This window comes from Megalopta genalis, unplaced genomic scaffold (genome assembly GCF_051020955.1).
Source record: "Megalopta genalis isolate 19385.01 unplaced genomic scaffold, iyMegGena1_principal scaffold0779, whole genome shotgun sequence".
Lineage (NCBI taxonomy): Eukaryota > Metazoa > Arthropoda > Insecta > Hymenoptera > Halictidae > Megalopta > Megalopta genalis.
Window position 1 is genome coordinate 62517 of NW_027476848.1, and position 68011 is coordinate 130527.

Sequence of the window (68011 nt, forward strand, 5' to 3'; positions counted from 1 at the left end):
TGATTTGAAGTTAAATCATGTGTTTCTCTTGGATTTGAAGCTATCTCGTTTGAGTCGCATGCAGTTGAAGCTAAATCACGTTTATTACAAGTATCCGCATCCAAACCATTTGTTTCGCACAGATTTGCAGCTAACCCTTCTACTTCGCTTTGAGTTGAAGTTAAATCATGTGTTTCCCTGGGATTTGAAGCTAACTCGTTCCATTCGCATGCAATTGACTCTAATTCGTGTTTATCACAAGTATTTGAAGCTAAACCATTTGTTTCACATGGATTTGAAGCTAAGCTTTCGACTTCGCATTGATTTGAAACTTACTCATGTGCTTCGCATGGATTTGAAACTAACTCGTTTGTTTCGCCTGCATTTGAAGCTATTTCATTTAAACCGCAGGTATTTGAAGGTAAATCATTTGTTTCGAATGGATTTGAAGCCAAGCCTTCCACTTCGCATTGATTTGAAGTTAATATCATGTGTTTCTCTTGGATTTGAAGCTAACTCGTTTGAGTCGCATGCAGTTGAAGCTAAATCATTTATATCGCAAGTATTTGAAGCTAAATCATTTGTTTCGCATGGATTTGAAGCTAAGCCTTTTACGTCGCATTGATTTGTAGTTGAATCATTTGTTTCGCTTGGATTTGATGCTAACTCGTTTGCTTCGTATGCAGTTGAAGTTAAATCATATATATCACAGGTTTTTGTATCTAAACCATTTGTTTGCATGCATTCGAAGATAAGCCTTCTACTTCGCATTGATTTGAAGCTAAACCATTGTGTTTCGCATGGATTTGATGCTAAATCGTTTGTTTCGCATGCTGTTGAAGTTAAATCATGTATATCACAAGTATTTGAAGCTAAATCACTTATTTCGCATGGATTTGAAGCTAAACCTTCTACTTCGCATTGCTTTGGAGCTAAATCATGTTTTTCGCAAGGATTTAAAGCTAACTCGTTGGTTTCGCATGCAGTTGAAACGAAATCATGTATATCACAGGTATTTGAAGCTACACCATTTGTTTCGCATGGATTCGAAGATACGCCTCCTTCTTCCCATTGATTTGAAGCTGAATCATGTGTTTCAATTGAATTTGAAGCTAAGACGTCTGTTTCACATGCAGATGTAGCTAAATCATGTATAAATCAAGAATTTGAAGCTAAACTATTCGTTTCGCATGGATTTGATGCTAAATCGTGTGTTTCGCATGGATTTCAAGCGAAATCATGTGATCCGCATGGATTTGATGCTAACGCGTTTGCTTCGCATGCAGTTGAAGCTAAATCATGTATATCACAAGTATTTGAAGCTAAACTCTTTGATTCCCATGGATTTGAAGCTAAGCCTTCTACTTCGCATTGATTGGGACCTAAATCATGTGTTTCGCATGGATTTGAAGCTAACTCGTTTGTTTCGCATGCAGTTGAAACGAAATCATGTATATCACAGGTATTTAAAGCTACATCATTTGATTCGCATGGATTCGAAGTTAAGCCTCCTTCTTCGCATTGATTTGAAGCTGAGTCATGTGTTCCGCTGGAATTTGAAGCTAACACATCTTTTTCACATGCATTTGAAGCTAAATCATGTGTTTCGCATGGATTTGAAGCTAACACGTTTGTTTCGCATGCTTCTGAAGCTAAATCATGTATATCTCAAGTATTTGAAACTAAACCATTTGTTTCGCATGGATTTGAAGCAAAGCCTTCTACTCCGCATTGATTTGACGTTAAATCATGTGTTTCCCTGGGATTTGAAGCTAACTCGTTTGATACGCATGCAGTTGAAATCATGTTTATCACAAGTATTTGAAGGTAACCCATTTGTTTCGTATTGATTTGAAGCTAAGCCTACTACTTCGCATTGATTTGAAGTTAAATCATGCGTTTCTCTTGGATTTGAAGCAAACTCGTTTGATTCGCATGCAGTTGAAGCTAAATCATGTTTATCACAAGTATCTGAATCCACACCATTTGTTTCGCATTGATTTGAAGCTAAGCCTACTACATCGCATTGATTTGAAGCTGAATCATGCGTTTCTGTGGGATTTGAAGCTAACTCGTTTGTTTCGTATGCAGTTGAAGCTAAATCACGTTTATCACAAGTATCTGAATCCAAACCATTTGTTTCGCATTGATTTGAAGCTAAGCCTACTTCGTATTGATTTGAAGTTAAATCATGTGTTTCCCTTGGATTTGAAGCTAACTCGTTCGATTCGCATCCAGTTGAAGCTAAATCATGTTTATCACAAGTATTTGAATCTAAATCATTTGCTTCGCATTGATTTGAAGCTAAGCCTACTACATCGCATTGATTTGAAGTTAAATCATGTGTTTTCCTGGGATTTGAAGCTAACTCGTTTGATTCGCATGCAGTCGACTCTAAATCCCGTTTATCACAAGTATTTGAAGCTAAACCACATGTTTCGCATGGATTTGAAGCTAAGCCTTCTACTTCGCATTGATTTGAGTTAATATCATGTGTTTCTCTTGGATTTGAAGCTATCTCGTTTGAATCGCATGCAGCTGAAGCTAAATCATGTTTATTACAAGTATCCGAATCCAACCCATTTGTTTCGCACAGATTTGCAGGTAACCCTTCTACTTCGCATTGATTTGAAGTTAAATCATGTGTTTCCCTCGGAATTCAAGATAACTCGTTTCGTTCGCATGCAGTTGAAGCTTAATCATGTTTATCACAAGTATTTGAAGCTAAACCATTTGTTTCACATGGATTTGAAGCTAAGCCTTCTAGTTCGCATTGATTTGAAACTTACTCATGTGCTTCGCATGGATTTGAAGCTAACTCGTTCGATTCGCAACCAGTTGAAGCTTAATCATGTTTATCACAAGTATTTGAAGCTGAATCATTTGTTTCGCATTGATTTGAAGCTAAGCCTACTACATTGCATTGATTTGAAGTTAAATCATGTGTTTTCCTGGGATTTGAAGCTAACTCGTTTGATTCACATGCAGTTGACTCTAAATCCCGTTTATCACAAGTATTTGAAGCTAAACCACGTGTTTCGCAGGGATTTGAAGCTAAGCCTTCTACTTCGCATTGATTTGAAGTTAATATCATGTGTTTCTCTTGGATTTGAAGCTATCTCGTTCGAATCGCATGCAGCTGAAGCTAAATCATGCTTATTACAAGTATCCGAATCCAAACCATTTGTTTCGCACAGATTTGCAACTAACCCTTCTACTTCGCATTGATTTGAAGTTAAATCATGTGTTTCCCTCGGAATTCAAGCTAACTCGTTTCGTTCGCATGCAGTTGAAGCTTAATCATGTTTATCACAAGTATCTGAATCCACACCATTTGTTTCGCAGTGATTTGAAGCGAAGCCTACTACATCGCATTGATTTGAAGCTAATTCATGCGTTTCTGTGGGATTTGAAGTTAACTCGTTTGTTTCGTATGCAGTTGAAGCTAAATCACGTTTATCACAAGTATCTGAATCCAAACCATTTGTTTCGCATTGATTTGAAGCTAAGCCTACTACTTCGTATTGATTTGAACTTAAATCATGTGTTTCCCTTGGATTTGAAGTTAACTCGTTCGATTCGCATCCAGTTGAAGCTAAATCATGTTTATCACAAGTATTTGAAGCTGAATCATTTGTTTCGCATTGATTTGAAGCTAAGCCTACTACATCGCATTGATTTGAAGTTAAATCATGTGTTTTCCTGGGATTTGAAGATAACTCGTTTGTTTCGCACGCTGTTGAATCTAAATCATGTATATCACAAGTATTTGAAGCTGAACCATTTGTTTCGCATGGATTTGAAGCTAAGCGTTTTACGTCGCATTGATTTGAAGTTGAATCATTTGTTTCACTTGGATTTGATGCTAACTCGTTTGCTTCCCATGCAGTTGAAGCTAAATCATGTATATCACAAACATTTGAAGCTAAACCATTTGTTTCGCTTGGATTCGAAGAGAAGCCTTCTCCTTCGCATTGATTTTAAGCTAAATCATGTGTTTCGCATTGACTTGAAGCTACCTCGTTTGTTTCACATGCAGTTGAATCTAAATCATGTATATCACAAGTATTTGAGGCTAAACCATTTGATTCGCGTGGATTTGAAGCTAAGCCTTCTACTTCGCATTGATTTGAAGCTGAGTCATGTGTTCCGCTGGAATTTGAAGCTAACACATCTTTTTCACATGCATTTGAAGCTAAATCATGTGTTTCGCATGGATTTGAAGCTAACACGTTTGTTTCGCATGCTTCTGAAGCTAAATCATGTATATCTCAAGCATTTGGAGCTAAACAATCTGTTTCGTGTGGATTCGGAGAACAGCCTTCTACTTCTAATTGATTTGAAGCTAAATCATGTGTTTCGCTTGGATTTGAAGCTAACTCGTTTGTTTCGCATGCAGTTGAATCTACATCATGTATATCACAAGTATGTGAAGCTAAACCGTTTGATTTGCATTGATTTGAAGCTAAGCCTTCAACTTCGCGTTGACATGATGAAAAATCATGTTTTTCGCTTGGATTTGAAGCTACCTCGTTTGTTTCGCATGCAGTTGAATCTAAATCATGAATAACACAAGTATATGAAGCTAAACCATTTGTTTCGCACGGATTTGAAGCTAAGCTTTCTACTTCTCATTGATTTACGGCTAAATCATGTGTTACGTATGGATTTGAAGCTAACTCGTTTGTTTCGCATGCAGTGGAAGCTAAATTATGTATATCACAAGTATTTGAAGCTAAACCATTTGTTTCGCATGGATTTGTAACTACGCTTTCTACTTCGCATTGATTTGAAGCTAAATAATTTGTTTCGCACAGATTTGCAGCTAAGCCTTCTACTTTGCATTGATTTGAAGTTAAATCATGTGTTTCCCTCGGAATTCAAGCTAACTCGTTTCGTTCGCATGCAGTTGAAGCTTAATCATGTTTATCACAAGTATCTGAATCCACACCATTTGTTTCGCAGTGATTTGAAGCGAAGCCTACTACATCGCATTGATTTGAAGCTAAATCATGCGTTTCTGTGGGATTTGAAGTTAACTCGTTTGTTTCGTATGCAGTTGAAGCTAAATCACGTTTATCACAAGTATCTGAATCCAAACCATTTGTTTCGCATTGATCTGAAGCTAAGCCTACTACTTCGTATTGATTTGAAGTTAAATCATGTGTTTCCCTTGGATTTGAAGTTAACTCGTTCGATTCGCATCCAGTTGAAGCTAAATCATGTTTATCACAAGTATTTGAAGCTGAATCATTTGTTTCGCATTGATTTGAAGCTAAGCCTACTACATCGCATTGATTTGAAGTTAAATCATGTGTTTTCCTGGGATTTGAAGATAACTCGTTTGATTCGCATGCAGTTGACTCTAAATCCCGTTTCTCACAAGTATTTGAAGCTGAAACATTTGTTTCGCAAGAATATTGTGCTAAACCATGTGATTCGAATGAATTTGTAGCTAAATCATGTGTTTCGCATGGATTTGAAGCTATCTCGTTTGTTTCGCATGCTGTTGAATCTAAATCATGTATATCACAAGTATTTGAAGCTGAACCATTTGTTTCGCATGGATTTGAAGCTAAGCGTTTTACGTCGCATTGATTTGAAGTTGAATCATTTGTTTCACTTGGATTTGATGCTAACTCGTTTGCTTCCCATGCAGTTGAAGCTAAATCATGTATATCACAAACATTTGAAGCTAAACCATTTGTTTCGCTTGGATTCGAAGAGAAGCCTTCTCCTTCGCATTGATTTTAAGCTAAATCATGTGTTTCGCATTGACTTGAAGCTACCTCGTTTGTTTCACATGCAGTTGAATCTAAATCATGTATATCACAAGTATTTGAGGCTAAACCATTTGATTCGCGTGGATTTGAAGCTATGCCTTCTACTTCGCATTGATTTGAAGCTGAGTCATATGTTCCGCTGGAATTTGAAGCTAACACATCTTTTTCACATGCATTTGAAGCTAAATCATGTGTTTCGCATGGATTTGAAGCTAACACGTTTGTTTCGCATGCTTCTGAAGCTAAATCATGTATATCTCAAGCATTTGGAGCTAAACAATCTGTTTCGTGTGGATTCGGAGAACAGCCTTCTACTTCTAATTGATTTGAAGCTAAATCATGTGTTTCGCTTGGATTTGAAGCTAACTCGTTTGTTTCGCATGCAGTTGAATCTACATCATGTATATCACAAGTATGTGAAGCTAAACCGTTTGATTTGCATTGATTTGAAGCTAAGCCTTCAACTTCGCGTTGACTTGATGAAAAATCATGTTTTCCGCTTGGATTAGAAGCTACCCCGTTTGTTTCGCATGCAGTTGAATCTAAATCATGAATAACACAAGTATATGAAGCTAAACCATTTGTTTCGCACGGATTTGAAGCTAAGCTTTCTACTTCTCATTGATTTACGGCTAAATCATGTGTTACGTATGGATTTGAAGCTAACTCGTTTGTTTCGCATGCAGTGGAAGCTAAATTATGTATATCACAAGTATTTGAAGCTAAACCATTTGTTTCGCATGGATTTGTAACTACGCTTTCTACTTCGCATTGATTTGAAGCTAAATAATTTGTTTCGCACAGATTTGCAGCTAAGCCTTCTACTTTGCATTGATTTGAAGTTAAATCATGTGTTTCCCTGGGATTTGAAGCTAACTCGTTTGATTCGCATGCAGTTGACTCTAAATCGCGTTCATCACAAGTATTTGAAGCTAAACCACTTGTTTCGCATGGATTTGAAGCAAAGCCTTCTACTCCGCATTGATTTGACGTTAAATCATGTGTTTCCCTGGGATTTGAAGCTAACTCGTTTGATACGCATGCAGTTGAAATCATGTTTATCACAAGTATTTGAAGCTAACCCATTTGTTTCGTATTGATTTGAAGCTAAGCCTACTGCTTCGCATTGATTTGAAGTTAAATCATGTGTTTCTCTTGGATTTGAAGCAAACTCGTTTGATTCGCATGCAGTTGAAGCTAAATCATTTTTATCAAAAGTATCTGAATCCACACCATTTGTTTCGCATTGATTTGAAGCTAAGCCTACTACATCGCATTGATTTCAAGTTAAATCATGTGTTTCCCTGGGATTTGAAGCTAACTCGTTCGATTCGCAACCAGTTGAAGCTTAATCATGTTTATCACAAGTATTTGAAGCTGATTCATTTGTTTCGCATTGATTTGAAGCTAAGCCTACTACATTGCATTGATTTGAAGTTAAATCATGTGTTTTCCTGGGATTTGAAGCTAACTCGTTTGATTCACATGCAGTTGACTCTAAATCCCGTTTATCACAAGTATTTGAAGCTAAACCACATGTTTCGCAGGGATTTGAAGCTAAGCCTTCTACTTCGCATTGATTTGAAGTTAATATCATGTGTTTCTCTTGGATTTGAAGCTATCTCGTTCGAATCGCATGCAGCTGAAGCTAAATCATGTTTATTACAAGTATCCGAATCCAAACCATTTGTTTCGCACAGATTTGCAACTAACCCTTCTACTTCGCATTGATTTGAAGTTAAATCATGTGTTTCCCTCGGAATTCAAGCTAACTCGTTTCGTTCGCATGCAGTTGAAGCTTAATCATGTTTATCACAAGTATTTGAAGCTAAACCATTTGTTTCGCATTGATTTGAAGCTAAGCCTACTACTTCGCATTGATTTGTAGTTAAATCATGTGTTTCGCATGGACTTGTAGCTAACTCTTTTGTTTCGCCTGCATTTGAAGCTATTTCATTTAAACCGCAGGTATTTGAAGGTAAATCATTTGTTTCGCATGCATTTTAAGCTAAGCCATCTACTTCGCTTTGATTTGAAGCGAAATCATGTGCTTCGCGTGGATTTTAAGCTAACTCATTTGTTTCGTCTGCATTTCAAAGTATATCACTTATATCGCAACTATCTGAACCTAAATCATTTCTGTCGCATGGATTAGCAGCTAAGCCTTCTACTTCGCATTGATTTGAAGCTAAATCAAATGTATCGCTTCGAATTGAAGCTAACTCGTTTATTTTGCATGCAGTTGAAGCTAAATCATGTATATCATAAGAATTAGAAGCTAAACCATTTGTTTGGCATGAAAATTATGCTAAACCATGTGTTTCGCATGAATTTGATGGTATATCATGTGTCTCGATTGGATTTGAATCTTACTCGTTTGTTTCGCCTGCATTTGAAGCCATATCACTTATAGTCGCAAGTTTTTGAAGCTAAATCAAGTGTCTCGCTTGGATTTGAAGCCAATTTATTTATCTCGCTAGCAGTTGTAGCTAAATAATGTATATCACAAGTATTTGAAGCTAAACCATTTCTTTCGCATGCATGCGTAGATAAACCTTCCACATCACATTGATTTGAAGCTAAAACATTTGTTTCGCATGAATTTGAAAATAAGCCATCTAATTCGCTTTGATTTGAATCTAAATCATTTGCTTCGCATGGATTCGAAGATCAGCCTTTTACTTCACATTGATTTGAAGCTAAATCATGTGTTTCGCTTGTATTTGAAGATAACTCGTTGGTTTCGCATGCAGTTGAAGCTAAATCATGTATATCACAAGTCTTTAAAGATGAACCATTTGTTTCGCATGAATATTAAGCTAAATCATGTGTTTCGCTTGGATATGAAGCTAACTCGTTTGTTTCGCATGCAGTTGAATCTAAATCATGTATATCACAAGTATTTGAGGCTAAACCATTTGATTCGCGTGGATTTGAAGCTAAGCCTTCTATTTCGCATTGATTTGAAGCTGAGTCATGTGTTTCGCTGGAATTTCAAGCTAACACATCTTTTTCACATGCAGTTGAAGCTAAATCATGTATATTACAAGTATTTTAAGCTGAACCATTTGTTTCGCATGGATTCGAAGATAAGCCTTCTACTTCGCATTGAATTGAAGCAAAATCATGTGTTTCGCATGGATTTGAAGCTACCACGTTTGTTTCGCATGCTGCTGCAGCTAAATCATGTATATCTCAAGTATTTGAAGCTGAATCATGTGTTTCGCTTGGATTTGAAGCTAACTCGTTTGTTTCGCATCCAGTTGAAGCTAAATCATGTATATCACAAGAATTTGAAGCTGAACCATTTGTTTCGCATGGATTTGAAGCTAAGCCTTTATGTCGCATTGATTTGAAGTTGAATCATTTGTTTCGCTTGGATTTGATGCTAACTCGTATGCTTCGCATGCAGTTGAATCTAAATCATGTATATCACAAGTATTTAAAACTAAACCATTTGTTTGCTTGGATTCGAAGATAAGCCTCATACTTCGCATTGATTTGAAGTTAAATCATTCGCTTCGCTTGGATTTGAAACTGAGCCTTAAACTTCGCGTTGACTTCATACTAAGTCTTGTTTATCGCTTGGATTTGAAGCAAACTCGTTTGTTTCGCATGCATTTAAAGCTATTTCATATATATCACAAGTATTTGAAGCTAACTCATTTATTTCGCATGGATTTGATGCTAAGCCATCTACTTCGCACTGATTTGAAGTTAAATCATGTTTTTCGCTGGATTTGAAGCTAACTCGTTTGTTTCGCCTGCAGTTGAAGCTAAATAATGTATATCACAAGTATTTGAAGCTAAAACATATGATTCAGATTGATTTGAAGCTAAGTCTTCTACTTCGCATTGATTAGATGCTAAATCATGTGTTTCGCTTGGATTTTAAGCGAACTCGTTTTTTTCGCATGCAGTTGAGGCTAAATCATGTACATCAGAAGTATTTGAAGCTAAACCATTTGTTTCGTATGGATGCTTAGATAAGCCTTCCACTTGGCATTGATTTGAAGCTAAATTACGTTTTTCGAATGGATTTTAAGCTAACTCGTTCGTTACGCATGCACTTGAAGCTAAACCATGTATATCACAAGTAGTTGAAGCTAAACCATTTGTTTCACATGGATTCGAAGATAAGCCTTCTTCTTCGCATTGATTTGAAGCTGAATCATGTGTCTCATTTGAATTTGAAGCTAAGACGTCTGTTCCACATGCAGTTCTAGCTAAATCATGTATAAAGCAAGGATTTGAAGCTAAACTATTCGTTTCGCATGGATTTGTAGCTAAATCGTGTGTTTAGCATGGATTTGAAGCCAAATCATGTGATTCGCATTGATTTGATGCTAACTCGTTTGCTTCGTATGCAGTTGAAGCTAAATCATGTATATCACAAGTATTTGAAGCTAAACCATTTGTTTCGCATGAATATTAAGCCGAACCATGTGTTTCTCATGTATTTTAAGCTGTATCATGTGTTTCGTATGGATTTGAAGCTACCTCGTTTGTTTCGCATGCTGCCGAAGCTAAATCATGTATATCTCAAGTATTTGAAGCTAAACCATGTGTTTCGCTTGGACTTGAAGCTAACTCGTTTGTTTCGCATCCAGTTGAAGCTAAATCATGTATATCACAAGTATGTGAAGCTAAACCGTTTGATTTGCATAGATTTGAAGCTAAGCCTTCAACTTCGGGTTGACTTGATGATAAATCATGTTTTTCGCTTGGATTTGAAGCTAACTCGTTTGTTTCGCATGCAGTTGAATCTAAATCATGTATATCACAGGCGTTTGAAGCAAAACCATTTGTTTCGCACTCATTTGTAGCTAAATCATGTGTTTAGCATGGATTTGATGCTAAATCGTTTGTTTCGCATGCTGTTGAAGCTAAATCCCAAGTATTTGAAGCTAAATCATGTGTTTCGCATGGATTTGAAGCTAAGCATTCTACTTCGCATTGATTTGCATCGAAATCATGTGTTTCGCATGGATTTGAATCTAACTCGTTTGTTTCGCATGCGATTGAAGCTATATCACTTATATCGCAAGCATTTGAAGCTAAATCATTCGTGTCGCATGGATTTGAAGCTAACTCGTTTGTTTCGCATGCGTTTGAAGCTATATCATTTATATCGCAAGTATTTGAAGCTAAATCATTTGTGTCGCATGGATTTGTAGCAAAGCCTTCTATTTCGCATTGATTTGAAGCTAAGTCATGTGTTTCGCATGTATTTGAAGCTAACTCGTTTGTATCGCATGCATTCGAAGCTATATCACTTATATGTGCAAGTGTTTGAAGCTAAATCAGTCGTTCCGCATGGATTTGAAGCTAAGCCTTCCACTTCGCATTGATTTGAAGCTGAATCATGCGTTTCGCTTGGATTTGAAGCTAACTCGTTTGTTTCGCATGCAGTAGAAGCTAAATCACGTATATCACAAGTATTTGAAGCTGAACCATCTGTTTCGTGAGGATTCGAAGATGAGCCTTCTACTTCGCATTGATTTGAAGATAAATCATGTGTTTCGCACGGATTTGATGCTAAAACGTTTGTTTCGCATGCAGTTGATGATAAATCATGTATATCACAAGTATTTGAAGATAAACCATTTGTTTCGCAAGAAAATTAAGCTAAACCATGTGTTCCGAATGAATTTGAAGCTAAATCATGTGTTTCGCATGCATTTAAAGCTAACTCGTTTGTTTCGCATGCAGCTGAAGCAAAATCATGTATATCACAGGCGTTTGAAGCAAAACCATTTGTTTCGCACTCATTTGTAGCTAAATCATGTGTTTAGCATGGATTTGATGCTAAATCGTTTGTTTCGCATGCTGTTGAAGCTAAATCACGTATATCACAAGTATTTGAAGCTAAATCACTTGTTTCGCATGGATTAGTAGCTAAACCTTCTACTTCGTATTGATTTGAATATAAATCATGTGTTTAGCATGGATTTGATGCTAAATCGTTTGTTTCGCATGCTGTTGAAGCTAAATCATGTATATCACAAGTATTTGAAGCTAAATCACTTGTTTCGCATGGATTAGAAGCTAAACCTTCTACTTCGTATTGATTTGAATCTAAATCATGTGTTTCGCATGGATTTGAAGCTAACTCATTTGTTTCACATGAAGTTGAAGCTAAATCATGTATATCACAAGTATTGGAAGCTAAACAATCTGTTTCGCATGGATTCGAAGATCTGCCTTCTACTTCGCACTCATTTGTAGCTAAATCATGTGTTTAGCATGGATTTGATGCTAAATCGTTTGTTTCGCATGCTGTTGAAGCTAAATCATGTATATCACAAGTATTTGAAGCTAAATCACTTGTTTCGCATGGATTAGTAGCTAAACCTTCTACTTCGTATTGATTTGAATCGAAATCATGTGTTTCGCATGGATTTGAAGCTAACTCGTTTGTTTCGCATGCGTTTGAAGCTATATCAATTACATCGCAAGCATTTGAAACTAAATCTATTGTGTCGCATGGATTTGAAGCTAACTTGTTCGTTTCGCATGTGTTTGAAGCTATATCATTTATATCGCAAGTATTTGAAGCTAAATCATTTGTGACGTATGGATTTGTAGCTAAGCCTTCTATTTCGCATTGATTTGAAGGTAAATCATGTGTTTCGCATGTATTTGAAGCTAACTCGTTTGATTCGCATGCATTTGAAGCTATATCACTTATATGTGCAAGTGTTTGAAGCTAAATCATTCGTTCCGCATGGATTTGAAGCTAAGCCTTCCACTTCGCATTGATTTGAAGCTGAATCATGCGTTTCGCTTTGATTTGAATCTAACTCGTTTGTTTCGCATGCAGCTGAAGCTAAATCACGTATATCACAAGTATTTGAAGCTGAAACATTTGTTTCGCAAGAATATTGTGCTAAACCATGTGTTTCGAATGAATTTGAAGCTAAATCATGTGTTTCGTATGGATTTGAAGCTATCTCGTTTGTTACGCATGCTGATGAATCTAAATCATGTATATCACAAGTATTTGAAGCTGAACTATTTGTTTCGCATGGATTTGAAGCTAAGCCTTTTACGTTGCATTGATTTGAAGTTGAATCATGTGTTTCGCTTGGATTTGATGCTAACTCGTTTGCTTCGCATGCAGTTGAAGCTAAATCATGTATATCACAAACATTTGAAGCTAAACCATTTGTTTCGCTTGGATTCGAAGATAAGCCTTCTCCTTCGCATTGATTTTAAGCTAAATCATGTGTTTCGCATTGATTTGAAGCTACCTCGTTTGTTTCGCATGCAGTTGAATCTAAATCATGTATATCACAAGTATTTGAGGCTAAACCATTTGATTCGCGTGGATTTGAAGCTAAGCCTTCTACTTCGCATTGATTTGAAGTTGTGTCATGTGTTTCGCTGGAATTTGAAGCTAACACATGTTTTTCACATGCAGTTGAAGCTAAATCATGTATATTACAAGTATTTGAAGCTGAACAATTTGTTTCGCATGGATTCGAATATATGCCTCCTACTTCGCCTTGATTTGAATCTAAATCATGTGTTTCGCATGGATTTGAACCTAACTCATTTGTTTGAGATGAAGTTGAAGCTAAATCATGTATATCACAAGTATTTGAAGCTAAACCATCTGTTTCGCATGGATTCGAAGATCAGCCTTCTACTTCGCATTGATTTGAAGATAAATCATCTGTTTCGCTTGGATTGGAAACTAACTCGTTTGTTTCGCATGCAGTTGAAGCTAAATCATGTATATCACAAGTATTTGAAGCTAAACCATATGATTCCCATGGATTTGAAGCTAAGCCTTCTACTTCGCAATGGTTTGAAGCTAAATCATTTATATCGCAAGTATTTGAAGGTAAATCAGTTGTTTCGCATGGATTTGAATATAAAACTTCTACTTCGCATTGATTTGAAGCTGAATCATGTGTTTCGCTGGAATTTGATGCTACCACATCTTTTTTACATGCAGTTGAAGCTAAATCATGTATATTACAAGCATTTGAAGCTGAACCATTTGTTTCGGATAGATTCGAAGATATGCCTCCTACTTCGTATTGATTTGAATCTAAATCATGTGTTTCGCATGGATTTGAAGCTAAGCATTCTACTTCGCATTTATTTGAATCGAATTCATGTGTTTCGCATGGATTTGAAGCTAACTCGTTTGTTTCGCATGCGTTTGAAGTTATATCACTTGTATCGCAAGCATTTGAAGTTAAATCATTTGTGTCGCATGGATTTGAAGCTAACTCGTTTGTTTCGCATGCGTTTGAAGCTATATCATTTACATCGCAAGTATTTGAATTTAAATTATTTGTGTCGGTTGGATTTGAAGCTAAAAAGTTTGTTTCGCATGCAGTTGAAGCTAAATCATGTATATCACAAGTATTTGAAGCTAAATCACTTGTTTCGCATGGATTTGAAGCTAAACCTTCTACTTCGCATTTATTTGAATCGAATTCATGTGTTTCGCATGCGTTTGAAGCTATATCTCTTATATCGCAAGCATTTGAAGCTAAATCATTTGTGTCGCATGGATTTGAAGCTAACTCGTTTGTTTCGCCTGCACTTGAAGCTATTTCATTTAAACCGCAGGTATTTGAAGGTAAATCATTTGATTCGCATGAATTTGAAGCTAAGCCTCCTACTTTGCATTGATTTGAAGTTAAGTCATGTGTTTTCCTGCGATTTGAAGCTAACAGGTTTGATTCTCATGCAGTTGACTCTAAATCGCGTTTATCACAAGTATTTGAAGCTAAACCACATGTTTCGCATGGATTTGAAGTTAAGCCTTCTACATCGCATTGATTTGAAGCTAAATCATGTGTTTCGCATGGTTTTGATGCTAACTCGTTTTTTTCGCCTGCATTTGAAGCTATTTCATATAAACCGCAGGTATTTGAAGCTAAATCATTTGTTTCGCATTGATTTGAAGCTAAGCCTTCTCGTTCGCATTGATTTGAAGTTAAATCATGTGTTTCTCTTGAATTTGAAGCTAACTCGTTTGATTCGCATGCAGTTGACTCTAAATCGTGTTTATCACAAGTATTTGAAGCTAAACCATTTGTTTCGCATAGATTTGAAGCTAAGCCTTCTACTTCGCATTGATTTGAAGCTAACTCATGTGTTTCCCATGGATTTGAAGCTAACTCGTTTGTTTCGCCTGCATTTGAAGTTATTTGATTTAAACCGCAGGTATTTGAAGGTAAATCATTTGATTCGCATGGATTTGAAGCTAAACCTACTACTTCGCATTGATTTGAAGTTAAATCATGTGTGTCCCTTGGATTTGAAGCTAACTCGTTCGATTCGCATGCAGTTGAAGCTAAATCATGTTTATCACAAGTATTTGAAGCTAAATCATTTGATTCGCATGGATTTGAAGCTAAGCCTACTACTTCGCATTGATTTGACGCTGAATCATGTGTTTCGCATGGACTTCAAGCTAACTCGTTTTTTTCGCCTGCATTTGAAGCTATTTCATTTAAACCGCAGGAATATGAAGGTAAATCATTTGTTTCGCATGGATATGAAGCTGAGCCTCCGACTTCGCTTTGATTTGAAGTTAAGTCATGTGTTTTCCTGCGATTTGAAGCTAACAGGTTTGATTCTCATGCAGTTGACTCTAAATCGCGTTTATCACAAGTATTTGAAGCTAAACCACTTGTTTCGCATGGATTTGAAGTTAAGCCTTCTACTTCACATTGATTTGAAGCTAAATCATGTGTTTCGCATGGATTTGATGCTAACTCGTTTGTTTCGCCTGCATTTGAAGTTATTTCATTTAAACCGCAGGTATTTGAAGGTAAATCATTTGATTCGCATGGATTTGTAGCTAAGCCTACTACTTCGCATTGATTTGAAGTTAAATCATGTGTGTCCCTTGGATTTGAAGCTAACTCGTTCGATTCGCATGCAGTTGAAGCTAAATCATGTTTATCACAAGTATTTGAAGCTAAATCATTTGATTCGCATGGATTTGAAGCTAAGCCTACTACTTCGCATTGATTTTAAGATGAATCATGTGTTTCGCATGGACTTCAAGCTAACTCGTTTTTTTCGCTTGCATTTGAAGCTATTTCATTTAAACCGCAGGAATTTGAAGGTAAATCATTTGATTCGCATGGATTTGAAACTAAGCCTACTACTTCGCATTGATTTGAAGTTAAATCATGGGTTCCGCACGGATTTGAATCTAACTCGTTTGTTTCGCATGCAGTTGACTCTAAATCTCGTTTATCACAAGTATTTGAAGCTAAACCATTTATTTCGCATGGATTTGATGCTAAGCCATCTACTTCGCACTTATTTGAAGCTAAGTCATGTGTTTCCTAGGATTTGTAGCTAACTCCTTTGTTTCGCATGCAATTGAAGCTAAATCATTTATATCTCAAGCATTTGAAGCTAAACCATTCGTTTCCCGTGGATTCGAAGATAAGCCTTCTACTTCGCATTGATTTGATGCTAAATCATGTGTTTCGCATGGATTTGATGATAAAACGTTCGTTTCGCATGCTGCTGAAGCTAAATCACGTATATCACAAGTATTTGAAGCTAAATCACTTGTATCGCATGGATTTGAAACTACGCCTTTACGTCGCATTGATTTGAAGCTAAACAATTTGTTTCGCTTGGATTTGAAGCTAAGCCTTCTACTTCGCATTGATTTGAAGCTAAATCATGTGTTTCGCATAGATTTGAAGCTAACTCCTTTGATTCGCATGCAGTTGAAGCTAAATCTTGTTTATCACAAGTATTTGAAGGTAAATCATTTGTTTCGCATGGATTTGATGCTAAGACTTCTACTTCGCATTGATTTGATGTTAAATCATGAATTTTCCACGGATTTCAAGCTAACTCGTTTGATTCACATGCAGTTGAAGCTTAATCATGTTTATCACAAGTATTTGAAGCTAAATAATTTGTTCCGCATTGATTTGAAGCTAAACCTACTAATTCACATTGATTTGAAGTTAAATCATGTGTTTCCCTTGGACTGGAAGCTAACTCGTTTGATTCGCATGCAAGTTGACTCTAAATCGTGTTTATCACAAGTATTTGATGCTAAACCACTTGTTTCGCATGGATTTGAAGTTAAGCCTTCTACTTCGCATTGATTTGAAGCTATATCATGTGTTTCCCTTGGATTTGATGCTAACTCGTTTGATTCGCATGAATATGAAGCTAAATCGATCTTTTAAAATCGCTATTTCCCACGAATTTGAATCGAAATCGTGTGTTTCGCATGATATTGAGGTTAAATCGTTTGTTTCGTGTAGATTTAAAGCTAATTCGTGTATTTCACTTGAATCTGAAGCTAAATTGTTCATTTCGCATGATTTTGAAGCTAAATCGTTTATTTAAAATCGCTATTTCGATCGAATTTGAGTCGAAATCGTGTATTTCGCATGATATTGACGCTATAACGTTTGTCCCGCGTGAATTTGAAGCAAATTCGTGTATTTTGCATGAATCTGAAGCTAATTTGTTCATTTGGTATGAATATGAATCTAAATCGATCGTTTAAAATCGCTATTTCGCACGAATTTGAATCGAAATCGTGTGTTTCGCATGATATTGAAGTTAAATCGTTTGTTTCGTATGGATTTAAAGCTAATTCCAGTATTTCGCATGAATCTGAAGCTAAATTGTGCATTTCGCATGAATTTGAAGCTAAATCGTTTATTTAAAATAGCTATTTTGTTCGAATTTGAGTCGAAATCGTATTTCGCATGATATTGACGCTAAATCGTTTGTCCTGCGTGGATTTGAAGCAAATTCGTGTATTTCGCATGAATCTGAATCTAAATTGTTCATTTCGCATGAATTTGAAGCTAAATCGATCGTTTAAAATCGCTATTTCGCACGAATTCGAATCGAAATCGTGTGTTTCGCATGATATTGAAGTTAAATCGTTTGTTTCGCGAGGATTTTAAGCTAATCCGTGCATTTCGCATGAATCTGAAGCTAAATTGTTCATTTCCCATTTATTTGAAGCTAAATCGTTCGTTTAAAATCGCTATTTCTTACGAATTTGAGTCGAAATCGTGTATTTCGCATGATATTGACGCTAAATCGTTTGTCCAGCGTGGATTTGAAGCAAATTCGTGTATTTCGCATGAATCTGAAGCTAAATTCATCATTTCGCATGAATTTGAAGCAAAATCGACCGCTTAGAATCGCTATTTCGCACGAATTTGAAGCTAATTCGTGTATTTCACATGAATCTGAATCTAAATTGTTCATTTCGCATGAATTTGAAGCTAAATCGATCGATTAAAATCGCTATTTCGCACGAATTTGAATCGAAATCGTGTGTTTCGCATGATATTGAAGTTAAATCGTTTGTATCGCGAGGATTTTAAGCTAATCCGTGCATTTCGCATGAGTCGGAAGCTAAATTGTTCATTTCCCATTTATTTGAATCTAAATCGTTCGTTTAAAATCGCTATTTCGTACGAATTTGAGTGGAATCGTGTATTTCGCATGATATTGACGCTAAATCGTTTGTCTCGCGTGGATTTGAAGCAATTCGTGTATTTCGCATGAATTTGAAGCTAAATTGTTCATTTCGTATGAAATTGAAGCTAAATCGTTTGTTTAAAGTCGCTATTTCGCTCGAATTTGAGTCGGAATCGTGTATTTCGCATGAATCTGAAGCTAAATTGTTCATTTGGCATGAACTTGAAGCTAAATCGATCTTTTAAAACCGCTATTTCCCACGAATTTGAATCGAAATCGTATGTTTCGCATGATATTGAAGTTAAATCGTTTGTTTCGTGTGTTACGTCCCGGGGATCGAAAATCGCGTTGACTATTGAACGCGTCGAATTCCACGGAGTTTAAACGTAAATTGCAATCTTTTCGTTCACGCGGCGCGGGGCGTCCGCGTCTAACTGGGATAACCACGAGGCGCTTGCAGGCGATTCACAATTCAGCACTCACCGGGCGGGGTATTCTAATCGGCACGCTGTTAGTACGTCGTGCGAGGATGAAGTAGACCAGTCGTCTCGGGTCGGCTTCGGGGATCTTGGCGACGTCGAGGATAGAAGCCGGAACGTCGAGTGACCTTGGCGTTATCCAGGGAGTCTGGGCAGCTTGCAGCAGCTGTCATAGACGGGCTTCTATGGCGGCGTTAACCGTGAGTGCAGGATCACGTGAGTGTTGCTGGCGTTCCGCGTGGGATCGGCGTAGCTTCCTCAATTGATAAGACCGACCGGCGCGTTTCGGCATGGACGTAATGCAAGCGTGAGGTTAAAACAACGTGTACAATGGAGGCAATGGTACGACTCTCTCCTAGTGCGGCGCTTACGGGGCGAGCGTCCAACACACACTGGTAGAAAGGCTAATTCTCTAGGAGCATATGCGTTCGTGCCGAGCATACGGGGCGTGCTCCAAGGCGCACGAAAGCTTATTCGAATGTAGGAAGATTAGTGAGAAGCGATTGTCCAGCCGATACTAGTCGATAATCACCGAACCGATATCGAATTAAGTTAGCGTCGAGGTTAATTAAGGAACTGGTAGATCGTAATGAGTTTCACTGAATTTATGTATACTAAATAAAGGTAATATATTCTTGAACTAAAGTTACACTTGTGGACTTATACCTTAAACGACTTAGAATTATTAAGTATGAACTAGGATTCAGAGTTGAGGTAGAATTAGAAACGCGTAGCACTATGCGGAGTGCTGGAGGTGGACGTCTAGTCCAGGAGACGGCGGAGGTAGAACTGATGTTCCGAGCCGCTGCTCGGAGCTCCTCTGGTACGTCGAGGAGTGGGGGTCGCTGCGTGCGCGCGCTTGGTGCGGAGGAGAGTGGGGCTGCCTACGTCAGAGGTACGGGGCGCCGGCGTAGGCGTCGAGACGGCGGCCGGGAAAGTGAAGCAGGTATACAAGGGTTGAGAGGGTCGTGAAGGGTAGGCGAGGGCAAGATAAGTGAAAGTTTGTGTAATGGTAAGGGATCCTAAGAGGGTAGGCGAGGGGAACAGTGCAAGTGGAGATCTATGTATCGATAAGGGGTCTTAAAAGTGTAGGCGAGAGGAAAAGTGCGAGTGGAGATCTATGTAATGATAAGGAGTCCTAAAAGAGTAGGCGAAAGGAAAGGTGCAAGTGGAGATCTATGTAGCGATAAGGAGTCCTAAAAGGGGTAGGCGAGAGGAAAAGTGGTTGTACGAGGAAGACGGCGACAGATTGGCGCGACAGGTTGGCGCCCGTATTATGTCCGACTTAAAATGTATTATGCGTGGTGCTATGCATGCGAACGGATATAGTTATTATTACTTAATATAGGCGTACTGTCTAACGGCTAACCTATGCTTATCGGCTATTCGTATATAAGGTCTTATTGTTAAGTTACGCGCTACGCAATACGTCGCGAGACGTAACACGTGTGTATTCAAAGCTAATCCGTGTATTTCGCATGAATCAGAATCTAAATTGTTAATTTCGCATGAATTTGAAGCTAAATCGATCGTTTAAAATCGCTATTTCGCACGAATTAGAGTCGGAATCGTGTATTTCGCATGAATCTGAAGCTAAATTGTTCATTTGGCATGAACTTGAAGCTAAATCGATCTTTTAAAATCGCTATTTCCCACGAATTTGAAAAGAAATCGTGTGTTTCGCATGATATTGAAGTTAAATCGTTTGTTTCGTGTGGATTTAAAGCTAATTCGTGTATTTCGCATGAATCTGAAGCTAAATTGTTCATTTCGCATGAATTTGAAGCTAAATCGATCGTTTAAAATCGCTATTTCGTACGAATTTGAGTCGAAATCGTGTATTTCGCATGATATTGACGCTAAATCGTTTGTCTCGCGTGGATTTGAAGCAAATTCGTGTATATCGCATGAATCTGAAGCTAAATTGTTCATTTCGCATGATTTTGAAGCTAAATCGATGGTTTAAAATCGCTATTTCGCACGAATTTGAATCGAAATCGTATGTTTCGCATGATATTGAAGTTAAATCGTGTGTTTCGTGTGGATTTAAAGCTAATTCGTGTATTTCGCATGAATCAGAATCTAAATTGTTAATTTCGCATGAATTTGAAACTAAATCGTTTGTTTAAAATCGCTATTTCGCACGAATTTGTGGCGAAATCGTGTATTTCGCATGATACTGACGCTACATCGTTTGTCTCGCGTGGATTTGAAGCAAATTCGTGTATATCGCATGAATCTGAAGCTAAATTGTTCATTTCGCATGAATTTGAAGCTAAATCGATCGTTTAAAATCGCTATTTCGAACGAATTTGAATCGAAATCGTGTGTTTCGCATGACAATGAAGTTAAATCGTTTGTTTCGTCGGGATTTAAAGCTAATTCGAGTATTTCACATGAATCTGAAGCTAAATTGTTCATTTCGCATGAATTTGAAGCTAAATCGTTTGCTTAAAATCGCTATTTCGCACGAATTTGAGTCGTAATCGTGTATTTCGCATGAATTTGAAGCTAAATCGATCTTTTAAAATCGCTATTTCCCACGAATTTGAATCGAAATCGTGTGTTTCGCATGATATTGAAGTTAAATCGTTTGTTTCGTGTGGATTTAAAGCTAATTCGTGTATTTCACATGAATCTGAAGCTAAATTGTTAATTTCGCATGAATTAGAAGCTAAATCGATCGTTTAAAATCGCTATTTCGCACGAATTTTAATTGAAATCGTGTGTTTCGCATGATATTGAAGTTAAATCGTTTGTTTCGTGTGGATTTAAAGCTAATTCGTGTATTTCGCATGAATCAGAATCTAAATTGTTAATTTCGCATGAATTTGAAGCTAAATCGATCGTTTAAAATCGCTATTTCGCACGAATTAGAGTCGGAATCGTGTATTTCGCATGAATCTGAAGCTAAATTGTTCATTTGGCATGAATATGAAGCTAAATCGATCTTTTAAAATCGCTATTTCCCACGAATTTGAATCGAAATCGTGTGTTTCGCATGATATTGAAGTTAAATCGTTTGTTTCGTGTGGATTTAAAGCTAATTCGTGTATTTCACATGAATCTGAAGCTAAATTGTTAATTTCGCATGAATTAGAAGCTAAATCGATCGTTTAAAATCGCTATTTCGCACGAATTTGAATTGAAATCGTGTGTTTCGCATGATATTGAAGTTAAATCGTTTGTTTCGTGTGGATTTAAAGCTAATTCGTGTATTTCGCATGAATCAGAATCTAAATTGTTAATTTCGCATGAATTTGAAGCTAAATCGATCGTTTAAAATCGCTATTTCGCACGAATTAGAGTCGGAATCGTGTATTTCGCATGAATCTGAAGCTAAATTGTTCATTTGGCATGAATATGAAGCTAAATCGATCTTTTAAAATCGCTATTTCCCACGAATTTGAATCGAAATCGTATGTTTCGCATGATATTGATGTTAAATCGTTTGTCCCGCGTGGATTTGAAGCAAATTCGTGTATTTCGCATGAATCTGAAGCTAAATTGTGCATTTCGCATGAATTTGAAGCTAAATCGTTTATTTAAAGTAGCTATATCGTTCGAATTTTAGTCGAAATCGTGTATTTCGCATGATATTGACGCTAAATCGTTTGTCCAGCGTGGATTTAAAGCTAATTCGTGTATTTCACATGAATCTGAAGCTAAATTGTTAATTTCGCATGAATTAGAAGCTAAATCGATCGTTTAAAATCGCTATTTCGCACGAATTTGAATTGAAATCGTGTATTTCGCATGATATTGACGCTAAATCGTTTGTCCAGCGTGGATTTGAAGCAAATTCGTGTATTTCGCATGAATCAGAATCTAAATTGTTAATTTCGCATGAATTTGAAGCTAAATCGATCGTTTAAAATCGCTATTTCGCACGAATTAGAGTCGGAATCGTGTATTTCGCATGAATCTGAAGCTAAATTGTTCATTTGGCATGAATATGAAGCTAAATCGATCTTTTAAAATCGCTATTTCCCACGAATTTGAATCGAAATCGTGTGTTTCGCATGATATTGAAGTTAAATCGTTTGTTTCGTGTGGATTTAAAGCTAATTCGTGTATTTCACATGAATCTGAAGCTAAATTGTTAATTTCGCATGAATTAGAAGCTAAATCGATCGTTTAAAATCGCTATTTCCCACGACTTTGAATCGAAATCGTGTGTTTCGCATGATATTGAAGTTAAATCGTTTGTTTCGTGTGGATTTAAAGCTAATTCGTGTATTTCGCATGAATATGAAGCTAAATTGTTCATTTCGCATGAATTTGAAGCTAAATCGTTTGCTTAAAATCGCTATTTCGCACGAATTTGAGTCGTAATCGTGTATTTCGCATGAATCTGAAGCTAAATTGTTCATTTGGCATGAATTTGAAGCTAAATCGATGTTTTAAAATCGCTATTTCCCACGAATTTGAATCGAAATCGTATGTTTCGCATGATATTGATGTTAAATCGTTTGTCCCGCGTGGATTTGAAGCAAATTCGTGTATTTCGCATGAATCTGAAGCTAAATTGTGCATTTCGCATGAATTTGAAGCTAAATCGTTTATTTAAAATAGCTATTTCGTTCGAATTTTAGTCGAAATCGTGTATTTCGCATGATATTGACGCTAAATCGTTTGTCCAGCGTGGATTTGAAGCAAATTCGTGTATTTCGCATGAATCTGAAGCTAAATTGTTCATTTGGCATGAATTTGAAGCTAAATCGATCTTTTAAAATCGCTATTTCCCACGAATTTGAAACTAAATCATGTGTTTCGCTTGGATTTGAAGCTAACTCGTTTGTTTCGCATGCAGTTGAAGCTAAATCATGTATATCACAGGTATTTGAATCTAAACCATTTCATTCCCATGGATTTGATGCTAAGCCTTCTACATCGCATTGATTTGGAGCTAAATCATGTGTTTCGCATGCATTTAAAGCTAACTCGTTTGTTACGCATGCAGTTGAAGCAAAATCATTTATATCACACGTGTTTGAAGCTAAACCATTTCATTCGCATGCATGCGAAGATAAACCTTCCACATGATTTGAAGCTAACTCATGTGTTACGCATGGATTTGGAGCTAACTCGTTTTTTTCGCATGCAGTTGAAGCTAAATCATGCATATCACAAGTATTTGTAGCTAAACCATTTGTTTCGCATGGATTTGAACCTAAGCCTTCTACTTCGCATTAATTTGATGCGAAATCGTGTGTTTCGCTTAGATTTGAAACGAAGCCTTCTACTTCGCATTGATTTAAAACTATATCATGTGTTTCGCTTGGATCAGAACCTAACTCGTTTGTTTCGCATGCAGTTGAAGCTAAATCATGTATTTCACAAGTATTTGAAGCTAAACCATTTGTTTCGCATGAATTTGAAAATAAGCCATCTAATTCGCTTTGATTTGAATCTAAATCATTTGTTTCGCATGGATTCGAAGATCAGCCTTTTACTTCGCATTGATTTGAAGCTAAATCATGTGTTTCGCTTGGATATGAAGCTAACTCGCTTGTTTCGCATGAAGTTGAAGCTAAATCATGTATATCACAAGTATTTGAAGCTGAACCATTTGTTTCGCATGGATTTGAAGCTATGCTTTCTACTTCGCATTGATTAGAAGCTGAATCATGTGTTTCGCTTTGATTTGAAGCTAACTCGTTTGATTCGCATGCAGTTGAAGCTAAGTCATGTATATCACAAGTATCTGAAGCTAAACCATTTGTTTCGCGTGGATTCGAAGATCAGACTTCTACTTCGCATTGATTTGAAGTTAAAATATATGTTTCGCTTGGATTGAAGCTAACTGGTTTGTTTCGCATGCAGTTGAATCTAAATCATGTATATCACAAGTATTTGAAGCTAAACCTTTCGTTATCCATGGATTTGAAGCTAATTCATGTTTTTCGAATGGATTCGAAGATAAGCCTCCTACTTCGCATTGATTTGAAGCTAAATCATGTGTTTAGCTTCGATTTGAAAGTAAGCATTATACTTCGCATTGATTTGAAGCTAAATCATGTGTTACGCATGGATTTGGAGCTAACTCGTTTTTTTCGCATGCAGTTGGAGCTAAATCATGCATATCACAAGTATTTGAAGCTAAACCATTTGTTTCACATGGATTTGAACCTAAGCCTTCTACTTCGCATTAATTTGATGCGAAATCGTGTGTTTCGCTTAGATTTGAAACGAAGCCTTCTACTTCGCATTGATTTAAAACTATATCATGTGTTTCGCTTGGATATGAAGCTAACTCGCTTGTTTCGCATGAAGTTGAAGCTAAATCATGTATATCACAAGTATTTGAAGCTGAACCATTTGTTTCGCATGGATTTGAAGCTATGCTTTCTACTTCGCATTGATTAGAAGCTGAATCATGTGTTTCGCTTTGATTTGAAGCTAACTCGTTTGATTCGCATGCAGTTGAAGCTAAGTCATGTATATCACAAGTATCTGAAGCTAAACCATTTGTTTCGCGTGGATTCGAAGATCAGACTTCTACTTCGCATTGATTTGAAGTTAAAATATATGTTTCGCTTGGATTGAAGCTAACTGGTTTGTTTCGCATGCAGTTGAATCTAAATCATGTATATCACAAGTATTTGAAGCTAAACCTTTCGTTATCCATGGATTTGAAGCTAATTCATGTTTTTCGAATGGATTCGAAGATAAGCCTCCTACTTCGCATTGATTTGAAGCTAAATCATGTGTTTAGCTTCGATTTGAAAGTAAGCATTATACTTCGCATTTATTTGAAGCTAAATCATGTGTTACGCATGGATTTGGAGCTAACTCGTTTTTTTCGCATGCAGTTGGAGCTAAATCATGCATATCACAAGTATTTGAAGCTAAACCATTTGTTTCACATGGATTTGAACCTAAGCCTTCTACTTCGCATTAATTTGATGCGAAATCGTGTGTTTCGGTTAGATTTGAAACGAAGCCTTCTACTTCGCATTGATTTAAAACTATATCATGTGCTTCGCTTGGATCAGAACCTAACCCGTTTGTTTCGCATGCAGTTGAAGCTAAATCATGTATTTCACAAGTATTTGAAGATAAACCATTTGTTTCGCATGAATTTGAGAATAAGCTATCTAATTCGCTTTGATTTGAATCTAAATCATTTGTTTCGCATGGATTCGAAGATCAGCCTTTTACTTCGCATTGATTTGAAGCTAAGTCATGTGTTTCGCTTGTATTTGAAGCTAACTCGTTGGTTTAGCATGCTGTTGAAGCTAAATCATGTATATCACAAGTATTTGAAGCTAAATCATGTGTTTCGCATGGATTTGAAACTAACTCGTTTTTTTGGCACGCAGTTAAAGCTAAATCATGTATATCAAAAGTATTTGAAGCTAAACCATTTGTTTCGCATGGATTTGAAGCTAAGCCTCCTACTTCGCATTGATTTGAAGTTAAGTCATGTGTTTTCATGGGATTTGAATCTAACAGGTTTGATTCGCATGCAGTTGACTCTAAATCGAGTTTATCACAAGTATTTGAAGCTAAACCACTTGTTTCGCATTTATTTGAAGTTAAGCCTTCTACTTCGCATTGATTTGAAGCTAAATCATGTGTTTGGCATGGATTTGATGCTAACTCGTTTTTTTCGCCTACATTTGAAGCTATTTCATATAAACCGCAGGTATTTGGAGGTAAATCATTTGTTTCGCATGGATTTGAAGCTAAGCCTTCCACTTCGCATTGATTTGAGGTTAATATCATGTGTTTCTCTCGAATTTGAAGCTAACTCGTTTGATTCGCATGCAGTTGACACTAAATCGTGTCCATCACAAGTATCTGAATCCAAACCATTTGTTTCGCATTGATTTAAAGCTAAGCCTACTACTTCGCATTGATTTGAAGCTGAATCATGTGTTTCGCATGGATTTGAAGCTAACTCGTTTGTTTCGTCTGCATTTAAAGCTAGTTCATTTAAACCGCAAGTATTTGAAGGTAAATCATTTATTTCGCATGGATTTGAAGCTAAGCCTTCTACTTCGCTTTGATTTGAAGTTAAATCATGTGTTTCCCTCGGAATTCAAGCTAACTCGTTTGATTCGCATGCAGTTGAAGCTTAATCATGTTTATCACAAGTATTTGAAGCTAAATCATTTGTTTCGCATTGATTTGAATCTAAGCCTACTACTTCGCTTTGATTTGAAGTTAAATCATGTGTTTCCCTTCGCTTTGAAGCTAAGCCTTCTACTTTGCATTGATTTGAAGTTAAATCATGTGTTTCTCTTGAATTTGAAACTAACTCGTTTGATTCGCACGCAGTTGAGCTAAATCATTTTGATCACAAGTATCTGAATCCAAACCATTTGTTTCGCATTGATTTGAAGCTATGCCTACTACTTCGTATTGATTTGAAGATAAATCATGTGTTTCCCTTGGATTTGAAGCTAACTCGTTCGATTCGCATGCAGTTGAAGCTAAATCATGTTTATCACAAGTATTTGAAGCTAAATCATTTGTTTCGCTTTGACTTGAAGCTAACCCTTCTACTTCACATTGATTTGAAGTTAAATCATGTGTATCTCTTGAATTTGAAGCTAACTCGTTTGATTCGCATGCAGTTGAAGCTTAATCATGTTTATCACAAGTATTTGAAGCTAAATCATTTGTTTCGCATTGATTTGAAGCTTAGCCTACTACTTCGCTTTGATTTGAAGTTAAATCATGTGTTTCCCTTCGCTTTGAAGCTAAGCCTTCTACTTCGCATTGATTTGAAGTTAAATCATGTGTTTCTCTTGAATGTGAATCTAACTCGTTTGATTCGCATGCAGTTGAGCTAAATCATTTTGATCACAAGTGTCTGAATCCAAACCATTTGTTTCGCATTGATTTGATGCTATGCCTACTACTTCGTATTGATTTGAAGATAAATCATGTGTTTCCCTTGGATTTGAAGCTAACTCGTTCGATTCGCATGCAGTTGAAGCTAAACCATGTTTATCACAAGTATTTGAAGCTAAATCATTTGTTTCGCATTGACTTGAAGCTAACCCTTCTACTTCACATTGATTTGAAGTTAAATCATGTGTATCTCTTGAATTTGAAGCTAACTCGTTTGATTCGCATGCAGTTGACTCTAAATCGTGTCCATCACAAGTATCTGAATCCAAACCATTTGTTTCGCATTGATTTGAAGCTAAGCCTACTACTTCGTATTGATTTGAAGCTAAATCATGTGTATCGCATGGATTTGAAGCTAACTCGTTTGTTTCTCTTGCATTTGAAGGTATTTCATTTAAACAGCAGGTATTTGAAGGTAATTCATTTGTTTCGCATGGATTTGAAGCTAAGTCGTTTGTTTCGCATGCATTTGACGCAAAGTCATTTATATCACAAGTATTTGAAGCTGAACCACTTGTTTCTCATGGATTTGAAGCTCAAACTTCTACTCCGCGTTGATTTGAAGCTAAATCATGCGTTACGCATGGATTTGAAGCTAACTCGTTTGTTTCGCATTCAGTTGCAGGTAAATCATTTATATCGCAAGTATGTGAAGCTAAATCATTTGTTTCGCATGGTTTAGAACTTAAACTTTCCACTTCGAATTGACTCGAAGCCAAATCATATGTTTCGTATGCATTTGAAGCTTTATCATGTGTTTCGCATGGATTTGAAGCTAACTCGTTTCTACCGCATGTATTTGAAGCTAAATCATGTATATCAGAAGTATTTGAAGCTAAACCATTTCATTCGCATGCATGCGAAGATAAACCTTCTACCTTGCATTGATTTGAAGCTAAATCATGTGTTTCGCATGAATGTGAATCTAACTTGTTTGTCTCGCTACCGGTTGAAGCTAAATCATTTATATTCACGAGTATGTGAAGCTAAATCATTCGCTTCGGATGGATTTGAAGCTAAGCCTTAAACTTCGCGTTGACTTGATACTAAATCATGTCTTTCGCTTGGATGTGAAGCAAACTCGTTTGTTTCGCATGCATTTCAAGCTATTCTATTTATATCACAACTATTTGAAGCTAACCCATTTATTTCGCATGGATTCGAATACAAGCCATCTACTTCGCATTGATATGAAGCTGAATAATGTGTGTCGCTTGGATTTGATGCTAACTCGTTCGTTTCGCATGCAGTTGACTCTAAATCGCGTTTATCACAAGTATTTGAAGCTAAACCGCTTGTTTCGCATGGATTTGAAGTTAAGCCTTCTACTTCGCATTGATTTGAAGATAAATCATTTGTTTCGCATGGATTTGATGCTAACTCGTTTTTTTCGCCTGCATTTGAATCTATTTAATTTAAATCGCAGGTATTTGAAGGTAAATCATTTGTTTCGCATGGATTTGAAGCTAAGCCTTCTACTACGCATTGATTTGAAGTTAATATCATTTGTTTCTCTTGGATTTGAAGCTAGCTCGTTTGAATCGCATGCAGTTGAAGCTAAATCATGTTTATTACAAGTATCTGAACCCAAACCATTTGTTTCGCATTGATTTGAAGCGAAGCCTAATACTTCGCATTGATTTGAAATAAAATCATGTGTTTCCCTTGGATTTGAAGCTAACTCGTTTGATTCGCATGCAGTTGACTCTAAATCGTGTTTATCACAAGTATTTGATGCTAAACCAATTGTTTCGCATGGATTTGAAGTTTAACCTTCTACTTCGCATTCATTTGAAGCTATATCATGTGTTTCCCTTGGATTTGATGCTAACTCGTTTGATTCGCATGAATTTGAAGCTAAATCGATCTTTTAAAATCGCTATTTCCCACGAATTTGAATCGAAATCGTGTGTTTCGCATGATATTGAGGTTAAATCGTTTGTTTCGTGTAGATTTAAAGCTAATTCGTGTATTTCACATGAATCTGAAGCTAAATTGTTCATTTCGCATGAATTTGCAGCTAAATCGTTTATTTAAAATCGCTATTTCGATCGAATTTGTATCGAAATCGTGTATTTCGCATGATATTGACGCTAAATCGTTTGTCCCGCGTGGATTTGAAACAAATTCGTGTCTTTTGCATGAATCTGAAGCTAATTTGTTCATTTGGCATGAATTTGAAGCTAAATCGACCGCTTAGAATCGCTATTTCGTACGAATTTGAAGCTAATTCGTGTATATCACATGAATCTGAATCTAAATTGTTCATTTCGCATGAATTTGAAGCTAAATCGATCGATTAAAATCGCTATTTCGCACGAATTTGAATCGAAATCGTGTGTTTCGCATGATATTGAAGTTAAATCGTTTGTATCGCGAGGATTTTAAGCTGATCCGTGCATTTCGCATGAGTCTGAAGCTAAATTGTTCATTTCCCATTTATTTGAATCTAAATCGTTCGTTTAAAATCGCTATTTCGTACGAATTTGAGTGGAATCGTGTATTTCGCATGATATTGACGCTAAATCGTTTGTCTCGCGTGGATTTGAAACAATTCGTGTATTTCGCATGATTTTGAAGCTAAATTGTTCATTTCGTATGAACTTGAAGCTAAATCGATCTTTTAAAACCGCTATTTCCCACGAATTTGAATCGAAATCGTATGTTTCGCATGATATTGAAGTTAAATCGTTTGTTTCATGTGTTACGTCCCGGGGATCGAAAATCGCGTTGACTAGTGAACGCGTCGAATTCCACGGAGTTTAAACGTAAATTGCAATCTTTTCGTTCACGCGGCGCGGGGCGTCCGCGTCTAACTGGGATAACCACGAGGCGCTTGCAGGCGATTCACAATTCAGCACTCACCGGGCGGGGTATTCTAATCGGCACGCTGTTAGTACGTCGTGCGAGGATGAAGTAGACCAGTCGTCTCGGGTCGGCTTCGGGGATCTTGGCGACGTCGAGGATAGAAGCCGGAACGTCGAGTGACCTTGGCGTTATCCAGGGAGTCTGGGCAGCTTGCAGCAGCTGTCATAGACGGGCTTCTATGGCGGCGTTAACCGTGAGTGCAGGATCACGTGAGTGTTGCTGGCGTTCCGCGTGGGATCGGCGTAGCTTCCTCAATTGATAAGACCGACCGGCGCGTTTCGGCACGGACGTAATGCAAGCGTGAGGTTAAAACAACGTGTACAATGGAGGCAATGGTACGACTCTCTCCTAGTGCGGCGCTTACGGGGCGAGCGTCCAACACACACTGGTAGAAAGGCTAATTCTCTAGGAGAATATGCGTTCGTGCCGAGCATACGGGGCGTGCTCCAAGGCGCACGAAAGCTTATTCGAATGAAGGAAGATTAGTGAGAAGCGATTGTCCAGCCGATACTAGTCGATAATCACCGAACCGATATCGAATTAAGTTAGCGTCGAGGTTAATTAAGGAACTGGTAGATCGTAATGTGTTTCACTGAATTTATGTATACTAAATAAAGGTAATATATTCTTGAACTAAAGTTACACTTGTGGACTTATACCTTAAACGACTTAGAATTATTAAGTATGAACTAGGATTCAGAGTTGAGGTAGAATTAGAAACGCGTAGCACTATGCGGAGTGCTGGAGGTGGACGTCTAGTCCAGGAGATGGCGGAGGTAGAACTGATGTTCCGAGCCGCTGCTCGGAGCTCCTCTGGTACGTCGAGGAGTGGGGGTCGCTGCGTGGACCCCCGGGAAAGTGAAGCAGGTATACAAGGGTTGAGAGGGTCGTGAAGGGTAGGCGAGGGCAAGATAAGTGAAAGTTTGTGTAATGGTAAGGGATCCTAAGAGGGTAGGCGAGGGGAAAAGTGCAAGTGGAGATCTATGTATCGATAAGGGGTCTTAAAAGGGTAGGCGAGAGGAAAAGTGCGAGTGGAGATCTATGTAATGATAAGGAGTCCTAAAAGGGTAGGCGAAAGGAAAGGTGCAAGTGGAGATCTATGTAGCGATAAGGAGTCCTAAAAGGGGTAGGCGAGAGGAAAAGTGGTTGTACGAGGAAGACGGCGACAGATTGGCGCGATAGGTTGGCGCCCGTATTATGTCCGACTTAAAGTGTATTATGCGTGGTGCTATGCATGCGAACGGATATAGTTATTATTACTTAATATAGGCGTACTGTCTAACGGCTAACCTATGCTTATCGGCTATTCGTATATAAGGTCTTATTGTTAAGTTACGCGCTACGCAATACGTCGCGAGACGTAACACCTCCCCCCTCGGAAAAAGAAAAATGATGTAGTCATTTTTCGTCTTCGTCGTCCGAGAAGAGGTTTGGCTTCTTGGAGCGTTTATATGTGACATACTTGCTAGTGGGTTTGACGTGTACTTCGAAAGAGTCTTTACTGTTGGTGAGGGGTTCACTTAGGGTGGGCTTGTCTATGTCGATGCATTCTAAGGGGCTCACTTGGGTGTTCACTTCACTTAGTTCACTATGATTGTTTTTGCCTTTTAAGTAGAGGCAGAAGTGTGTGAGCGTGCTCCAAGTTGCCGCCAGGAGTTGTAGACTGCAGCCGTATGCGGCGTGGAGCGCGATGCCGTTCAAGACGGTGTTGATTGCCGCCTTGATGCAACGAATTACCAGGTAGATGCCCATTAGTCCCGCCATGACGGAACCGAACTCCATGAACCCATTCCATATCTTTTTCCCTGTTGATTCGGCGATCCGTTCCAGTGTCGTTTCGTCTAGGAGATTGTATAGTTTTACTGAATCGGCCGCGAAGGCGCGGCCGGAGGCTCCTTGTGCCAGGGCGTTGATGACCGCTGCTTTCTCCGCCGGGAACATTATGTTATCGTTTAGTTTCTGTATATCTTCTTGCGTGTAGATTCCGCCGTTTGCTAAGTTAGCGGGGTTGGTGTATCTCCAAGCGGCTTCGGTTAGTGGTTGGAGTGGCGGTGGTGGTATGCTTTCTACCGGTCGTGGCGTCATTCGGAACCACGTCCCGTGGATTTTAAATGCCGGCGAGATCAATTCATTGCACTCTCTCTTGGTTCCCGTTTTTACTAGGATTCTCGTCCTCGGGGTTAGGAAAAAGGATTGATTTTGATGTTGGACCGGCAATTCGTCCAAGCAATCCGTAGTTTTCCGGAGTGAGCATTGTGCCGGGATGCATTTTATCACGTGAATAGCCTCGCCTGACTGGATAGCCATGAATCCTGGTTCTTTCACCAGGGTAGTGGCGACCTCTGCCGGCGCTATGTGAATCAGCGAGATTACGTTTCTTAGGACTTGTTGTTCCAAGCGGCATTTCTGTCTCGTGATGTCGCGGTAGAGCGACAAAATTTGTGACCTTATGTGCTTCTCCATATATACGAATTTGGTATTTACGTACGTGAAGATGTCTAGGTTGTTAACGTTTTTCTTCTGTGCTGCCTTAAATCTGCCGTCTTTTCGGGTGTCCACGATAGGGAGTTTGGGGTGCTCCGTTTTCGTGAGTGTGTAGCCGCAGATCTGGGCGTGGCCGGTGCTGGTGAGTGCGAAGGCTGTGTCACCCGAAGTGACGGTGTAAACCGCCATGTTGGAGGATTTGGTTCCAACCTTCGTGGCCTTGCCTTCATATAATACGTTGTATTGTTTTAGGTGGCAGCTGTCGTCTGGGAGGCTGTTCCAGTATGTGAACTCGTCCTCTGGGTCCATGCAATATTCCCTGTTGAGAGGGCAATGGTGTCCCGAGGGTAGGAAGACTTCTCCCGAGGAGAGTTTTACTGCCGAGTTGAAACTTTTGAGTGTTATTCTTACTACTGCTTGTACCACGACTCCTGTCCACGTGCCGAAGGGATCGCTGTACGTTGTGCCGCTGCAGGTTCCGTCCTGGAGGATTTCCCCAGCCAGCGTCAGGCTTCGAGTTGTTGTGCTGTTCCGGACCAGGCCTGCGATCTGCCCCGTTGGTGGAAGCATGAGTGTCCCTGAATCCTGCATCGTCCGGCATATGTCCTGTGGTGTGTTCAGTATGTATCGTTGCCTTCCATTGTTGACAACGGAGGTGTGCGAGTGCATGCCACAATGGTATATAGTGCGGTCGACTTCGACCTTGCACTGTATTGTTCGAGTTTCGTCGAAATCCACCAGCTGGAGGAGCTGCACCTCTGTATTTTCGACATGTGGTTTGGCGTAGGTACCCTCGCATTTGGGCTTATCGACCGTGGAGAACGTGGTGACGTTGAGCGTGGTGCCGCTGCAGTCGTACCCGATGAGCGCAGTGGATGTTCGGAAGATGACGAAGACTGCCAGAGTGGCCACGTAGTTCCTCATGCTGCTGTTGGATGGCGACTGTGCCTGGATCATCTCCTGCACCCGGTTGGGTGGGGGCCTCACTGGGGGGGGGGGTGATAAGGGTGCAGCCGACGCTGCTTACATGTACGGGTGGTTTGGGCGCGTGTTTCAACTTATCTGAGTGTACCACGCGGGAGCCGGTCTTAAAACTAATTCTTACATTTTGATTGTTTAAGCATTCTAGTACGGTGTACGGTCCGGTATATTCGTCGTCGAATTTCCCCTTCCGAGGTTCCTTTAATAGGAAGACCTTGTCTCCGACAGCGAAGGTTCGGACATTCGTTCGCCTATCGTAAAACCTTTTCGATCTTGCCTTTGCCATGGTCAGGTTCTCTCTTGCCTTCTGGGTGGTGCCCGATAGCTTTTCCTGCAGCCTTCCTAAATAGTGCGCGTACGATTCGTCGGTCGAGTCGTGGGCCGCGCTGTTTGCGGATGGTGTACGAGCCACGGTGCCGAACACGAGTTCATGGTTGGTGAATAGGGTACCTTCGTGCACACTAGTATTATATGCGAATGTTGCGAATGGGAGCCACTCGTCCCAGTCGTTATTTTTCACGTGCTGTTTTAAGTACTCTGTGAGCACGTGGTGAGACCGCTTGATAGAGCCGTTGCTCTGTGGCCTAAACGCGGTGGTTTTGAATTGGGTTATTTTGAAACGTTTAGCGACGTTCCTCATCAGAGAACTCAGAAAGTTCGTCCCCTGGTCGGTCAGGATTCCTTTGGGGGCGCCGAACCGGCAGATAAAATGTTTTGTGAATGCGTCGGCTATCTCTATCGCGCTAGTGTTTGCAAGGGGGATCGCGAGGGAGTATTTCGTGAGGAGGTCCTGGATAGTAAGGATGTAAGAGAAGTTGTTTAATGATGTAGGGAGTGGGCCTACGATGTCCATGGAAACCTTCTCGAAGGCTTTCCCGGGAGTGTCGGTGATCGTCATTGGTTGCCTGGTTTTCACGCGCGTTAGTTTCTTCTTTTGGCAGTTATTGCAGGCATTGACGAATTCCTGGACTTCGCGTTTCAGCGCGGGCCAAAAGTATTTTTCCCTGATGCGTCTGTACGTTTTAGTCACCCCTTTGTGTCCTGCGAAAGCGGAGCAGTGATTTTCCGCGATAATTTCTAGTCGCTCGCTCGCGGGCGGAGTTTTTACGTTATGCCCGCACGCGAAGATCTGCGCGTTCGTTGTGGAAAATAGGTTGATCAAGGTTTTATAGATGAATGTCCAGTTTACGTCGTCTAAGGAAGTTTTTGAAAGGCTTACAGAATCCAATTGGAGTTCTGTTACGACGTCTAGGAGTGATCTCAGGGTCTCCACTACCCCTTCGGAATTGGTTGTGTGGAGTTGCGTGTCTTTTATAGGAAGTAGGATTAAGCTTTTGGTCCCGTGGGTTAGTACTCGAGCCCGAAATAGCGTGAGACCGGGGATACGTTGGAATTTGCCTATGGTAAAAACGTCGACTGCTCCTTCGTCTATCGAGTGACCGTCCGCTGTTACAAATATTGCCAGGTTGTCGTTTCTCATGGACAATCTGTCCCGCGTATGTATGATAGTGCGTCTGTTATTTGTGTATTGGGCGTTGTGATCGTCGAAAATTTGGTCGTCCGGGGATGAAGAGGAATCGGAATCTTCGTTCGCGGAGGAAGGTACAGGAGGAGGAAAGTCGAGGGTCGATCGTGTGGGAACCGTTGAGGTTGTAGGTTGACGAGGTCCAGATGGTGTAGGGGGGTGTCGGGACTGTGGTCGTGTTATCTCTGTGGAACTTGTCGGCGGCTCGTTCGGTGTCTGTCGACTGTTTTTACGACGAATGGCCCCGACTTGTTTAGATGGGGTCGGTTTGGTTGTGATAAGGGGATCTGGTACGGGATTGCGCGACAGGGCGTCTGCATTCAGATTAGTCTTCCCGGTTTTGTAAATGATCTTGTAATCGAACTCGGCTAGTTTAAGGCGCCAGCGGAGCAATCGCGACGTCGGATCCTTAACGTTATTCATCCAGACCAGGGGCTGGTGATCCGTGATGAGATTGAATTTATGGCCGTAGATATATGGCCGGAAATACTGTGTACAGTATATTATCGCCAAACATTCCTTCTCGATAGTCGAGTAATTCAATTCTGCGCCGTGTAACAGCCTGGAAGCGTAGGCTATCGGGCGGTCTTTGCTGGGAGGGCCCTGACTCAGTACTCCACCTATCGCGTGTTACGTCCTCCGACGTATTGCGTAGGTTAAGTTACCATAATTGCATAGATTAAGGAAGCGCGTTACACATATAACCCATTTATACACTTGCAGAATCAACATGTTACCAAAAGCGTTCCGTTATCGACCGTCGATGTTACCAACCGTCGACCGGTTACCGACTTTTTCGACCATCAATGTTATCGACCGGTTACCGTTGTAACCGACCGTCGATGTTACCGACCGTCGACCGATTACCGACCGTCGCTCCGTTATCAACCGGTCACCGACATTACCGACCGTCGATGTTACCGACCGTCGCTCCGTTATCGACTGGTTACCGACATTACCGACCGTCGATGTTATCTACTGTCGACGTTACCGAACGACGTTCCGTTACCAACCAATTATCGACACTCGTACCATTATCAACACACTACCATGTTCAACGACCCGCCACGAGCGCTGCGGAATGCACAGCTCCCCACTCCAGTGACTCCCCACCAGGACCAACCGGCAACATGGCTGCCAAGGGCCGAAGGAGCTCAGAGCAGACGCACCGCCGAGCAGACTCATTCCGGGCTCCAGCGAGGGAAGTCGTCCCCTCCTGAAGCCATTCCCCTGATTCAAATCAAGTCTCACCCTATTTCCAAGTATTCTTCAAACTCAAATCTCCGCGCTAGTAATTAAGTTTTGTATCGCTTATATCTTAGAATATATATTTTAGTTATTACTATTTCTACAATTATTGGCAACCTAAACTCTCTCCCTCTTCGGCAACCATTCGTACATTCATACATTCATACATATTCCATTAGAAACGATTCCGTCTTCGTGTGTACCGAGCTCACCCCGAATGCTCTGCACGAATGCGCAATACAATAACGATATTATTCCCGAAGCGCTCGTACCGATCTCACCCCGAATGATCTGGGCGCAGCAGGAATAAGACCGTCTATTTTACATCTCTTGTCTAACAATCAACGAATGCCGAAATCAAACAATCAACCTCGTGCCGTCTCACGCGGAATTCACATTGACGAAATTGATTATTAATAAATTACGGGGCCGCGCTTACACAGCCATCGAAGATAAACCAGTAAACTCCGTCGCGAGCCTCTGCAACCGTTTAAAGGACATATTCGGGCCGTCGAACACGATAGACCATTATCGAGGCGAAATGGCGAATATTAGAATGCGCGAATCAGAACATATACTCGACTTTATCGCGCGAATAAAAGACCTGCGAATCGCAATAATCGATTGTGACCGGGTACGACCGGACATCGAAAATATCGACGAATTAACAAAGCGCAGTTTTATCCGTGGCGTCATTCCCACGCTTCGTTACGGCATGAGGCATTTAGAACACGTGCGACTCCAAGCATTATTCGATACCGCGATAAACTGTTTCAAAGAAGCAGAGGCCGATAAGGAGTATTACTCACGTCCGCCTTCCCGCGAGGTACGATTCTCGGATGACCGCCGCGGAAGTATACATAACCGTTATCGATCTCCCTCGCCGTACCGGCCAGAGTATACATCGCGATACGCCGAACCCTCGAGATCAAATATCTCGGTACCTCGACCATCTTATCGCGAGGTGACGCAACGGGTGAGCCAGCGTCCGCCAAATGTTGGTGTTTACGACCAACCGTATACCCCGACCCGAGATAACGCTAGGTATACACGAGCGACCCTCGACGCACCCGGGCCACGTCCCATAAACAATCCTCCGCGTAATCCCTCTTCAAATAAACACTGCAGCTATTGTAAAAACGCAGGGCACGATATACACGAATGTCGTAAGCGGGAATATAACAATCGCATCAGATCTCAACAACAGTCGGGAAACGGGCAAGGCCTCCCGATCCCCGCGAGCGACCGTCGGGAGGTAGCCTACCGCAATCAAAACGTACGAGCAATGTCGAACGATCTTCCGATCAGCACCGAAGAGTCGCAAGAATAACTTTGCAACCCACTTCTGCCGTCCCACACATTATCGTCGCGTCCCCCGAATTAGTTGATAATGCGAGGCTAATGATAGACACCGGCGCAGAACCGAACGTCATAAAGGCGTCATCACTGCAACCGGGCGTGGTCATCGATACGCATAATATTATACATATATCGGGCATTACCGAGGGCGCGGTCGCAACATTGGGCACGGCTTCGCTTAACATCGCCGATCGCGACGTCGAATTCCATGTCGTATTGGACGAATTCCCAATTCCTGCGGACGGAATTCTGGGATCCGCATTTCTATCGCTCGGAGCCGAAATCTCCTATTCGAAACAATGCATAACGATGCAAGGGAACGAGTTCCCATTCACGTCTCGAAAGAAATGCGTAATTGGGCCACGAACGACCGCTAGCGTCGCGGTAAAAGTTACGGGACCCAAAGTCGGATATATAAGCCGTCGCGAGCTTGCACCAGGGGTTCTCATTCCCCACTGCGTGGTGAGAAACTCCGACGGATACGCGTACATCCGATGCGCTAACACCACGGACCAATCTGTCGACCTCCACATGCCGATCATGGAGCTGGAGGGGGTGGAAGAGATGGTAGATGCCGTGGAAAACGCGAATTTCTTTTCAAAATCTAATTCAAATACCAGTTCTAATTCTAAATTCAATTCCAATTCCAAATCCGTACTAAATCTAAATTCTCGACCTCACAAATCCCGTTACGAGGCGATCACCGAAATAATTAGTTTGGATCACCTCGGCGAGGAGGAACAATTGCACGTCAGGCAATTGATTCAGGAGCACCACGATCTCTTTCACCTCCCAGAGGAGCGTCTGGGAAAAACAAATGCGGTCCAGCATAAGATTGTTACAACCGATGACATCCCAGTTCACGTCAAACAATATCGTTACCCTCCCATTCATCGCGCGCAAATCGACAAACAGATGAAGGAGTTACTCGAACAAGATATCGTCGCGCCGTCTAAATCTCCCTACAATAGCCCTTTGTGGATAGTCCCGAAGAAGGCAGATTCCGACTGGAACAAGCGCTGGAGGATGGTCATCGACTTTAGGGCTCTAAACGAAAAATCAGTCCCAGACGCATACCCGCTGCCAAGCATCTTAGAGATCTTGGACCAGCTCGGGAGCGCGAAATACTTTAGCGTCTTCGATCTTGCTAGCGGTTTTCACCAGATCGGGATGCACCCGGAGGACGCAGCGAAAACTGCATTCTCCACGCCGTACGGGCACTACGAGTTCAAACGAATGCCCTTCGGCCTCCGTAACGCACCGGCAACGTTTCAACGACTCATGGACAGTATTTTGTCAGGTCTCCAGGGAAACGAACTATTTGTCTACCTCGACGATATCGTCATTTACGCGCGCAGTTTATCAGAACACAAATCGAAATTCAACAAACTAGCTCAGAGACTCCGCGAGGCAAACTTGAAATTGCAACCCTCGTAGTGCTCCTTCCTGCACCGGGAAGTCGCGTATTTAGGCCACGTTATAGGCGAAGAAGGCGTTAAGCCCTGCCCTAAGAAAATCGCGGCAGTCAAAGAATTTCCAGTTCCTAAGAACCTAAAATCGCTCAGAGAATTCCTGGGCCTTTCGGGATATTATCGTCGGTTCATCCCGAAATATTCCCAAATCGCGAAACCACTAACGACGCTTCTGAAAAAGGACACAAAATTCACGTGGAAATATGAACAGGAGCAAGCCTTTTCGACCCTCCGCGAAATTTTGACTACAGAACCATTACTTCAATATCCCGACTTCGACCGCGAATTCAACATAACCACCGATGCTTCGGGTTTCGCAATCGGCGGTATTCTTAGTCAGGGCGAGCCAGGGCAGGATCGGCCCATCGCTTACGCCTCGAGGCTGCTACATGGCGCGGAACTCAATTATTCGACCATAGAAAGAGAGTGCCTAGCCATTATTTATTGCACGCAATACTTCAGACCTTACATATACGGACACCGCTTCAACCTAATCACCGACCATCAACCCTTGGTCTGGATGAACTCAGTTAAGGACCCTACATCCAGATTGCTTAGGTGGCGCCTTAAACTGGCAGAATTTGATTATAAAATTACGTATAAGACAGGCAAAACTAATCTCAACGCGGACGCGTTGTCACGGAATCCGATGTCCGCTCTCCCTCTCTCCACGGATTCCAGTTCATCCGGCATCTTCGACGCCGTCAAAAAACCGTTCGTCCCCGCCTCGCGACAACCTTCCCCGATCATTGGCCGCCGTCGGCCATCGCCAAGCTCTCCCCCCACCTCCTATTCTTCCCCGCCGCCATCACCGCAATCCCTTCCAACAACGCCGCAGCAACCGCCATCTTCCAACAGGCCACTCCTTCCGTCCACATCGCGATCCCCGACTCCCGCACGCGATTCGCCTCCTCGCACCTCCCCTTCGCCAATCCCGACGATCCACCAATCCGCCGAAATGGCGATAACATCGAGTCCCGACTCAGAGTCCGACACCGACGAAAACCTTTTCGAAGATTACAACACCCCCGCAACATCCACTAAAAGAACATTCGCGAACACACGCGACCGCCTCATTATGAGGAACGATAGTCTGGTTGCCTTTATCACAATGGACGGACTACCGATCGACGAGGGCGCGACAGATTTGCACAATTCCGGAAAAATTCCCAAAATCAAGGACCTTACCCTAGCTCGCGCGAAAGTCCTAAATATCGGTAACAAAAAATTAATCCTACTTCCAGTAAAACCAACACAATATCATACGGCGACGCACGACGACGTGATAGGTTCCCTTAGATCCATCCTAGACGTTACCGCAGAACTCCAACTAGATTCCTTCAGCATTTCAAAAACGACAGTAGACAATACGACTTGGACAACAATTTACAAATCCTTGATCGAACTCTTTTCCGACACCAACGTCCAAATTTTTGCCTGTGAACATAGGGTCATAATCCCTCCTTCAACCGACCGTCCGGAAATCATAAACGAAAACCACTGTTCGGCCTACGCCGGCCATAAAGGAATAACAAAGACCTATAGACGAATCCGGGAAAAATATTATTGGCCGACCCGAAAGAAAGAAGTGCAGGATTTTGTTAAGGGCACGGGTCGCCGCACACTATGACGACCCACACATAGAAGAAAACCATATACGTATATTAGTTTAGAGGTTTCTATCGACCAAAACTGACGCTTTAATATCGAAGTATGCAGTTCACAAGTGGAAAATTTAGATTCCGGAAAGACTAAACGACTGGGCTTCGGATGTAGAAATATCCGTCTTGCAGTTATTGCGGAGATATTTGCAATATTCGGCCAGAGTGGTGTCAATCTCACGAGCATGACGTCATAAGATGGCCGCCGCTAACAGTTTTTCGTAAATATCGAGAGATATAGAGCTCGAATCGAAAATTCACAACCGAAGCCCAGTAGATAAGGCACGTACAAAGGCAATGGAGTGTATTTTCAGTTGATTTCTTAGTTAATTAAGACACAGGAGTAGTTGATAGGAATTGTATCCGAAACACCAACTCGAGCTTCCGACATTTCTCACTACTAGCGTCACAGTTCTCTTCCAACCAACAAGCTACACCACAGCGAGCTTGCCGGTATAGTTACTTACAGTCGATAATACCAATCGACACAAATTACATAGTTTTATACTTCCATTCCAAATATTTTGACCATTACTAGACCAGGGGAAGGTGGCGTGCGGGGCAGTCGTGAGCGGCGCGGCAGTTGCAGCAAGAACGCTCGTCGAATATTGTAAATATCTCAACAATAATAAAGAAATGGTCATTTCTACAACCGAAGCCCAACAGCTTAGACTTTTCTGAATCGAAATATCCAACTCCCAAACTGCTCACTGGTATATTGGCACGTCCATCTTGGTTGATACGAACAGTTGTCACGAAGATATTCTGCCGCGCGCTAGGTCACTAGACCAGGGGAAGGTGGCATGCGGGGCAGTCGTGAGCGGCGCGGCAGTTCCAGCAAGAACGCTCGTCGAATATTGTAAATATCTCAACAATAATAAAGAAATGGTCATTTCTACAACCGAAGCCCAACAGCTTAGACTTTTCTGAATCGAAATATCCAACTCCCAAACTGCTCACTGGTATATTGGCACGTCCATCTTGGTTGATACGAACAGTTGTCACGAAGATATTCTGCCGCGCGCTAGGTCACTAGACCAGGGGAAGGTGGCATGCGGGGCAGTCGTGAGCGGCGCGGCAGTTCCAGCAAGAACGCTCGTCGAATATTGTAAATATCTCAACAATAATAAAGAAATGGTCATTTCTACAACCGAAGCCCAACAGCTTAGACTTTTCTGAATCGAGATGTCCAACTCCCGAACTGCTCACTGGAATATTGGCACGTCCATCTTGGTTGATACGAACAGTTGTCACGAAGTTAGGGTGGATTGGTGTTTATTTCATCTTGTTTATTAATTTATTATCAAAATAAAAATGGATTAAATTCTGTGTTAGTGTTCGTGGTGCTCCTTGTGAGCGTCGAGCTTTGTAGAAGTTTGCACGTGGTGTGCCGTCCGAGTAATATGGTTTTTCTGTCTTGTGAGTCCCTTATGGTCTCGTGTGTGGTGAGTCCCTTGTGGCCTCGCGTGTAGCGAGTCCCTTGTGGCCTCGTGTGTAGTGAACCGTCGGTGCTGACGAGGTTCTTCTCCTGACTGGGTTGTCTTGTCTCTACTCTTGTCTGTCCCTCTTGTCTGTTCCGCTAGTCTGTCTTGTCTAGTCTATCCCGCTTGTCTGTTCCGCTAGTCTGTTTTGTCTGTTTTCTAGAGGACCGGAGTCATGCCTAATATCACCTCGGTCCTCCCTACTTCTCTTAACCTAGGGTGGGCGGCAAGGAATTACGGTCCAATCACTGCAATCCCAAATCCAGTGAGACTGCCCCAAAACGGTGGGCCGGGAGTTAGGAGGGAGAGTGGCAAAATAACTCCTGCTAGACATCCCGCGTTGATGGGCCTACGTGCCCGAACAATGCCAGACCCAACCGTAATTGACTGGACCGTAATGGAGGTCAAGGACCAGGAGACGTTATGACGGTGCCGCACGTGCCCGGGAACGGGCCAGGACAGACCCATACCGTCCGGGTACCCAAGCACATGGCCCCTGCCATAAATCCTGGCCACTTGGCCGTAACATTATGGGACTCTAACAATTTTAAGTAATCGGGTTGGTGATGTAGGAATTTTAATATTGATTGGTATTATTTCTATTTATGCTTCTTGACATTTATTATTGTATAGGTTAAGATTTTTATGTATATAGTTCGTTTATTTAAAAAAGTGAGGGTGATGGAGCAATTCGGAAGTAAAATAAATAACAGGAATGATAAAAATTATGTTTTATTCATAAGAATGAATTAAAATTAATCCTTTGCGCTCGAGCGGCGCCGATACGGCGCCCGGCCGATTTGAAGTGTCACCTCGGGTAGCGCTGCTGCGGCACCCGGCTGATTTGAAGTCTCAAATTGCGGGACGCTCTTGCGGCAAGTGTCAACTCGAGCGATGCTGCTACGCCGCTATGGTCGTTTGTAACTCGATCTGCTTATTTACGATGAGCGATAAGATATTTTTCTCGGAAATACTTTCGTGGACTAGGCTTGGCTGGCATTGTAGCCAAATCTTAGCTCAGTTTAGTTAGTCTCAGCGTTGCATTCGCTTGAAACAGTCTTGCCAGTAAAAATAGTAGCTAAAAAGTGTTTGAGCCCTAAAAATATGGAGGAAGAACAAATCAGCTCAAGTTCGGACGAATTCGATTTTGCCGCTTTGGATGAAAAAATTACGCTGATTTCCGACGGATTACGCCGTGAAACGAACGAATCCAGTGAAGATAGTGATACAGTAAGAGGTGTGAGAGGGCGAAAAATTAGAATTATAGAGAGCGACAGTGAAGTTGAAAGTGATGCTGAAAGAGAAATTGAAAATGAAGCTGCGGAAGGTGCAAGCAGTTCAGCATGGGTACTTTGCGAAGACTACGACGAATCTCTCTAATAAACAAATGCTTTACATCCCTTAACGCGATTATTTATTATTAAATCAGCTTTGCAAATCATTCGTTGAATTCTGTTCGTACATGGAATTATTCAAATTAAAAAGATAATTAAAAGATAATTAAAAACACTAACTTTATTTTAATTAACCCTGATAGAAAAAGTACAAAAATCACTTTTACTTATATTACTTTATTATATTACTAAAACAAAATCAATAAAAAAATAAATAAAACAAAAATTAATAGAAATTTACTATATATTTTGCACTCCCTCCTCTCCCTCCTCTTCCTCCCCTTCCTCCCCTTCCTCCTCTTCCTCCTCTTCCTCCTCTTCCTCCTCTTCCTCCTCTTCCTCCTCTTCCTCTTTCCCCTTTTTTGCCCCTCTTTTGGGGGCCATACATAGTTTTTTTTAATAACTTTTTCAGCTCTCTCTGCAACGTATAAGTATATATTATTATTATTATTTGTTATTATACATATTACTATATTATATTATATATAAAAGTATTTTTCATTTACTTACATTTGCAGCCACTAGGTTGGCCAGATTAGGCCTAGCTGTCCCCCGTGCCAGCTGGCCTAATATATTTCGCCACTGCGACTGTAACACAACAGCAGAAATAGAAGTATATATATTATAAATATACATTCTGTTTTGTACACATATATTGCATATACTTACAGCTCTCCCGGACTCGTACGCGGCAGCGATTTCTCGCTGCCGCGCTAGAATTACGTCAAGCGACTCTGCGGCGTTCCCCGCTGCCGCGGTTGCTGGTGTCGGCGCGGAGCTTGTCTCCGCTGCTGCGGTTGCTGGATCAGTGGCGGAGGTTGTCTCCGCTGCTGTGGCCGTGTTATTCGAAATGTTTATTTTCTTCATCTCAATCGTGATTTGTTTTTCCATAGTTCTAAAAAAAAAAAATAATATGAACACATTGCGGACGGCTCACGAGATATCTCGTGGCAACAAGCAACCAGCCGCAAATATTTCTGTTACGTAACCATGGTAACGAAGCCTCTCGCATTACTAAGTAATTGTAGCGAAGCAAATGAATCATTCCAAGAATGTAAAAAATCTTATATAGTAAACAGATATATAAACTATGTATATATAGTATTATTTAAGAATACTAAATGCAAATTAGAAATGTGTGTTAAAATAAATTGCTACAATTACTAGAACAAATTTCTACAAACGTTTACGCACATTTCTAATTTGCATTTAGTATTCTTAAATAATATTATATATACATAGTTTATATATCTGTTTATTATATAAGATTTTTTACATTCTTGGAATGATTCATTTGCTTCGCTACAATTACTTAGGAATGCGAGAGGCTTCGTTACCATGGTTATGTAACAGAAATTGTATGTACTTACATGTAATCCTACGTCTGCAAGACTTGAACGTTGAATGAAACTGCGACCCTTTGAAATAATATCATTGCTTGTCTGCCAATTGTTCAAATAATATCATTGGTTGTCTGCCAAGGGTTCAAGTAATATCATTGGTCGTCTGTCAATTGTTCAAATAATATCATTGGTTGTCTGCCAATTGTTCAAATAATATCATTGGTTGTGTGCCAATGGCAATGTCCAATGGTAGCATCGCAAGCATAACCTGCGTTTTTATGTCGCGTTCGATCGTAATTTGTTCTCCAAGTGATACGGTCTAGGAGTGCAAAGCGTGCGATTTCTATTTCTTATAATTTTAGATTTTTTCTATTTCATTCTATTTCATGCTATTTCATTCTATTACATTCTATTTCATTCTATTTCATTCTATTTTATTCTATTTAATTCTATTCTTTTTGATTCTACTTTTATATTCTACTCTATTCGGCATTATTCTACTACATTTCATTGTAAACAATAGAAACAGATAAATTTAACAATTTCAAAAGTGTAGCGAAACGATGCCAAAGGTTGTGAATTCAATGAATTGGGAGGATGTGGTTTCTTCCCAATTGTTCAGATGTATGAAGGGAGGTGCATCGAAACACCTGACCTTGACCAGACCAAGATACAGCAAAAGAAAAATTATGAAGGAGAGGTAAGTGAGCATTTTGTTTCGTTACTATGATTTCGGTAATATGTTTCGATATATTTTAAATGGTAAGTTCTCATTTCTGCTGGAAATACATTTTTTCGCTTTCTCGCTTTTGTACTTTCATTTCTCGGATTTTTATGATATTGACATATGCTGTAGTCCATATTCAATCATTCGAATGAAGTTGTAAAACAAAATCGACGGGTCGAAGTAGCTGATTAGTGTCATTTATACGTTATTTATATTTCACGTAAATTTCTGTATCATCGAAAGCACTGACATCGAGATATCCCTTCCTTTTTCTTGGGATCTTCGTCACGTACAAATGCTTTCCCGGTTGTATGGACGTATGTTCGTATTGTTTGACGAACAGATGGGGTCGAAAGGAAATTTTAGGATTATTGTCGTAAAGAAAGCTGATTGCCTTCGTGTGTCCCTAAAGAAAGAAATTAGAAGGCCGAGGATCTGGAACTCGTTGCTTTTACGAGCGGTCCTTGAGACCCGGCCGCGTACGGCACACAGATGGGAAGGTTACAATTTCCGCGTCCGACAATTCATTCCCTCCCACGGTGAGGGCCCACTGCAGATATTATTTCAATACGTATTCTGCATTTGTTTGCAACAAACGTTTTCTCTTCAATCTTCTGCAAAGAGCGTAGCCGACTCAAGATGGTCAAAATTGTCCTTACAGGTTTTTCAATGAGTACTATACCGTTCGATCTAAATAAATTGATATTATTAATTAAATAATGCGAGCCAGAGAGAGTCACTGTGCCGTTGCAACCATTTCGAATCATAACCTGGAGTAAGCCGTTCAATCTTTCCATTTTAATTGAACACTTGCAAATGATAACGATGACAATACAAGTAGCAACGATTTGTTGCATAGCAATACGGCCCACCGGTCAACAAAAACCTAGCTGCGCAAAATTTCAACCCGGTTGCAAGCTGTGGTTATCTCTGACTATCACGAAGTCAAATAATATCAATGCGCCATTGGAGTTCAGTAATGATGTAGCACAAATCTAAGCTCAATCAAAATTTATTGTACGTATCTATTATTTAAAAAATATAATATTATATATTAGAACTTAGACTTATATGTGGGATTAATTTATAATAGAGTTGAATATAATTTTTATTTTGATTTCTCGGTTCGAGAGATATGAAATTATCTAATTGAATAATTGAATTTGATTTCTAATATACAGTTACGGGGTAATTTTCTTAGAAATAAATAATTGGGTTATAGTTAATTAGTACTATGATTGTAATAATATAATTTATTTTATTTAGGTTTATTTGATTGAATTATATTGAACTGTTAATTATATGAATCAATTTGCTTTGTTGGAGTGAGAATATATATATATGTTATTCTAATTGCGGCTAAAAAATTGGCTACAAAATATTTTTCATACATACAATTTATGAATTCATCTAAAAATTTAGATAGTTTTCATACGAGTGACAAGTAGAGATTAATTTTTAATATTACATGAAAGTTTGAATAAGAAATTTAAATTAAATAATGGTAAAAATTCAGTGCGCCAGCACCAACGGTTCGACTGCTGTTGTTCGTTAATTTTAAGAATTTTTAGGGGCTGCAGTTATCTCGATGGTAAATTTTAATAATTATCTGGGTTGAATAAATTTATGCGAACCGTACAAATCGCACGTCGCTTTCATTATAAATGGACTAAGTCGTAACGGTGTAAAAGTATGGGACAATGTTTTCATTAAAATTTTAGTTTAACAATAAGTGTTTCATTTACATTGAAAGGATTCTGAATGAGGAAAATTATATTATTTGCACAAATTATAAATATTATTGATTTCTTAATTTAATACATTTGAAAAAGGGAATTACATGATTATAAGTTATAGTATTTATTTACGAATAAATTTAATGATTTTAAAATGTGTGTGCGTGTGTTGTAGAAGAAGAAAGTAATATTAGTATAAGTAAAAGTGATTTTTTCGTACTTTTTGTATCAGGGTTAATTAAAATAAAGTTAGTGTTTTTAATTATCTCGAAAGTAAAAGAGTTAATTTAATATTTCTGTTATGTATCATAATAGTTATTAATAATGAATTGATGAGTTTATGTTGGAAGAAAATCCTAACTTTGGCATTGTTAGTTGTTACATTTTGTATTGGAATCTTTGTTTTTTCTTTTCTTTTTTACGGACATTATTCTTTCATACTTTTAAATATATTTATTCATTTATCCTACATCAAATTGAATTGGTTAGTGTTGAAATTTTAGCCTCGGACAAAAATTCATCTATAGTTTATTTAGTACTAAGATACTACGATATCGGTTTACATTTTCGCCGGTTCCGTCAGCGGGCAACGACGGTGATGTAAACTGTATATAGTAGATACCGCGATACATCATCACCGGTACCATTAGATATACATCGTGCCCTGACTGTTTGGGGGTCCCAGCGTCACGTATACAATGTGAAACGTGAAGATTTAAATTTTTATTACTATTAATCAGTAAAATTAAATTATTTGTATTTCATAACAATTTTATTACTTTGTTGTAATATAATTTAACTTGACTGGATAAATTTAATGTAATACTAATTTAAAATTGGACATTTAAAATTAGAATATTTAAATTTTCAGTAGTTTTAATCAATAAAATTAAATATTTTGTATTATGATAATTAGACCGCATTTCCAAGATTTTCACGTGGCCCGCGGGTGGTCTGGTCTGCCGATAGGACCCACGGTGGACAGTCGCATGAATTGGGGAAAACCGTAATTCGTTTTTTATGGCCATAAATCCGGTCGACGGGCTAACGATGCATACTGTCAATGTCGTACTAAGAGAAAGAAACAGTTGTGCGTTTGTCGTAAATTATGTTGAGTGCGAGCGGCGATTGTGTCGCGCCTTCGACTGACGATATACACACGACCATGCACTCGAGGCCCCAATAGTGTTTGGTTTCCTGGATCGCAGACAAAATATATATATATTGCCGGGTAAGTGGCCGAGGACTGTCGCGTGGTTTTCCACAGATCAGTTTGTTTTTCCTTTAGAGAATCGCGGGCCTCGGGGCATACCAGATTACTGCAGCCCCTAATAATTCAACGAATGCCCCGAGGCCCGCGATTCTCTAAAGGAAAAACAAACTGATCTGTGGAAAACCACGCGACAGTCCTCGGCCACTTACCCGGCAATATATATATATATTTTGTCTGCGATCCAGGAAACCAAACACTATTGGGGCCTCGAGTGCCTGGTCGTGTGTATATCGTCAGTCGAAGGCGCGACACAATCGCCGCTCGCACTCAACATAATTTACGACAAACGCACAACTGTTTCTTTCTCTTAGTACGACATTGACAGTATGCATCGTTAGCCCGTCGACCGGATTTATGGCCATAAAAAACGAATTACGGTTTTCCCCAATTCATGCGACTGTCCACCGTGGAAATGCGGTCTAATTGTCATAATACAAAATATTCAATTTTATTGCTTAAAACTACTGAAAATTTAAATATTCTAATTTCAAAAGTCCAATTTTAAATTAGTATTAAAATAAATTTATACAGTTAAGTTAAATTATATTACAACAAAGTAATAAAATTGTTATGAAATACAAATCATTTAATTTTACTGATTAATATTAATAAAAATTTAAATCTTCAATCACCATAAATCTAAACTTAATTCTTTACACGACTTTAATACTTTATACGACAATGAACCATTATTTATTTCAATTATTATTGAATACCCTAAACTAACCAATTCAATTTGATGTAGGATAAATGAATAAATATATTTAAAAGTATGAAAGAATAATGTCCGTAAAAAGAAAAGAAAAAACAAAGATTCCAATACAAAATGTAACAACTAACAATGCCAAAGTTAGGATTTTCTTCCAACATAAACTCATCAATTCATTATTAATAACTATTATGATACATAACAGAAATATTAAATTAACTCTTTTACTTTCGAGATAATTAAAAACACTAACTTTATTTTAATTAACCCTGATACAAAAAGTACGAAAAAATCACTTTTACTTATACTAATATTACTTTCTTCTTCTACAACACACGCACACACATTTTAAAATCATTAAATTTATTCGTAAATAAATACTATAACTTATAATCATGTAATTCCCTTTTTCAAATGTATTAAATTAAGAAATCAATAATATTTATAATTTGTGCAAATAATATAATTTTCCTCATTCAGAATCCTTTCAATGTAAATGAAACACTTATTGTTAAACTAAAATTTTAATGAAAACATTGTCCCATACTTTTACACCGTTACGACTTAGTCCATTTATAATGAAAGCGACGTGCGATTTGTACGGTTCGCATAAATTTATTCAACCCAGATAATTATTAAAATTTACCATCGAGATAACTGCAGCCCCTAAAAATTCTTAAAATTAACGAACAACAGCAGTCGAACCGTTGGTGCTGGCGCACTGAATTTTTACCATTATTTAATTTAAATTTCTTATTCAAACTTTCATGTAATATTAAAAATTAATCTCTACTTGTCACTCGTATGAAAACTATCTAAATTTTTAGATGAATTCATAAATTGTATGTATGAAAAATATTTTGTAGCCAATTTTTTAGCCGCAATTAAAATAATATATATATATATGTTCTCACTCCAACAAAGCAAATTAATTCATATAATTAACAGTTCAATATGATTCAATTGCTATGCAACAAATCGTTGCTACTTGTATTGTCATCGTTATCATTTGCAAGTGTTCAATTAAAATGGAAAGATTGAACGGCTTACTCCAGGTTATGATTCGAAATGGTTGCAACGGCACAGTGACTGGCTCACATTATTTAATTAATAATATCAATCTATTTAGATCGAACGGTATAGTACTCATTTGAAAACCTTTATTTTTGTTTGTATATTTTGCATTTATAGAACTCAACAAGCTGCAGCGGCAAGGAAGATGCGCACCGAGAAGATCGAAGCAGCGGAGGTAAGTCAAGAAATGCCCCATTTCATCATCGAGCCAGGAACGCAAGAGCAATCATGTGCACAGCCAATCATCGATGAAGGATTAACCATAACGGACTTCCGGTTCGTGGTGGAGCAGGTACTACTGATAGGGTACCACTCGGCAACGTTCGAATGTACCACGCAACATTTGCAAGTGATCGGGATGAAGCGCTCGGGATTGTTAGCAACGATAACTCTGAAGTGCAAGATGTGCCAATATGAAGCGGAAGTGCACAGTCAAACGGCAGACAACAAAACAATGGACTTGAATTATACTACGACCCTCGCTGCAATCACTTCTGGAGGTGGTTACGCAAAGATGGAAGAAATGTTTGCAACAATGAACATTCCATGCATGTCAAGGACGGAATATCGAAGACGTCATGACGACATTGTTGAAGATTTGGTGAGTCTTGCTGAAGCAGAAATGCTAGCAGCGGCAGAAGAGGAGAAACAATTAGCCGTCCGAAGAGGCGACGTTTCAGTTTCCGGTATCCCTTTCATCCCCGTCGTGGCTGACGGCAGCTGGATGAAAAGATCGTACCATACTGGAAGGCATGACTCCTTGTCCGGTATTGGTGCAATAGCGGGATACCACACAAAAAAAGTGTTATTTGCAGGTGTGAAAAATAAAGTGTGTTTGATTTGCCACAACGCTTCGAAGAGGAAGGAAAGCCCCAGAGAACATAGATGCTTCAAGAACTGGGGACGAAATGAGACATCCACGAGAATGGAGAGTGCTGCAATTGCTGAGGGTTTCCAGACCAGCATAGAAAAAAGAGGTCTGATATATAATATATTGATTGCCGATGGCGACAGCAGCGTATATAAAAGGATTTTGGATTGTGATCCATACAAGGCAGAGATGGTTCGTGTGAAAAAGATTGAGTGCACGAACCATTTATTGCGCAATTTTTGCAACAAACTGAAAGATGTTGTAAAGAAGACTCCACCTGGCATTTATCGAAAAGCCGTGGAAAATAACATTCGTAGACTGCGCACGGATGTTGTGAAGGCTGCAGTTTACAGATCGAAGGAAAATCTTCCGACCCACCAAAGAATAAAAAATTTGCAAACGGATCTACTAAATATTCCCAGCCACGTTTTCGGAGAGCACAAGGAGTGTCGAAGACTAGGATATTTCTGCGACCGCCCAGAAAACACGGGAGAAGACAACTTGGTACCGCATCTCAAGAAAATCGGCACATATAACCGGATGCATGAGATCTTCCGTCCATTGATGGCTCATGCTGAAAGTTTGTTACATAATACTACAAACAATTCAGTTGAGAACCTCAATGCAATCATTGCAAAATATACTGGTGGGAAAAGGTTAAATTGGGGCCAGAGAGGGTCATATTCTGCGAGATGTGCAGCTGCTGTTGTACAGCACAACACGCAAAAACTAATATCAAAGGTAATAGAGGGCAAGGGTGTGAAGCCGCCGAAATTGATAGAACAATTAGAAGAAAGAAGGAAAGGCATTAATGAAAAAGGAAACGAAAGGAAAAGAAAGTCTCCGAAGAAGGTGAGAAACCCGTTTTGTTCAGCAATGGACCCGGATTATGGAGTTAGCGCAGAGAAACCGGATATGGAGCAACATCTATTTAGCTTTGAAAAAGAAAGGCACATGGAGATGCTGCAGGACTGGCAAACGAATCGAAAGAAAATAGAGAGGGATACGGTAGAACAAAATAAAAGCCACGAGTGGCATACATACCGATCCAAATTACTTACAGCGTCGAACTTTGGCAAAGTGTGTCGGCGAAGGAAAACAACCAAGTGTGGAAATTTGGTAAAGTCACTGCTGTATCCAAACATATTGCAGCTGCCTGCCATTGAATATGGTCGGCAGTGTGAGAATATTGCCCGCGAACAACTTGCGAAGGAGGAAGACGTGGAAATCCGCAAATGCGGTCTCTTCATTGATGCAGAGATACCATTTTTGGGGGCAACTCCGGACGGCATAATTGACGACGACGGTATCGTGGAAATTAAATGCCCGAAGACGGCAGAAAAATTCTCGCCAGAAGAAGCGATAAAAAATATTCAACCACTACGAAGAATATTTGAAGATGATGCAGGTACTGCATTACGCAGAACCCATCACTATTTTTACCAAGTGCAGGGACAACTGCACATAACAGGTCGACAATATTGTCTGTTTTGTTTGTGGACACCAAAGGGTATGAAAACTATAAAAGTAACCAAAGACGACACATTTTGGCAGAACGAAATGAAATCGAAATTGTCGCGATTCTACGTCCATTGTATGTTGCCCGAAATATTGGACAGCCGCTACATTAGGAACATGAGTATCCGAGAGGCCACAGAAACGGAGTACAAAAAACCAATTGTGATTAGCACAAAACTAATTAAAAAACCTGAAGCGAACCCACACAATGTCGGGTTGCACACTTAGTGTGCGCCTTCGCTGATTATTTCAGCGAAGGAAATTTAAAACAGATCTGAGCTCGCGAGTCATTAGATTCGCTCGAGCGTACCCACGCAATGTCGGGTTGCACACTTAGTGTGCGCCTTCGCTGATTATTTCAGCGAAGGAAATTTAAAACAGATCTGAGCTCGCGAGTCATTAGATTCGCTCGAGCGTACCCACGCAATGTCGGGTTGCACACTTAGTGTGCGCCTTCGCTGATTATTTCAGCGAAGGAAATTTAAAACAGATCTGAGCTCGCGAGTCATTAGATTCGCTCGAGCGTACCCACGCAATGTCGGGTTGCACACTTCGTGTGCGCCTTCGCTGATTATTTCAGCGAAGGAAATTTAAAACAGATCTGAGCTCGCGAGTCATTAGATTCGCTCGAGCGTACCCACGCAATGTCGGGTTGCACACTTCGTGTGCGCCTTCGCTGATTATTTCAGCGAAGGAAATTTAAAACAGATCTGAGCTCGCGAGTCATTAGATTCGCTCGAGCGTACCCACGCAATGTCGGGTTGCACACTTCGTGTGCGCCTTCGCTGATTATTTCAGCGAAGGAAATTTAAAACAGATCTGAGCTCGCGAGTCATTAGATTCGCTCGAGCGTACCCACGCAATGTCGGGTTGCACACTTCGTGTGCGAATTTTTCCTTGCATGTTGCAGATGATGTTCACGCGGATCGGCAGTGAGGTGTGCTTGCGATGCTACCATTGACAGCGCCACTGCGGTTGAGGGAACGACCGACAATGTTCTGGCCAGAAGGAAAGAAGTCGCTCTGGCATTCAACGCCGGGAAAACTGTATGTATTTGCAATATGTATGTACGATGAAATGCTTATTCATAATGTATGTACTTCTAATTCCACGTCTATGTTACAGGCAAGTATGAAGACAGTTCTTGCTAAATTGGCTCGGTAGGCGGAAACCACCTTCCATTTGACCGGAAGGAGAGAAGTCGCTCTGGCATTCAACGCCGGGAAAACTGTAGGTATATGCAATATATATGTACGATGAAATGTGTATTCATAATATATATACTTCTAATTCTGCTGTTATGTTACAGTCGCAGTGGCGAAATATGTTAGGCCAGCTGGCTCGGGGGACAGCTAGGCCTAACCTGGCGAACCTAGTGGCTGCTAATGTAAGTAAATGAAAAATACTTTTATATATAATTTAATATAGTAATATATGTATAATAACAAATAATAATAATAATATATACTTATACGTTGCAGAGAGAGCTGAAAAAACTTTTTAAAAGAACTGTTTATGGCCCCCAGAAGAGGGGCAATGAAAAAAGAAGAGGAAGAGGAGGAAGAGGAGGAAGAGGAGGAAGGGGAGGAAGAGGAGGAAGAGGAGGAAGAGGAGGAAGAGGAGGGAGAGGAGGGAGCGCCAAATATATCGTTAATTTTTATTAAATGTAAGTTTGAATAAAAAATTTAAATTAAATAATGGTAAATTTAGTGCCAGCACCAACGGTTAAACTACTGTTATTCGTTAATTTTAAGAATTTTTAAATTTTTAAAGACTGATTTGGTATTAAGTAATTTTTGGGGGCTGTTGCCCGTCACTTTCGTTATAAATGGAATAAGTAAAATTTTATTATTTGTACGAATTATAAATATTATTGATTTCTCTCTTAATTTAATATAGTTGAAACCTGATTACCTGATTATAAGTTATAGTATTTATTTGCGTGTGTTGTAGAAGAAGAAAGTAATATTAATATAAGTAAAAGTGATTTTTATACTTTTTGTATCAGGGTTAATTAAAATAAAGTTAGTGTTTTTAATTATCTTTTAATTATCTTTTTAATTTGAATAATTCCATGTACGAACAGAATTCAACGAATGATTTGCAAAGCTGATTTAATAATAAATAATCGCGTTAAGGGACGTAAAGCATTTGTTTATTAGAGAGATATGAAAAATATTATCAGTAAGAAACTCACCCATTTAGTTGAGGATACATTTGCTGGCTGAAATTCACGATGTCGAAGGGCACTGACCTTGTACAACGTACAGCTGATCTTTCACTGCACTGTCACCAAACACTGATCACTTAATTAATCACTGATAATCCGAAACATTTGTGGATATTACGAAAGATGACTGAGACGCGTTTGCAGATAATCGTTTGTACGACACGTTCGCGGATAATCGTTTATTCGACGTGTTCGTTCGGCAGTCGACGTTTCACTGCCAAAAAATCGAGGCCTCGACCGTGGGCCCTTGTCGTTCGTCGTTCGGCCGTCCGAGGAAATGACACTCGATACCGCAGGGTGACAGCGAGGCGGACACAGTTTACGTCTCGGCATATCTTGTTTATTTCATTTGGTGGTACCCTGCGCTTCGAAGAAAATGGTATCGGGTGTTATTTCCTCGGACGGCCGAAAGACGAACAAGGGCCCACGGTCGATATTATATTTGAAAAAAGGAATTACCTGATTATAAGTTATAGTATTTATTTAAGAATAAATGTAATGATTTTAAAATGTGTGTGCGTGTGTTGTAGAAGAAGAAAGTAATATTAACCCTTTGCACTCGAGGCCTTTTTCGCTTGCGCAAACCAGCAACTCGAGACGATTTCGGACAAATTATGCAAATATTTTAGAAGTAGTTTACAAATATTTATTAACAAATAAATGTATAAAAATAATAATATTTCACTAGTTTACTTATTTATACGTTGAAAACAATAAACTTTGATAAATATTACACTCTGTAATTAGTTTTGGTGTGACATCTTGTAAAACAATATCCTATATTATATAATATAATATAGTAATATATATAATAACAAATAATAATAATAATATATACTTATACGTTGCAGAGAGAGCTGAAAAAATTATTCAAATGAACCATTTATGGCCCCCAGAAGAGGGGCAAGGAAAGAAGAAGAGGAAGAGGAGGAAGAGGAGGGAGAGGGGGGGGGAGGAGGGGGAGTTCTAAATATGTTTTGAACTTTTATTAATAAAAAAATCGTTTTTATCATTTCTGTTGTTCATTTTATTTACGAATTGCTCCATCACCATCAGTTTTTTAAATAAACGAACTACATTTAAATTATTTGTTTACTTCGCATTATCTACATATCACATCCAATCCCACTAGCACTGTCCGACGATTCAGAAAAGTCTAAGCTGAGGGGCTTCGGTTGTAGAAAGGACCATTTTTTTATAATTGTTCAGATATTTACAATATTCGACGAGCGTTCTTGCTGCAACTGCCGCGCCGCTCACGACTGCCCCGCACGCCACCTTCCCCTGGTCTAGTAACCTAGCGCGCGGCAGAATATCTTCGTGACAACTGTTCGTATCAACCAAGATGGACGTGCCAATATACCAGTGAGCAGTTTGGGAGTTGGATATTTCGATTCAGAAAAGTCTAAGCTGTTGGGCTTCGGTTGTAGAAATGACCATTTCTTTATTATTGTTGAGATATTTACAATATTCGACGAGCGTTCTTGCTGCAACTACCGCGCCGCTCACGACTGCCCCGCACGCCACCTTCCCCTGGTCTAGTAACCTAGCGCGCGGCAGAACGGGCTCATGAAGCAGGAATCAGTTTCATGAAACTCAGTTTGTGAAACGGTTTTGACGACATGGCAACATTGCGGCGAGGAATGAAATGTGGCAACCATGTTTAGTCGCTATCCTTCTCTTTTAGCTTGCTTTCTCTCTTCCGTTACATTTTTACCGATACCCGTGATCACAGAAACATATGCGTGTGCCACCTGCCGGTCGAAAATATTTCTAATTTGGTTTGTCTAATGTCCGTTCGCACAACTGTAGCGCGACGATCAACTCGGAGTGCTGGCTGATCTGACCCGGCCCCTTAATGCCTGTACCACATGCCAAAGGAAAAAATTAGTCAAGATTAAGACACGGCAGCCGATGGTCATTACAGACACGCCGGGTGCCGCGTTTGAAAAAATTTCCATGGATATCGTCGGTCCTCTACCTACGTCACCAAAAGGTTTCTCCTATATCCTCACCATGCAAGATCTGCTAACCAAATATTCCTTGGCCGTACCCCTTCGCAACGCAACCGCAATCGAGATTGCAGATGCCTTTATTAAAGAGTTCATATGCAGATTCGGCGCACCCAAAGGTATTCTTACCGATCAGGGCACCAACTTCCTAAGCTCTCTCATGAAAAATATCGCGAAACGCTTTAAAATTTCACAATTCCGCACCACCGCATTTAGGCCGCAAAGCAACGGGTCGATCGAACGCTCGCACCACGTCCTGACGGCATACCTGAAACAATACATTTCGAAAGGGAACTGGGACGAGTGGCTGCCGTATGCCACATTTTCATACAATACGAGCGTCCACGAGGGAACCTCGTTTACACCACATGAGCTAGTATTCGGTGTAACGGCGCGGACCCCCTCGGCAAATACAGCTGTCCATGATTCGTCTGACGAATCCTATAGTAAATACCTCGAAAACCTACAAACAAAAATCTCCCAAACGATAACAAAGGCAAAAGAAAATCTAAATACCGCTAAACAAAGATCGAAGACGTACTACGACAGAAAGGTTAACGCGCAAGAATTCTCCGTCGGAGAGTACGTATTTCTTCTCAAAGAACCCAGAAAAGGGAAATTCGATGACGAATATTTGGGTCCCTATTACATTATAGAACGCGTGAACGAATGTAATGTGCGCTTAAAATTTAAGAATGGCTCGCGGGTGGTACACACCAATAAACTAAAACGCGCCCCCAACCCAGTGACACGAGTGCGGTGCGCGACAGTGACGTGTTCCCCCACCCCGCCCACGAACATTAACAAAGCGACCTCGAGACAATACATAACCGCGAGCGAGCTGCGGGAGACCATTCATTCGTCGTCCAACACCGCCAAGATGCAGACTCCGATACCGCTCTTCGTGCTCGCGATCCTGCAACCGACCACCGCCTTAATCGGTTACGACTGCGGAGGTTCAACTTTAAATACTACGACCGTCTCTACAGTGGACCGACCCCTCTGCGAACTCGCCGACGACAAACCGACAGTCCAAAATACGAGCGTGCAATTACTCCAATTAATCGATTTCGAAGAAGCCACGGCAGTGCAGTGCAGAGTGGAAATAGACCGCACAATTTATTATTGCGGAATGCACTCGCATATGTCAGTCGTAAACAACGGTCGCCAGCAATATCTCCTTAACACTCCGAGAGATACCTGCAGAACGATGCATAGCTCAGGTATATTAATCCTACCTCCCGCCGGGCAGTTAGCCGGATTAACGGGTAATAGCACGACGGTCAGAAGCATTACCCTGGCCGGATCTATCCTACAAGACGGAACTTGCGGCGGTACAACTTACAGTGACCCTTTCGGAACATGGGACAAGGTGGTAGTCCAGGCAATAATAAGGGTGACCCTTAAAAGTTTCAACGCACCGGTAAAAATTTCTACCAACCAAATATACCTGCCTACCGGACATCGCTGCTCCCTTGATAAGGAATACTGCATGGACCCGGAAGACGGATTTACATTTTGGGACAGCCTGCCCATCGACCGCTGTCTTTTCAACAGGTATGAAGTCCTTTATGAAGGTAGAGCCACGAAAGTATTTTCGGAAGAACACCGCGGAACCCCGACATATACAGTAACTTCAGGCGACACGGCTTTCGCTCTCACTAGCACGGGACGCACGCAAATCTGCGGCTACACCCTCATCAAAACGGAGCATCCGAAAATTCTCTTACTAGAAACCGAAAGAGAAGGAAAATTTAAATCTATTTCGGGAAGCAGAATTAACAACCTCGATATCTTTACGTATGTAAACACGAAATTTATATACGTCGAGAAACACCTTAAATCTCAAATAATCGCGCTTTATCAAGATATAATGAAGCAAAAATGCATACTAGAACAACAAGTGCTCAGGAACGCAATATCGCTGGTCCACATTTCCCCGGCCGAAGTAGCCATGACAATCACCAAAGAATCCGGATATATGGCCGTGCCAGCTGGCGAAGTAATTCATGTGATTAAGTGCACTCCTGTCCAATGCACACTCAGGAAGACGGACGAATGCTTCGACGAACTTCCCGTCACATACAAGAACGACTCGTTCTTCCTAACACCAAGAACGCATATCCTAACGAAAACTGGAACCAAAAGGATATGCGACGAGCTGATTCCATCGACTTACAAAATCCACGGAACGTGGTACAGGATGACGCCACGCCCGACGGAAAGCATTCCACCTCCACCACTACAACCGCTAACATCATCCGTCTGGAAATATACAAACCCGGCAAACCTGGCCACCGGCGGAATTTACACGCAAGAGGATGTGCAAAAACTTAGCGACCATATAATGTTCCCCATAGAAAGGATAGCGGTAGTAAACGCACTCGCTCAAGGAGCATCGGCAAGGTCATACGCGGACGGCTCAGTGAAAATGCTCGGTTTAATAGACGAGGAAACACTACAGAAGATCGCAGAGTCAACAGGGAAGAGAATATGGAGCGGATTCATCGAGTTCGGCTCAGTAATGGCGGGACTGATGGGAATATACCTCGCCTTACGCATAATTAAATTGTGCATTAATACCATACTCAACGGAATCGCCCTGCATGCAGCTTACGGCTGCAGCCTCCAACTCCTCGCGGCTTCGTGGAGCGCGCTGACGCACTTCTGCCTGTACTTAATGAACAAACAAAGTGACAGTGAAGTGACCCCTCAGTGTACCACCGCGGAATGCATCCCCGTAGACAAGTTAGCTAGTAAACCAGAACCATTGAACTCGAAAACTAGAAACTCTAAGAAGTTCGAAGACTCTATTAAACGTACTAGTAAATTCATGTCTTATAGGACAACACCCCTCTTTACCGACAGCGACGAGGAAGAAAAATAACCTCCGTCATTTTTTTTTCCCAAGGGGGGGGGGATGTTACGTCCTCCGACGTATTGCGTAGGTTAAGTTACCATAATTGCATAGACTAAGGAAGCGAATTACACATATAATCCATTTATACACTTGCTGAATCAACATGTTACCAAAAGCGTTCCATTATCGACCGTCGATGTTACCAACCGTTGATCGGTTACCGACTTTACCGACCATCAATGTTATCGACCGGTTACCGATGTAACCGACCATCAATGTTACCGACCGCCGACCGATTACCGACCGTCGCTCCGTTATCGACCGGTCACCGACATTACCGACCGTCGCTCCGTTATCGACTGGTTACCGACATTACCGACCGTCGATGTTATCTACTGTCAACGTTACCGAACGACGTTCCGTTACCAACCAATTATCGACACTCGTACCATTATCAACCCACTACCATGTTCAACGACACGCCACGAGCGCTGCGGAATGCACAGCTCCCCACTCCAGTGACTCCCCACCAGGACCAACCGGCAACATGGCTGCCAAGGGCCGAAGGAGCTCAGAGCAGACGCGCCGCCGAGCAGACTCATTCGTGTATTTCACATGAATCTGAAGCTAAATTGTTCATTTCGCATGAATTTGAAACTAAATCGTTTGTTTAAAATCGCTATTTCGTACGAATTTGAGTCGAAATCGTGTATTACGCATGATATTGACGCTAAATCGTTTGTCTCGCGTGGATTTGAAGCAAATTCGTGTATATCGCATGAATCTGAAGCTAAATTGTTCATTTCGCATGAATTTGAAGCTAAATCGATCTTTTAAAATCGCTATTTCCCACGAATTTGTATCGAAATCGTATGTTTCGCATGATATTGAAGTTAAATCGTTTGTTTCATGTGGATTTAAAGCTAATTCGTGTATTTCGCATGAATCTGAAGCTAAGTTGTTTATTTCGCATGAATTTGAAGCTAAATCGTTTATTTAAAATCGCTATATCGTACGAATTTGTGACGAAATCGTGTATTTCGCATGATATTGACGCTAAATCGTTTGTCCCGCGTGGATTTGAATCAAATTCGTGTATTTCGCATGAATCTGAAGCTAAATTGTACATTTGGCATGTACTTGAAGCTAAATCGATCGTTTAAAATCTCTATTTCGCACGAATTTGAATCGAAATCGCGTGTTTCGTATGATATTGAAGCTAAATCGTTTGTTTCGTGTGGATTTAAAGCTAATTCGTGTATTTCACATGAATCTGAAGCTAAATTGTTCATTTCGCATGAATTTGAATCTAAATCGTTTGTTTAAAATCGCTATTTCGCCCGAATTTTAGTCGGAATCGTGTATTTCGCATGAATCTGAAGCTAAATTGTTCATTTCGCATGAATTTGAATCTAAATCGTTTGTTTAAAATCGCTATTTCGCCCGAATTTTAGTCGGAATCGCGTATTTCGCATGAATCTGAAGCTAAATTGTTCATTTGGCATGAATTTGAAGCTAAATCGTTTTTTTAAAATCGCTATTTCGAACGAATTTGAATCGAAATCGTGTGTTTCGCATGATATTGAAGTTAAATCGTTTGTTTCGTGTGGATTTAAAGCTAATTCGTGTATTTCGCATGAATCTGAAGCTAAGTTGTTTATTTCGCATGAATTTGAAGCTAAATCTTTTATTTAAAATCGCTATTTCGTACGAATTTGTGACGAAATCGTGTATTTCGCATGATATTGACGCTAAATCGTTTGTCCCGCGTGGATTTGAAGCAAATTCCTGTATTTCGCATGAATCTGAAGCTAAATTCTTCATTTGGCATGAATTTGAAACTAAATCGATCTTTTAAAATCGCTATTTCCCACGAATTTGAATCGAAATCGTGTGTTTCGCATGATATTGAAGTTAAATCGTATGTTTCGTGTGTATCTAAAGCTAATTCGTGTATTTCACATGAATCTGAAGCTAAATTGTTCATTTCGCATGAATTTGAAGCTAAATCGTTTATTTAAAATCGCTAATTCGATCGAATTTGAGTCGAAATCGTGTATTTCGCATGATATTGACGCTAAATCGTTTGTCCCGCGTGGATTTGAAGCAAATTCGTGTATTTCGCATGAATCTGAAGCTAAATTGTTCCTTTGGCATGAATTTGAAGCTAAATCGTTTATTTAAAATCGCTAATTCGATCGAATTTGAGTCGAAATCGTGTATTTCGCATGATATTGACGCTAAATCGTTTGTCCCGCGTGGATTTGAAGCAAATTCGTGTATTTCGCATGAATCTGAAGCTAAATTGTTCCTTTGGCATGAATTTGAAGCAAAATCGATCGTTTAAAATCGCTATTTCGCACGAATTTGAATCGAAATCGTGTGTTTCGCATGATATTGAAGTTAAATCGTTTGTTTCGTGTGGATTTAAAGCTAATTTGTGATTTCACATGAATCTGAAGCTAAATTGTTCATTTCGCATGAATTTGAAGCTAAATCGTTTGTTTAAAATCGCTATTTCGTACGAATTTGAGTCGAAATCGTGTATTACGCATGATATTGACGCTAAATCGTTTGTCTCGCGTGGATTTGAAGCAAATTCGTGTATATCGCATGAATCTGAAGCTAAATTGTTCATTTCGCATGAATTTGAAGCTAAATCGATCTTTTAAAATCGCTTTTTCCCACGAATTTGAATCGAAATCGTGTGTTTCGCATGATATTGATGTTAAATCGTTTGTATCGTGTGGATTTAAAGCTAATTCGTGTATTTCGCATGAATCTGAAGCTAAGTTGTTTATTTCGCATGAATTTGAAGCTAAACTGTTAATTTAAAATCGCTATTTCGTTCGAATTTGAATCGAAATCGTGTATTTCGCATGATATTGACGCTAAATCGTTTGTCCCGCGTGGATTTGAAGCAAATTCCTGTATTTCGCATGAATCTGAAGCTAAATTCTTCATTTGGCATGAATTTGAAACTAAATCGATCTTTTAAAATCGCTATTTCCCACGAATTTGAATCGAAATCGTGTGTTTCGCATGATATTGAAGTTAAATCGTATGTTTCGTGTGTATCTAAAGCTAATTCGTGTATTTCACATGAATCTGAAGCTAAATTGTTCATTTCGCATGAATTTGAAGCTAAATCGTTTATTTAAAATCGCTAATTCGATCGAATTTGAGTCGAAATCGTGTATTTCGCATGATATTGACGCTAAATCGTTTGTCCCGCGTGGATTTGAAGCAAATTCGTGTATTTCGCATGAATCTGAAGCTAAATTGTTCCTTTGGCATGAATTTGAAGCAAAATCGATCGTTTAAAATCGCTATTTCGCACGAATTTGAATCGAAATCGTGTGTTTCGCATGATATTGAAGTTAAATCGTTTGTTTCGTGTGGATTTAAAGCTAATTTGTGATTTCACATGAATCTGAAGCTAAATTGTTCATTTCGCATGAATTTGAAGCTAAATCGTTTGTTTAAAATCGCTATTTCGTTCGAATTTGAATCGAAATCGTGTATTTCGCATGATATTGACGCTAAATCGTTTGTTCCGCGTGGATTTGAAGCAAATTCGTGTATTTCGCATGAATCTGAAGCTAAATTGTACATTTGGCATGAATTTGAAGCTAAATCGATCGTTTAAAATCTCTATTTCGCACGAATTTGAATCGAAATCGTGTGTTTCGTATGATATCGAAGTTAAATCGTTTGTCCCGCGTGGATTTGAAGCAAATTCGTGTATTTCGCATGAATCTGAAGCTAAATTGTTCCTTTGGCATGAATTTGAAGCAAAATCGATCGTTTAAAATCGCTATTTCGCACGAATTTGAATCGAAATCGTGTGTTTCGCATGATATTGAAGTTAAATCGTTTGTTTCGTGTGGATTTAAAGCTAATTTGTGATTTCACATGAATCTGAAGCTAAATTGTTCATTTCGCATGAATTTGAAGCTAAATCGTTTGTTTAAAATCGCTATTTCGTACGAATTTGAGTCGAAATCGTGTATTACGCATGATATTGACGCTAAATCGTTTGTCTCGCGTGGATTTGAAGCAAATTCGTGTATATCGCATGAATCTGAAGCTAAATTGTTCATTTCGCATGAATTTGAAGCTAAATCGATCTTTTAAAATCGCTTTTTCCCACGAATTTGAATCGAAATCGTGTGTTTCGCATGATATTGAAGTTAAATCGTTTGTTTCGTGTGGATTTAAAGCTAATTCGTGTATTTCGCATGAATCTGAAGCTAAGTTGTTTATTTCGCATGAATTTGAAGCTAAATCTTTTATTTAAAATCGCTATTTCGTACGAATTTGTGACGAAATCGTGTATTTCGCATGATATTGACGCTAAATCGTTTGTCCCGCGTGGATTTGAAGCAAATTCGTGTATTTCGCATGAATCTGAAGCTAAATTCTTCATTTGGCATGAATTTGAAACTAAATCGATCTTTTAAAATCGCTATTTCCCACGAATTTGAATCGAAATCGTGTGTTTCGCATGATATTGAAGTTAAATCGTATGTTTCGTGTGTATCTAAAGCTAATTCGTGTATTTCACATGAATCTGAAGCTAAATTGTTCATTTCGCATGAATTTGAAGCTAAATCGTTTATTTAAAATCGCTAATTCGATCGAATTTGAGTCGAAATCGTGTATTTCGCATGATATTGACGCTAAATCGTTTGTCCCGCGTGGATTTGAAGCAAATTCGTGTATTTCGCATGAATCTGAAGCTAAATTGTTCCTTTGGCATGAATTTGAAGCAAAATCGATCGTTTAAAATCGCTATTTCGCACGAATTTGAATCGAAATCGTGTGTTTCGCATGATATTGAAGTTAAATCGTTTGTTTCGTGTGGATTTAAAGCTAATTTGTGATTTCACATGAATCTGAAGCTAAATTGTTCATTTCGCATGAATTTGAAGCTAAATCGTTTGTTTAAAATCGCTATTTCGTACGAATTTGAGTCGAAATCGTGTATTACGCATGATATTGACGCTAAATCGTTTGTCTCGCGTGGATTTGAAGCAAATTCGTGTATATCGCATGAATCTGAAGCTAAATTGTTCATTTCGCATGAATTTGAAGCTAAATCGATCTTTTAAAATCGCTTTTTCCCACGAATTTGAATCGAAATCGTGTGTTTCGCATGATATTGATGTTAAATCGTTTGTATCGTGTGGATTTAAAGCTAATTCGTGTATTTCGCATGAATCTGAAGCTAAGTTGTTTATTTCGCATGAATTTGAAGCTAAACTGTTAATTTAAAATCGCTATTTCGTTCGAATTTGAATCGAAATCGTGTATTTCGCATGATATTGACGCTAAATCGTTTGTTCCGCGTGGATTTGAAGCAAATTCGTGTATTTCGCATGAATCTGAAGCTAAATTGTACATTTGGCATGAATTTGAAGCTAAATCGATCGTTTAAAATCTCTATTTCGCACGAATTTGAATCGAAATCGCGTGTTTCGTATGATATTGAAGTTAAATCGTTTGTTTCGTGTGGATTTAAAGCTAATTCGTGTATTTCACATGAATCTGAAGCTAAATTGTTCATTTCGCATGAATTTGAAGCTAAATCGTTTGTTTAAAATAGCTATCTCGTACGAATTTGAGTAGAAATCGTGTATCTCGCATGATATTGACGCTAAATCGTTTGTCTGGCGTGGATTTGAAGCAAATTCGCATGAATCTGAAGCTAAATTGTTCATTTCGCATGAATTTGAAGCTAAATCGATCTTTTAAAATCGCTATTTCCCACGAATTTGAATCGAAATCGTGTGTTTCGCATGATATTGAAGTTAAATCGTTTGTTTCGTGGGGATTTAATGCTAATTCGTGTATTTCGCATGAATCTGAAGCTAAATTGGTCATTTCGCATGAATTTGAAGCTATATCGTTTGTTTAAAATCTCTATTTCGTACGAAATTGAGCCGAAATCGTGTATTTCGCATGATATTGACGCTAAATCGATTGTCCGGCGTAGATTTGAAGCAAATTCGTGTATTTCGTATGAATCTGAAGCTAAATTGTTCATTGGGCATGAATTTGAAGCTAAATCGATCTTTTAAAATCGCTATTTCCCACGAATTTGAATCGAAATCGTATGTTTCGCATGATATTGAAGATAAATCGTTTGTTTCGTGTGGATTTAAAGCTAATTCGTGTATTTCGCATGAATCTGAAGCTAAATTGGTCATTTTGCATGAATTTGAAGCTATATCGTTTGTTTAAAATCTCTATTTCGTACGAATTTGAGCCGAAATCGTGTATTTCGCATGATATTGACGCTAAATCGTTTGTCTCGCGTGGATTTGAAGCAAATTCGTGTATATCGCATGAATCTGAAGCTAAATTGTTCATTTCGCATGAATTTGAAGCTAAATCGTTTGTTTAAAATAGCTATCTCGTACGAATTTGAGTAGAAATCGTGTATCTCGCATGATATTGACGCTAAATCGTTTGTCTGGCGTGGATTTGAAGCAAATTCGCATGAATCTGAAGCTAAATTGTTCATTTCGCATGAATTTGAAGCTAAATCGATCTTTTAAAATCGCTTTTTCCCACGAATTTGAATCGAAATCGTGTGTTTCGCATGATATTGAAGTTAAATCGTTTGTTTCGTGGGGATTTAAAGCTAGTTCGTGTATTTCGCATGAATCAGAAGCTAAATTGTTCATTTCGCATGAATTTGAAGCTAAATCGTTAATTTAAAATCGCTATTTCGTTCGAATTTGAATCGAAATCGTGTATTTCGCATGATATTGACGCTAAATCGTTTGTTCCGCGTGGATTTGAAGCAAATTCGTGTATTTCGCATGAATCTGAAGCTAAATTGTACATTTGGCATGAATTTGAAGCTAAATCGATCGTTTAAAATCTCTATTTCGCACGAATTTGAATCGAAATCGTGTGTTTCGTATGATATCGAAGTTAAATCGTTTGTTTCGTGTGGATTTAAAGCTAATTCGTGTATTTCACATGAATCTGAAGCTAAATTGTTCATTTCGCATGAATTTGAATCTAAATCGTTTGTTTAAAATCGCTATTTCGCCCGAATTTTAGTCGGAATCGTGTATTTCGCATGAATCTGAAGCTAAATTGTTCATTTGGCATGAATTTGAAGCTAAATCGATCTTTTAAAATCGCTATTTCCCACGAATTTGAATCGAAATCGTATGTTTCGCATGATATTGAAGTTAAATCGTTTGTTTCGTGTGGATTTAAAGCTAATTCGTGTATTTCGCATGAATCTGAAGCTAAATTGGTCATTTCGCATGAATTTGAAGGTATATCGTTTGTTTAAAATCTCTATTTCGTACGAATGTGAGCCGAAATCGTGTATTTCGCATGATATTGACGCTAAATCGTTTGTCTCGCGTGGATTTGAAGCAAATTCGTGTATATCGCATGAATCTGAAGCTAAATTGTTCATTTCGCATGAATTTGAAGCTAAATCGTTTGTTTAAAATAGCTATCTCGTACGAATTTGAGTAGAAATCGTGTATCTCGCATGATATTGACGCTAAATCGTTTGTCTGGCGTGGATTTGAAGCAAATTCGCATGAATCTGAAGCTAAATTGTTCATTTCGCATGAATTTGAAGCTAAA

The 68011-nt window shown here is 39.6% G+C and overlaps 1 protein-coding gene and 1 long non-coding RNA gene across 2 annotated transcripts; one reads left to right on the forward strand and one right to left on the reverse strand.

Annotated features, from left to right (window-relative positions):
• Positions 1–44545: 44545 nt before the first annotated feature.
• On the reverse strand, positions 44546–45938 carry LOC143263578 (uncharacterized). Its single transcript, XR_013036980.1, has 3 exons — positions 45406–45938; positions 44705–44930; positions 44546–44623 (listed from the first exon to the last, which is right to left on the reverse strand). It is a non-coding gene; the product is annotated as an uncharacterized LOC143263578 (long non-coding RNA).
• On the forward strand, positions 45797–53713 carry LOC143263577 (uncharacterized). Its single transcript, XM_076528441.1, has 2 exons — positions 45797–46078; positions 51015–53713. Exons 1-2 carry the CDS (start codon positions 45942–45944, stop codon positions 53512–53514), a joined length of 2637 nt encoding a protein of 878 aa, XP_076384556.1. The 5' UTR covers positions 45797–45941; the 3' UTR covers positions 53515–53713.
• The last annotated feature ends 14298 nt before the right edge of the window (positions 53714–68011 follow it).

What these genes read in the sequence shown, in the direction of transcription:
- LOC143263577 (XM_076528441.1), top strand. Translation starts at nt 45,942, where the DNA reads ATGCCAAAGGTTGTGAATTCAATGAATTGGGAGGATGTGGTTTCTTCC. An exon ending in AGAAAAATTATGAAGGAGAG is followed by an intron (nt 46,079 to 51,014) that starts GTAAGTGAGCAT and finishes TTGCATTTATAG; the next exon opens with AACTCAACAAGCTGCAGCGG.